Source organism: Mus musculus, chromosome 7 (genome assembly GCF_000001635.26).
Source record: "Mus musculus strain C57BL/6J chromosome 7, GRCm38.p6 C57BL/6J".
NCBI classification, from domain to species: Eukaryota; Metazoa; Chordata; class Mammalia; order Rodentia; family Muridae; genus Mus; species Mus musculus.
In genome coordinates, this window is record NC_000073.6 from 7,516,755 (window position 1) to 7,588,843 (window position 72,089).

Genomic DNA, 72,089 nt, shown 5'->3' on the forward strand with positions numbered 1-72,089 from the left:
ATGAATGTGGCTGCCCTTGTATTTGGAGCATAGATATTCAGAATTGAGAGTTCTTCTTGGAAGATTTTACCTTTGATGAGCATGCAGTGTCCCTCCTTGTCTTTTTTAGAGGACTTTGGGTTGGAAGTCGATTTTATTGGACATTAGAATGGCTACCCCAGCTTGTTTCTTCAGACTATTTGCTTGGGAATTTGTTTTCCAGCCTTTCATTCTGAGTTTGTGTCTGTATTTGCCCTGAGATGGGTTTCAGGTAAGTTGAAAAATGTTGGGTCCTGTTTGTGTAGCTAGTCTGTTAGTCTATCTCTTTTTATTGTGGAGTTGAGCCCATTGTTATTAAGAGATATTAAGGAAAAGTAAGTTTTGCTTCCTACTATTTTTGTTGTTAACGTTGGCATTCTGTCTTCTTTTAGGTTAGTTGGAGGATTACTTTCTTGTTTTTTCTAGGGCGTGGTTTCCATCCTAGTATTATTTTTCTGTTATTATCCTTTGAAGGGCTAGGCTTTTGCAAAGTTAATGTGTGAATTTGGTTTGGTCTTTGAATACTTTTGTTTCTCCATCTATGGTAATTGAACGTTTGGCTGGGTATAGTAGCCTGGGCTGGCATTTGTGTTCTTTTAGTGTCTGTATAACTTCTGTCCAGGATCTTCTGGCTTTCATAGTCTGTGGTGAAAAATCTGGTGTAATTCTGATAGGCCTGCCTGTATATGTTACTTGACCTTTTTCCCTGACTGCTTTTAATATTCTCTCTTTATTTAGTGCATTTGTTGTTCTGATTATTATGTGTCAGGAGAAATTTCTTTTCTGGTCCAGTCTATTTGGAGTTCTGTAGGCTTCTTGTATGTTCATGGGCATCTCTTTCTTTAGGTTTGGGAAGTTTTCTTCTATAACTTTGTTGAAGATATTTGCTGGCCCTTTAAGTTGAAAATCTTCATTCTCATCTAATCCAATTATCTTTAGGTTTGGTCATCTTATTGTGTCCTGGATTTCCGGGATGTTTTGAGTTAGGATCTTTTTGCATTTTGTTTTTCCTTTGATTGTTGTGCCGATGTTCTCTATGGAGTCTTCTGCACCTGAGATTCTCTCTTCCATCTCTTGTACTCTGTTGCTGATGCTCGCATCTATGTTTTCAGATTTCTTTCCTAGAGTTTCTATCTCCAGTGTTGCCTTACTTTGGGGTTTACTTATTGTGTCAACTTCCCTATTTAGGCCTAGTATGGTTTTGTTCATTCCCATCATCTGTTTGGATGTGTTTTCCTGTTTTTCTATCAGGACTTGTAACTCTTTAGCTGTGTTCTCCTGTATTTCTTTATGTGAGTTAATAAAGACCTTTTTGATATCTTCTATCATCATCAGGAGATATGCCACTAAATCCGGGTCTTTGTTTTTGCGTGTGTTGGGGTGCCCTGGACTGGCTGAGGTGGGAGTACTGGGTTCTGATGATGGTGAGTGGTCTTGGTTTTTGTTAGAAAGATTCTTACGTCTGCCTTTCGCCATCTGGTAAACTCTGGAGTCAGTCGTTATAGTTGTCTCTGGTTAGAGATTGTTCCTCTTGTTATTCTGTTATTTCCTACCAGCTGGGAAACTAGCTCTCTCCTAAGTTTCAGTGGTCAGAGCGCTCTCTGCAGGCAGGCTCTCTTCTTTCAGTGAAGGTGCACAGATATGTTGTATTCAGACTTGCCTCCTGGCAGAAGATGAAGCCCTGAAACAGGACCTGTCCCAGAAGCTGTTAGCTTCTGTAGTCCACACTCTCACATGTGCAGAGTAGTCTTGGTGGAGTCCGGGATCCAAGATATCTCCTGCAGATGCTTCAAAACCTTTAAACCTTAAGATGTGGTGTATAGTATTACTCCCTCGAGGTCCTCAATATTTATATGTTGGCATTGATGGCTCAACTTAGTATCTTGGAAATTTCTAGTTTCCTCATGATTTAGGAAAATTAGATTAATGTACATGGTGATTTGAATCAAAGTAACTCCCTAACCTGGTATGTTTGTATTCTTGGTCCACAGATTGGAGATATGTTTGGTAAGGTAGAAGAGAACTGATGTTGTTGGAAATGATCTGCCACTGCACTGAGATTTGAGGTATTACATACTTATACCTAAATTTGCCAATTTTTTTTCAATTGTATTTGTGGTCCAAAAGGAGAGCTCTCAGCTGTTCCATCTATTCTGCATGTACTCTAACCCACTGACACTGTAAACCAAAATAAAGGCTTTCTTTGATAAATCAAATTATTCATTGGATTTTATCACAGTAATATGAAAGGAATTAGAATATGAAATCATATATAGCTTATATAAGAAGTGATATCATATACTGTACATTATCTTCAAATATGCATTCAGCAGAACTACTTGTTATTCAATTCTCTGTTGCTAATGCTGAGGGAATACAAAAAGTTTCTGTATCTTGTTATTTGAGAAATTTGTACTATAAAGCCTAGGGTGGCCTGGAATACAATATGTAGTGCAGGGTTGTTTCTATCTCAGTGTATCTGCCTGCCTGTGCTTCCAAAGTGTTGGAATAAAGTGTCTCTCAATCTGTGGGCTGTAAACCCTTTGGGGCTGCGTATCAGTTATTTACAAAATGATTCATAACAGCAGCAAAATCATAGTTGTGAAGTAAAAACAGAATATTTTTGCTGGGGATCACGACTATATGAAGCTTAAAGATTTAGAAAGGTTTAAAGAACCACTTGATTACATGCTTGGGAAGTATATCCATCTGTTTCATAGGTGCTTTATGTCCAAAGCCATTTTTTGTCAACCCATAATAAATACCAAATAAAACCCACCAATTATTTAAACTGAAACATTCAGATATGCAGCAGAATCTTCATATGGGAACCCTACCAGCTGGAGTAGAAGCTGTCTTTGACTCTGCTTCCTGTTCTTGGAATCCTTTCCCATAATTGGGCTGGCTTGTCCAGCCTCAGTAGGAGAAAATTTAACTAGTTTTACTGCAACTTGATATGCCAAGGTGGACTGATATCAATGAGAGGCCTCCCCTTTACTGAAGAGAAAGGGAAGTAGAGTGGACAGTGGAGGGGATGAAATGAGAGGACTGAAAGGAGGAAAGGGAGGAGAGCCTACAATTGGGATGTAAAGTAAACAAATAAAATAAGGAAATTACTACTACTCTTACTACTAATAATGATAAATAGTAATAATACAGGGCTAATTTCTAACAAAAATGTGATGGATAATAAAATCAGGATAAAAATAGTGAGATGGTTTGAATTCTTAGCAATAGGGAGTAGTGCTATTTGGAGTTGTGACCTTATTGGAGACCTTGTTGGATGAAGCATGCCACTGCATAGGTGAACTTTGAAGCCTTCTACATGTAAGCTCTGATTAGTGTAGAAGAGACCATCATCCTGGCTACCTGCAGAAGACAGTCTCCTTCTGACTACCTTAAGACTGCTGTAGACGCTAGATTTCTAGAGTACCAAGTCTGCCAGAATGTTACCACACTTACCACCGTGATCATAAATCTTTGAAGCAGTAAGCTAGCTCCAATTAAACACTGTCCTTTATAAAAGTTGCCTTGGTTATGGTGTCATTTCACTCCATTTACACAATAGAGTACTACTCAGCTATTAAAAACAATGACTTTAAGCTCCAGGTCACCTTGGGTGAAGAGTCAGCAGACAACCCAAAGGTCCCTAGAGGACTCTCCGTGAGTGGAACACAACTTCCTCTCCAACCCAATCGTGTGGGACCTGAGACAGCATTAGGGAAGCAGAAAAGCCGGCCTGACCAGGGTCACAAATCCCTTCCAGTCAGTGCTAGCAATGGGTCACCTAGGTGCAGGTCAGTAGACAGACTAGTCTGTGCAGGTGAGAGTGTGGACTACAGAAGCTTACAGCATCTGGGACAGGCCCTGTTTCAGGCCTTCATCTTCTAGCAGGAGGGAGGTCCAAACTCCAGATATCTGTGTACCTTCCCTGTAAGAGGAGAGCTTGCCTGCAGAGAGGGCTCTGACCACTGAAACTCAGAGGAGAGATCTAGTCTGCCAGGTCTCCTGATAGAGGCTAACAGAATCACGAGAGGAACAAGCTTTAACCAGAGACAACTATAACAACTTACTCCCGAGATTATCAGATGGTGAAAGCAGACATAAGAATCTTACTAGCAGAAACCAAGACCACTCACCATCATCAGAACTAAGCACTCCCATCTCGCCCAGTCCTGGGCACTGCAACACACCGAAAAACTAGACCTGGATTTAAAAGAATATCTCATGATGATGGTAGAGGACATCAAGAAGGACTTTAATGAGACATCCGGGCACCGTCTCTGCTAGAGGAGAGGCCTTGGCCCAACCCAGGAAGCCATTGACAGAACATCCTCTGGAGACATCTTGGTTCCCAGATCCTGCCAAGACAAGTCTGCAGAGGTGAGAGTGTAGACTACAGAAGCTAACAGCTTCTGGGTCAGGCAGGAGCCACAGAGCTTCTGTGGTTGACCCTGTTTCATGCTCCAGACATCTGGGCACCTGCCATGCCAGAGGAGAGGTGTTCACCCTGCCTGGGAGGGCTTTGCCTTACCATCCATGGGAGCCATCCTCCTTCCCGGATCCCACCAAGAATAGTCTGCACTTGTGAGAGTATGGACTACAGAAGCTAACAGTTTCTGGGACAGGCCCTGTTTCAGGCCTTCATCTTCTGCCAGGAGGCAAATCTGAACAACAGATATCTGTGCACCTTCTGTGCAAGAGGAGATCTTGCCTGCCGAGAGTGCTCTAACTGCGGAAACTCAGGAGAGAGCTAGTCTCGAAGGTCTGCTGGAAGAGGCTAACAGAATCATGGAAGGAACAAGCTCTAACCAGAGACAACTATAACAACTGACTCCAGAGATTACCAGATGGCAAAAAGCAGAGGAAAGAATTTTGCTTACAAAAACCATGACCACTCACCATCATCAGAACCCAGCACTCCCACCTTAGCCACTCCTGGGTACCCGAAAACACCCGAAAAGCTAGACCCGGATTTAAAGGCATATCTCATGATGATGGTAGAGGATATCAAGAAGGACTTTAATATCACACTAAAAGAAATACAGGAGAACACTGCTAAAGAGTTACAAGTCCTTAAAGAAAAAGAGGAAAACACATCCAAAAAGGTGACGGAAATGTACAAAATCATACTAGACCTAAAAAGGGAAGTAGACACAATAAAGAAACCCCAAAGTGAGGCAACACTGGAGATAGAAACCCTAGGAAAAAAAATCTGGAACCATAGATGCAAGCATCAGCAACAAAATACAAGAGATGGAAGAGAGAATCTTAGGTGCAGAAAATTCCATTGAGAACATTGTCACAACAATCAAAGACAATGCAAAATGCAAAAAGATCCTAACTCAAAACATCCAGGAAATCCAGGACACAATGAGAATACCAAACCTATGGATAATAAGAGTAGATGAGCATGAAGATTTCCAACTTAAAGGGCCAGCAAATATCTTCAACAAAATTATAGAAGAAAACTTCCCAAACCTAAATAAAGAGATGCCCATGAACATACAAGAAGCCTACATAACTCTAAATAGACTGGACCAGAAAAGAAATTCCACCAGACACATAAAAATCAGAACAATAAATGCACTAAATAAAGATAGAATATTAAAAGCAGTCAGGGAAAAAGGTCAAGTAACATAAAGGCAGGCCTATCTGAATTACACCAGATTTTTCACCAGAGACTATGAAAGCCAGAATATCCTGGACAGATGTTAAACAGACACTAAGAGAACACAAATGCAAGCCCAGGCAACTATACCCAGTCAAACTTTCAATTACCATAGATGGAGAAACCAAAGTATCCCATGACAAAACCAAATTCACACATTATCTTTCCACAAATCCAGCACTTCAAAGGATAATAACAGAAAAAAAAAAAACAATACAAGGACGGAAACCATGCCCTAGAAAAACAAGAAAGCAATCCTTCAACAAACCTAAAAGAAGCCAGCCACAAGAACACAATGTCAACGTTAACAACAAAAATAATAGGAAGCAACAATTATTTTTCCTTAATATCTCTTAATATCAATGGACTCAATTACCCAATAAAAAGACATAGACTAACAGACTCTCTAAACAAACAGGACCCAACATTTTGCTGCGTACAGGAAACCCATCGAAGGGAAAAAGACATACACCACCTCAGAATGAAAGGCTGGAAAACAATTTTGCAAGCAAATGGTCTTAAAAAACATGCTGGAGTAGCCATTCTAATATCTCATAAAATTGACTTCCAACCCAAAGTCATCAAAAACACATACTCATCTAAGGCAAAATGTTCCAAGAGGAACTCTAAATTCTGAATATCTATGGTCCAAATACAAGGGCAGCCACATTCATTAAAGAAACTTTAGTAAAGCTCAAAGCACACATTGCATCTCACACAATAATACTGGGAAACTTCAACATACCACTTTCATCAATGGACAGATCATGGAAATAGAAACTAAACAGGGACACAGTGAAACTAACGGAAGTTATGAAACAAATGGATCTATCACATATCTACAGAATATTTTATCCTAAAACAAAAGAATATACCTTCTTCTCAGCACCTCATGGTGCCTTCTCCAAAATTGACCATATAATGTGTCACAAAACAGCCCCGAACAGATACAAAAATATTGAAATTGTCCCATGCATCCTATCAGATCACTGTGGTGTAGGGCTGATCTTCAGTAATAATATAAATAATAGAAAGCCAACATTCACGTTGAAACTGAACAACACTCTTCTCAATGATACCTTGGTCAAGGAAGGAATAAAGAAAGAAATTAAGAAATTTTGAGAGTTTAATGAAAATGAAGCCACAACATACCCAAACTTATGGAACACAATTAAAGCATTTCTAAAAAGGAAAATTCATAGCTCTGAGTGCTTCCAAAAAGAAACTATAGAGAGAACACACTAGCAGCTTGAAAACACACCTAAATACTCTAGAACAAAAGGAAGCAAAATCACCCAAGAGGAGTAGAAGACAGTAAATAATCAAACTCAGAGGCGAACTCAACCAAGTGGAAACAAGAACTATTCAAAGAATCAACCAAACCAGGAGCTGGTTCTTTGAGAAAATCAACAAGATAGATAAACCCTTAGCCAGACTCACTAGAGGGAACAGGGACAGCATCCTAATTAACAAAATAAGAAATGAAAAGGGAGACATGACAGCAGATCCTGAAGAAATCCAAAACACCAATAGATCCTTTTACAAAAGGCTATACTTAACAAAACTGGATTACCCGGATGAAATGGACAAGTTTCTAGACAGATACCAAGTACCAAAGTTAAATCAGGATCAGGTTAATTATCTAAACAGTCCTATAACCCCTAAAGAAATAGAAGCAGTCATTAATAGTCTCCCAACCAAAAAAAAAAGCCCAGGAATAGATGGGTTTAATTCAGAGTTCTATCAGACCTTCAATAGAAGATCTAATCCCAGTTCTTCACAAACTATTCCACAAAATAGAAGCAGAAGGTACTTTACCCAACTCATTCTATGAAGCCACAATTACTCTGATACCTAAACCACAGAAAGACCCAATAAAGATAGAGAACTTCAGACCAATTTCCCTTATGAATATGAAAAATCCCCAATAAAATTCTCGATAAGTGAGTCCAAGAACACATCAAAGCAATCATCCATCCTGACCAAGTAGGTTTCATTCCAGGAATGCAGGGATGGTTTAATATACACAAATCCATCAATGTAATCCATTATATAAACAAACTCAAGGACAATATCCACATGATCATCTCCTTAGAATTGGAGAAAGCATTTGACAAAGTCCAATAGCCATTCATGATAAAAGTCTTGGAAAGATCAGGAATTCGAGGACCACAGGTAAACATGATAAAATCAATCTCCAGCAAACCAGTAGCCAACATCAAAGTAAATAGTGAAAAGCAGGAAGCAATCCCACTAAAATCAGGGACTAGACATGGCTGCCCACTTTCTCCCTAACTATTCAACAATGTACTTGATGTCCTAGCCAGAGGAATTAGACAACAAAAGGAGATTAAGGGGATACAAATTGGAAAGGAAGAAGTCAAAATATCATCTTAGAGATGATATGATACTATATATAAGTGACGGTAAAAATTCCACCAGAGAACTCCTAATCCTGATAAACAGGTTTAATGAATTATCTGGATATAAAATTAACTCAAACAAGTCAATGGACTTTTTCTACAAAAAGGATAAACAGGCTGAGAAAAAAAATTAGGGAAACAACACCCTTCTCAATAGTCACAAATAATATAAAATACCTTGGTGTGATGCTAACTAAGGAAGTGAAAGATCTGTATGATAAGAACTTCAAGTCTCTGGAGAAAGAAATTAAAGGAGATGTCAGAAGATGGAAAGATCTCCCATGTTCCTGGATTGGCAGGATCAATATAGTAAAAATGGCTATCTTGCCAAAAGCAATCTACAGATTCAATGCAATCCTCATCAAAATTCCAATTCAATTCTTCAACGAATTAGAAAGAGCAATCTGCAAATTCATCTGGAATAACAAAAAACTCTAGTATAGCAAAAACTCCTCTCAAGGATAAAAGAACCTTTGGTGGAATCACCATGCCTGACCTAAAGCTGTACTAGAGAGCAATTGTGATAAACCTGAATGGTACTGGTATATTGATAGATTAGTAGACCAATGGAATAGAACTGAAGACCCAGAAAAGAACCCACACAGCTATGGTCACTTGATCATTGACAAGGGAGCTAAAACCATCCACTGGAAAAAAGACAGTATTTTCAACAAATGGTGCTGGCACAACTGGCAGTTATCATGTAGAAGAATTTGAATTGATCCATTCCTATCTACTTGTACTAGAGTAAAATCGAAGTGGATTAAGGAACTCCACATAAAACCAGGGACACTGAAACTTATAGAGGAGAAAGTGGGGAAAAGCCTCAAAGGTATGGGCACAGGAGAAAAATCCCTGAATAGAACCGCAATGGCTTGTGCTGTAAGATCGAGACAAATGGGACCTCATAAAATTGCAAAGCTTCTGCAAGTCAAAAGACACCGTCAATAAGACAAAAAGGCCACCAACAGATTGGGAAAGGATCTTTACTAATCCTAAATCCAATAGGGGACTAATATCCAATATATACAAAAAAGTCAAGAAGGTGGACTCCAGAAAATCAAATAAGCCCATTAAAAAATGGGGCTCAGAGGTAAACAAAGAATTCTCACCGGAGGAATACCGAATGGATGAGAAGCACCTGAAAAAATATTCAGCATCCTTAATCATTAGGGAAATGCAAATCAAAAGAAACCTGAGTTTCCACCTCAAACCATTCAGAATGGCTAAGATCAAAAATTCAGGTAACAGCAGATGCTGGCGAGGATGTGGAGAAACAGGAACACCCCTCCATTGTTGGTGGGATTGCAAGCTTGTACAAACACTCTGGAAATCAGTCTGGAAGTTCCTCAGAAAATTGGACATAGTACTACTGTAGGATCCTGCAATACTTCTCCTGGGCATATATCCAGAAAATGTTCGAACCGGTAAGAAGGACACATGCTCCATTATGTTCATAGCAGCCTTATTTATAATAGCCAGAAGCTGGAAAGAACCCAGATGCCCCTCAACAGTGGAATGGATACGGAAAATGTGGTACATTTACACAATGGAGTACTACTTAGCTATTAAACAGAATGAAATTATGAAATTCCTATGGAAATGGATGGACCTGGAGGGCATCATCCTGAGTGAGGTAACCCAATCACAATAGAACTTACATAGTATGTACTCAATGATAAGTGGATATTAGCCCAGAAACTTAGAATACCGAAGATATAAGATACAATTTGCAAAACACATGAAACTCAAGAAGAACGAAGACCAAAGTGTGGACACTTTGCCCCTTCTTAGAACTGGGAACAAAATACCCATGGAAGGAGTTACCGAGACAAAATTTGGACTTGAGACGATAGGATGGACCATCTAGAGACTGCCATATCCGGGCATCCATCCCATAATCAGCTTTCAAACGCTGACAGCATTGCATACACTAGCAATATTTTGCTGAAAGGACCCTGATATAGCTGTCTCTTGTGAGACTATTCAATTTCCAGCAAACAGACTGCTTCATACCCATCTGTATCCCCTGTTACAGGAATCTAATGCATTTAGGGGGCTCTCACAGGCATTAGTTATGTACTTAGTATTCATATATATGTGCAGTCGAAATACTGACACAAGAAACAAACAACAAACACCTAAAACATATGGGTTGCACTCCTATGTAAGAGCATTAGGTGCTACACAGAGCTGGTCCCCAACAAAAGTAGTGACACAATAGTCATGAAGATTTTATAGTAAATGATCATTTATCCCAAGGACTGCAATATTCAGTGAGGGAAAAAAGGGCAACCAATAGAACAAACAACAATAAATATATATGTCTCATTTAAAGTGAGGTCACTCTCTTCCTCCCCCATTCAAAGTCAGTAACATGAAGACTCCACTCAATACTGGTGCAGCCAAGAACACAGCTTCCTTTTGCTAAGTCCCCAGAAAGAATTAACTTCTTAGGAATAAGATGGCACTAATCCTCATCTTGATCCATGTTCTTCTTTGATGAGTAATTTTCAATGACTGGCTTCCTCACAAAAGCCACTCTCAGAACTTCTTTGCTCAGACTCACATTCACGCCTAAGGCTCAACAAGCTTGGTCAATGGCTGAAGCTTTCTCTACATTTGCATACACAAACCTATCTTGGTTATGTCTGTGTTGCTAATAAGAACAAACTTTGTTCAAATTCTTCCCCAGATTCAATGGGTTCATGAGGCATGTCTGTACTCTGGCTTCTTCAGTTAAATATGATGCAAGTGTGGGTGATCGCTCCGCACATCTGAAGCACTCTTGACTTTTGTCCAGTGAATATCCTTTTGTGTATATAGGGTAGATGATGGAAATGTTTTCCCATGTTCATTGCATTCAATACATATACTCTATTTAATGTGGTGCCAGTCCTGCAGCAAAACACTTTGCCACATTCTGTGCACTCATGATGCTTTGCTGCATAAAATCCCTGATGTTAAATGACGCTGCATCCCCCACACACTACACATAAAATCCTTTCCTATACTATGAAGTTGTTGGTCATTGATAAGATGAGATTCGTTTTTTAACACTTCCAAGATTCATGACTTTTAAATTTCCTTTCCCTTATATGAGCTTGGACATGATAAACAAGGCTGCAATTTTCCTTATATGAATTATGCATTTGATATCATGTCTTAGTTAGGGTTTCCATTGCTTTGTAAAGAACTTTGAAATCTTTGAAAAGGTAACTATTATAAAGGGAAACATTTAATTCGGTCTGGCTTAGTTTCAGAAGGTCAGTCCATTATCATCTTGGCAGGAACCATGGCTGCATGCAGGCAGACATGGTGTGGTGGAGCAGAGGTTTTATATCCTGATCTAAAGGCAGCCAGGAAGAGACTCTCCCACACTGGGTGGAGCTTGAGCACTGAACCTCAAAGCCCATCCCCACAGTGACACACTTTCTCCAACAAGGCCACACCTATTTTAAGAAGGCCACATCATCCTTTAAGAATTGCATTACAGAGTCTTGCCCAACACCCGCAAGGGCCCACACGGGACTCCCCACGGGATCCTAAGACCTCTGGTGAGTGGAACACAGCGCCTGCCCCAATCCAATTGCGCGGAACCTGAGACTGCAGTACATAGGGAAGCAGGCTACCCGGGCCTGATCTGGGGCACAAGTCCCTTCCGCTCGACTCGAGTCCCAGGCTACCTTGCCAGCAGAGTCTTGCCCAACACCCACAAGGGCCCACACAGGATTCCACACGAGATCCTAAGACCTCTAGTGAGTGGAACACAACTTCTGCCAGGAGTCTGGTTCAAACACCAGATATCTGGGTACCTGCCCTGCAAGAAGAGAGCTTGCCTGCAGAGAATACTCTGCCCACTGAAACCAAGGAGAGTGCTACCCTCCAGGTCTGCTTATAGAGGCTAACAGAGTCACCTGAAGAACAAGCTCTTAACAGTGACAACTAAAACAGCTAGCTTCAGAGATTACCAGATGGCGAAAGGCAAACGTAAGAATCCTACTAACAGAAATCAAGACCACTCACCATCATCAGAACGCAGCACTCCCATCCCACCTAGTCCTGGGCACCCCAACACAACCGAAAATCTAGACACAGATTTAAAAACATTTCTCATGATGATGATAGAGGACATCAAGAAGGAATTTCATAAGTCACTTAAAGAATTACAGGAGAGCACTGCTAAAGAGTTACAGGCCCTTAAAGAAAAGCAGGAAAACACAGCCAAACAGGTAGAAATCATTAAAGTAAAACAGGAAAACACATCCAAACAGGTGATGGAAATGAACAAAACCATACTAGAACTAAAAGGGGAAGTAGACACAATAAAGAAAACCCAAAGCGAGGCAACGCTGGAGATAGAAACCCTAGGAAAGAGATCTGGAACCATAGATGCGAGCATCAGCAACAGAATACAAGAAATGGAAGAGAGAATCTCAGGTGCAGAAGATTCCATAGAGAACATCGACACAACAGTCAAAGAAAATACAAAATGCAAAAGGATCCTAACTCAAAACATCCAGGTAATGCAGGACACAATGAGAAGACCAAACCTACAGATAATAGGAATTGATGAGAATGAAGATTTTCAACTTAAAGGGCCAGCTAATATCTTCAACAAAATAATAGAAGAAAACTTCCCAAACATAAAAAAAGAGATGCCCATGATCATACAAGAAGCCTACAGAACTCCAAATAGACTGGACCAGAAAAGAAATTCCTCCCGACACATAATAATCAGAACAACAAATGCACTAAATAAAGATAGAATATTAAAAGCAGTAAGGGAGAAAGGTCAAGTAACATATAAAGGAAGGCCTATCAGAATTACACCAGACTTTTCACCAGAGACTATGTAAGCCTGAAGAGCCTGGACAGACGTTATACAGACACTAAGAGAACACAAATGCCAGCCCAGGCTACTATACCCGGCCAAACTCTCAATTACCATAGATGGAGAAACCAAAGTATTCCACGACAAAAACAAATTCACACAATATCTTTCCACAAATCCAGCCCTTCAAAGGATAATAACAGAAAAGAAGCAATACAAGGACGGAAATCAAGCCCTAGAACAACCAAGAAAGTAATCATTCAACAAACCAAAAAGAAGACAGCCACAAGAACAGAATGCCAACTCTAACAACAAAAATAAAAGGAAGCAACAATTACTTTTCCTTAATATCTCTTAATATCAATGGACTCAATTCCCCAATAAAAAGACATAGACTAACAGACTGGCTACACAAACAGGACCCAACATTCTGCTGCTTACAGGAAACCCATCTCAAGGAAAAAGACAGACACTACCTTAGAGTGAAAGGCTGGAAAACAATTTTCCAAGCAAATGGACTGAAGAAACAAGCTGGAGTAGCCATTTTAATATCGGATAAAATCGACTTCCAACCCAAAGTTATCAAAAAAGACAAGGAAGGACACTTCATACTCATCAAAGGTAAAATCCTCCAAGAGGAACTCACAATTCTGAATATCTACGCACCAAATGCAAGGGCAGCCACATTCATTAGAGACACTTTAGTAAAGCTCAAAGCATACATTGCACCTCACACAATAATAGTGGGAGACTTCAACACACCACTTTCTTCAAAGGACAGGTCGTGGAAAGAGAAACTAAACAGGGACACAGTGAAACTAACAGAAGTTATGAAACAAATGGACCTGACAGATATCTACAGAACATTTTATCCTAAAACAAAAGGATATACCTTCTTCTCAGCACCTCACAGGACCTTCTCAAAAATTGACCATATAATTGGTCACAAAACAGGCCTCAATAGATACAAAAATATTGAAATTGTCCCATGTATCCTATCAGACCACCATGGCCTAAGACTGATCTTCAATAACAACATAAATAATGGAAAGCCAACATTCACGTGGAAACTGAATAACACTCTTCTCAATGATACCTTGGTCAAGGAAGGAATAAAGAAAGAAATTAAAGACTTTTTAGAGTTTAATGAAAATGAAGCCACAACGTACCCAAACCTATGGGACACAATGAAAGCATTTCTAAGAGGGAAACTCATAGCTCTGAGTGCCTCCAAGAAGAAACGGGAGAGAGCACATACTAGCAGCTTGACAACACATCTAAAAGCCCTAGAAAAAAAGGAAGCAAATTCACCCAAGAGGAGTAGACCGCAGGAAATAATCAAACTCAGGTGTGAAATCAACCAAGTGGAAACAAGAACTATTCAAAGAATTAACCAAACGAGGAGTTGGTTCTTTGAGAAAATCAACAAGATAGATAAACCCTTAGCTAGACTCACTAAAGGGCACAGGGACAAAATCCTAATTAACAAAATCAGAAATGAAAAGGGAGACATAACAACAGATCCTGAAGAAATCCAAAACACCATCAGATCCTTCTACAAAAGGCTATTCTCAACAAAACTGGAAAACCTGGACGAAATGGACAAATTTCTGGACAGATACCAGGTACCAAAGTTGAATCAGGATCAAGTTGATCATCTAAACAGTCCCATATCACCTAAAGAAATAGAAGCAGTTATTAATAGTCTCCCAACCAAAAAAAGCCCAGGACCAGATGGGTTTAGTGCAGAGTTCTATCAGACTTTCAAAGAAGATCTAATTCCAATTCTGCACAAACTATTTCACAAAATAGAAGTAGAAGGTACTCTACCCAACTCATTTTATGAAGCCACTATTACTCTGATACCTAAACCACAGAAAGATCCAACAAAGATAGAGAACTTCAGACCAATTTCTCTTATGAATATCGATGCAAAAATCCTCAATAAAATTTTCGCTAACCGAATCCAAGAACACATTAAAGCAATCATCCATCCTGACCAAGTAGGTTTTATTCCAGGGATGCAGGGATGGTTTAATATACGAAAATCCATCAATGTAATCCATTATATAAACAAACTCAAAGACAAAAACCACATGATCACCTCGTTAGATGCAGAAAAAGCATTTGACAAGATCCAACACCCATTCATGATAAAAGTGTTGGAAAGATCAGGAATTCAAGGCCCATACCTAAACATGATAAAAGCAATCTACAGCAAACCAGTAGCCAACATCAAAGTAAATGGAGAGAAGCTGGAAGCAATCCCACTAAAATCAGGGACTAGACAAGGCTACCCACTTTCTCCCTACCTTTTCAACATAGTACTTGATGTATTAGCCAGAGCAATTCGACAACAAACGGAGATCAAGGGGATACAAATTGGAAAAGAGGAAGTCAAAATATCACTTTTTGCAGATGATATGATAGTATATATAAGTGACCCTAAAAATTCTACCAGAGAACTCCTAAACCTGATAAACAGCTTCGGTGAAGTAGCTGGATATAAAATAAACTCAAACAAGTCAATGGCCTTTCTCTATACCAAGAATAAACAGGCTGAGAAAGAAATTAGGGAAACAACACCTTTCTCAATAGCCACAAATAATATAAAATATCTCGGCGTGACTCTAACTAAGGAAGTGAAAGATCTGTATGATAAAAACTTCAAATCTCTGAAGAAAGAAATTAAGGAAGATCTCAGAAGATGGAAAGATCTCCCATGCTCATGGATTGGCAGGATCAACATTGTAAAAATGGCTATCTTGCCAAAAGCAATCTACATATTCAATGCAATCCCCATCAAAATTCCAACTCAATTCTTCAACGAATTGGAAGGAGCAATTTGCAAATTTGTCTGGAATAACAAAAAACCTAGGATAGCAAAAAGTCTTCTCAAGGATAAAAGAACTTCTGGCGGAATCACCATGCCTGACCTAAAGCTTTACTACAGAGCAATTGTGATAAAAACTGCATGGTACTGGTATAGAGACAGACAAGTAGACCAATGGAATAGAATTGAAGACCCAGAAATGAACCCACACACCTATGGTCACTTGATCTTCGACAAGGGAGCTAAAACCATCCAGTGGAAGAAAGACAGCATTTTCAACAATTGGTGCTGGCACAACTGGTTGTTATCGTGTAGAAGAATGCGAATCGATCCATACTTATCTCCTTGTACTAAGGCCAAATCTAAGTGGATCAAGGAACTTCACATAAAACCAGAGACACTGAAACTTATAGAGGAGAAAGTGGGGAAAAGCCTTGAAAATATGGGCACAGGGGAAAAATTCCTGAACAGAACAGCAATGGCTTGTGCTGTAAGATGGAGAATTGACAAATGGGACCTAATGAAACTCCAAAGTTTCTGCAAGGCAAAAGACACCGTCAATAAGACAAAAAAACCACCAACAGATTGGGAAAGGATCTTTACCTATCCTAAATCAGATAGGGGACTAATATCCAACATATATAAAGAACTCAAGAAGGTGGACTTCAGAAAATCAAATAACCCCATTAAAAAATGGGGCTCAGAACTGAACAAAGAATTCTCACCTGAGGAATACTGAATGGCAGAGAAGCACCTGAAAAAATGTTTAACATCCTTAATCATCAGGGAAATGCAAATCAAAACAACCCTGAGATTCCACCTCACACCAGTCAGAATGTCTAAGATCAAAAATTCAGGTGACAGCAGATGCTGGCGTGGATGTGGAGAAAGAGGAACACTCCTCCATTTTTGGTTGGAGTGCAGGCTTGTACAACCACTCTGGAAATCAGTCTGGCGGTTCCTCAGAAAACTGGACATAGTACTACCGGAGGATCCAGCAATACCTCTCCTGGGCATATATCCAGAAGATGCCCCAACTGGTAAGAAGGACACATGCTCCACTATGTTCATAGCAGCCTTATTTATAATAGCCAGAAGCTGGAAAGAACCTAGATGCCCCTCAACAGAGGAATGGATACAGAAAATGTGGTACATCTACACAATGGAGTACTACTCAGCTATTAAAAAGAATGAATTTATGAAATTCCTAGCCAAATGGATGGACCTGGAGGGCATCATCCTGAGTGAGGTAACACATTCACAAAGAAACTCACACAATATGTACTCACTGATAAGTGGATATTAGCCCCAAACCTAGGATACCCAAGATATAAGATATAATTTGCTAAACACATGAAACTCAAGAAGAATGAAGACTGAAGTGTGGGCACTATTCCCCTCCTTAGATTTGGGAACAAAACACCCATGGAAGGAGTTACAGAGACAAAGTTTGGAGCTGAGATGAAAGGATGGACCACGTAGAGACTGCCATATCCAGGGATCCACCCCATAATCAGCATCCAAACGCTGACACCATTGCATACACTAGCAAGATTTTATTGAAAGGACCCAGATGTAGCTGTCTCTTGTGAGACTATGCCGGGGCCTAGCAAACTCAGAAGTGGATGCTCACAGTCAGCTAATGGATGGATCATAGGGCTCCCAATGGAGGAGCTAGAGAAAGTAGCCAAGGAGCTAAAGGGATCTGCAACCCTATAGGTGGAACAACATTATGTACTAACCAGTACCCCGGAGCTCTTGACTCTAGCTGCATATGTATCAAAAGATGGCCTAGTCGGCCATCACTGGAAAGAGAGGCCCATTGGACTTCCAAACTTTATATGCCCCAGTACAGGGGAACACCAGGGCCAAAAAGGGGGAGTGGGTGGGCAGGGGAGTGGGGGTGGGTGGATATGGGGGACTTTTGGTATAGCATTGGAAATGTAAGTGAGCTAAATACCTAATAAAAAATGGAAAAAAAAAAAGAAGGCCACATCATCTAATAGTGTCACTCCCTATGGGCCAAGCATTCAAACACATGATCTATGGGGCCAAACCTTTTCAAACTACTATAGTATACTTCTATGGCTTTTCTTCAGTATGAACCCAATAATGATATAAAAGGCTGGATCTGTTCATGTATGACTTGCCACATTTATTGCATATAAAGGTGTCTCTCCTGTGTGAACTCGCTGATGAGCAACAAAGAAGCAGTTGTGCTTGAAGGTTCTGCAACACTCACTGAAACTGAAAGGCTTCTCTCCAATGTGAATTCTGAAATGCTTCACGAGAAAGACTTTTTGGCTGAAGGACTTGCCAAACTCCCTGCACTTAAAAGGCTTTTCTCCAGTGTGTATCATCCGGTGTTGATTGAGGTGGGATGTGCTAGTAAAAGTTTTGCCACTGTTGCTGCGTATGCAGTTCTTCTTCTCTCTCTGAATGGCCTCTCTACTCTCAGTGTTCATGGGGGTATCCCCAATAGTGTAAGTCACTTGATGCCTTAGAAGACCATAGGAGGTCTGGAGGATCATCACATTGTCCATGCTTAGCAAGGGTGTCTGAGCACAGCACAGCATGTGCTGTTGTAGGGTGGATGGCCTGGCACCTTCTGCAGACAGACTCTGCTCAAAGGGTGATATTTCACTCTCCGCTTTGATCCAACAACCTGGACACAGAGAAATCCTGATTAGTGGCATGTAGACTATCAAGTGACAGACAGACAGACAGAGAGACAGCATCTATTAATAATGGTGATCTGAGGTTTCTCACAGAACAAAGGGGCTAGGGTCCAATACCATGCTGAATTTGTCAATATCTTATGTTCTATGGACCTTAGGAGCAACAAGAACACAAGCATGGAATAAGTGACAGGGAGGAGTGCTAGGTACAGTAACAAACTCTTTCCTCACCAATAGCTTTCTGTATGCTTCAACTGCTGGGGATTCAAGACACAGTGCAGAAGGCTGTGTAGAGCTGTATGGCATGGTACCTAAAGAACCTAAATTTAAGTACTACCAAGGTATAGTGCATGGTAGATGAATTATAATCCAACATGCTGCTCTGGTTGGAATACTGGCATTCCTATAGTACACACGTTTAATCCAAAACATTGTTCTACCAACTAGAGTTAGTTGGTAGAACAAGCAGCCATGTTGGAAAGTGACATCTAATTGCGAAACAGGCAAAGTGATGAATCAGAGAAATATTTGACTAAAGGAGTCAGCGATAAGACAGGAAAATGAGTCTAAGTCAGAGCAGAAATAGTGTTCAGATGAAGTTTTGATCTGAACAATAGGACAGGCAGGTTGTAGAGAGAAAAAGCTAGATACAGGTGAAGACAGAATGAACCAGAGAATGAGAAGCCAGATGAGTAGAAGAGATAGCTAGAGTTACTTTGAGATCAAACAGAGCAATTCAGTCACACTGTAAAAGAAGCCAGTTTGAATCAAAGGAGTTTGAGCCGAAATAGCTCAGTTGACCATCCTGCCAGTGTTCAGAAATAAGGTAGAAGAGGTGAGCTTATTCAACAGTAAGTCTCCATGGTTGAAACCACTCTAGGCCTTGATTAGATTGCACATAGGCTAGAAGCTTCCAAGACTAGGCCTTGCTTACCAGTTGGAAGCTCACTGCCTCTGAGATGACAATTACATCAGGCAAATAGGAGTTACATTTACAGCGCACACCATCACAATACAGGAACAGCTGTGTATCTCAGGGTTGCAAGGCAACAGGCAAAACATTCAAGACTGACACCAAAGGGACAGTTCTGGTTCAGAATTAATACCTCCAAACATCAAAAACCACCACACGCTATGTACCTATAACATACCTGGAGTCAGGAATCTCAACGCAGGCACAGAGGGCTCTCCCCAAGACTCCAGCTGAGTAATCCCATGGATCCCAGAAGGCATAAGTCCTAAAGGACATGATAGAAAAATGAGAGTTCTGTACTAAGTGATGCAACCCATACATTGGACAAGAATACAGCCTAGGGAGAGCAATTCTGTTAAAGCTGTCTTGCAAAAATAAAATAAAATAAAATAAAATAAAATAAAATAAAATAAAATAAAATAAAATGAACTTACCAGTGCCAAATTCCTGTTACATTCAAACATAAGGCATGTCACCAGAAATACTTGAGTCACAAAGATCCCAAATATTAAGAGTGTCATCTGGTCACAGGGAATCCGTCAGTGTTAAGACTCCTGACCCCAGGCCAGACGTGTTTGTGAAGTCCATTAATTGCAACTCTCAAAAGACAGAGCTGACTGTGAGCATCCACTTCTGTGTTGCTAGGCCCCGGCATATTATCACAAGAGACAGCTATATCTGGGTCCTTACAGCAAAATCTGGCTAGTGTATGCAATGGTGTCAGCGTTTGAAAGCTGATTATGGGATGGATCCCTGCATATGGCAATCACTAGATGGTCCATCCTTTCATCACTGCTCCAAATTTTTTCTCTGTAACCCCTTTCATGGGTGTTTTGTTTCCATTTCTAGGAAGGGGCAAGGTGTCCACACCAGTACAGGGGAACGCCAGGGCCAAAAAGGGGGAGTAGGTGGGTAGGGGATTGGTGGGGGGGTATGGGGGACTTTTGGGATAGCATTGGAAATGTAAACAAGGAAAATACCTAATTTAAAAAAAGACAGAGGAAGAAGATCTTGGCAAGTCAGAGGACAGCCAGGTCTACATAGCACATCCAGCACAGCTAGCATTCTAAAGATAAACTGATGTCTCAAACTACACCCAAAAAATTCCTAACCCCAAATTGATTCCTGTGTGCCTTTGCTGCAATTGAGAGAAACAGAGCTGTTGTGAAACTTGACTTGGTTCCTAACCTGTATTTTATACTCTAAGACTGTGGGGGAAAGACTTAGTATACACAGGCCAGCTTTGAGAAAGATACAGCTCTCTCTAAAAAACAAACAAACAAACAAACAAAAACAAAAAATACAATCCCCCCCTCCAAAAAAAACAAAACAAAACAAAACAAAAAACCAAAAACCAAAAAACAAAGGAAAGCCTAGACATGCTCTGAAATGATGGCAGGGCAGGGTCTTACAAGTAAATACATGAGTGTTCATATTTCTGACATCAACGTCTGGTGCAGGATCCTTTGAGAGTCATCAAGCAGTGTCCATTCCTCCCAGTAGAAGTACACAGCCACATCCTCAAAGGATAAACAGTCCTGAATAATGGAGAAAGTTGAATTTATATGAATCCTCCTTGTCAGGGATTCCTGGTACCCTTAAGTCATTCCCACTTAGCTTTCTACCTCAGAGTATACCAGGCTGTGAACCTATTCTATTGATAGCCAGTTTCATGTTCCCTCCGACTACTGTGCTCATCACTCAGCAACATGAGTTAAGTTGACATAGTGGCTTAATTACTTTTCTATTACTGTGAAGAGACACCATGACCAAGGCAACTTATGATAACAAGGAGTTTATTGGGGCTTACACCTCAGAGGGTCAATCTGTAACCTCCATGTCAGGGAGGATGGATACAGGCACACACAGCACTGGAACAGTTGCTGAGAGCTTACATCCTGATCCATAGTACAGTACCAGGGAGAGAGAGTTAACTGGGAATGGAAAGAGCTTTTGAGACATACAAGCCCACCCCCAGGGACACACCTCCTCCAACAAGGCTATACATCATTATTATCTCTAAAGTGTTCCACCAATAAGGAACAAGTATGCAAGTCTATGACTTTCTGGAGGGTGAGTTCATTGAAACCATCACAGCTGGAGTCAATCCAAGCTAGAAGAATGTCCCTCCTTTCAATCTGAGAATTCACATGGACTCCTTCCAACCAGACACTAACATGGATTCCTCCCAATCTTCTGTTTCACACAGACTACATTTGGGGCACTGTTGTCCACTCTGTCCCTGGCACAAAGGCCAGGAAGCCATGTGTACAAGATCTCAGGACACACTTCAGTCTTCACACTGAGCTTCCATTCACTCTCAGTATGCAGACTTAGCCCTCAACTGTTGTGCTACTACAATTCCTACCTTCTACTAAAGCCAGCTGATCTCATGCATGCCTGAGCATTTCTAATCATCACCAACCCATCTCACTTCCAGGCCTGGTCTAATGTCATCATTGGAGCTTTAAGACCTTTGAATCTTCAGCCAATGGTTACCATAAAGGGAAACCTGTCCATGTAATCCCTGCTGTGGATGTGGGGACCTTTCATTCTGAGCATGTGCCAGGGAAATCCAATGGAAGGACAGAGACAATTCCAGCACAGAGTTCCAGGACACCACAGTCCCAGAGGCCCTTATGTGTTAAGTCAGGAGTGTGATTCCTGGGCACCCTCCACTTACTTCTTCCTGGTTGGCAGGTTTCACTGATACTGGGAAACCTGTAGAAAAACAAGGTTGTGAGTAATAAGCAAGAGTGTTGGTATCCCAAAGGTTCACCCAAGTCCTCTCTCTTACATGCAGTCAGGTACCCACTGCGCTCCATCCCTTAATGGTGTCTCTGACTGGGTGACCTTGGACAAAGAATCAATCTCTTCTGTTTGTTACCTGAAGATAAAATTTACTGTTTTATTGCCATGAAGAGACACCATGGCCAAGGCAATTCTTACAATTAAAAAAAAGCATTTAACTGGGTGCTGGCTAACAGTTTCAGAGTGTTCATCTAGGATTAGCTTGGTGGGGAGAAGAGAGGTGTGGGACCATGGCAATACCTGAAGACTTTACATTCTGATCTACAGGCAGTAGCCACACACACACACACACACACACACACACACACACACACACACACACACACTTGCACTGGATTAGGCGTGGGCTTCTGAAACCTCAAAGTTCACTACCAGCCATGCCCTTCCTCCAACAATACCTTACCTCCTAATCCTTCCAATTCTTCTCAAACAGTTCCACACCCTAGGGACTGAGCATTGAAATATCTAAGCCTATGGGAACTGTTATCATTAAAAGTAACATACCTTCCTATTCCAAAAAGAGACTAATAGGGCTGGAGAGATTACCCTCTTTTGGTGTGTCTGAAGATAGCAACCATGTACTCATATACATAAAATAAATACATCTTTAAAAAAACAAACAAAAGAGAATCACAGTCTCAAATTCAGTCCTGTGTGTCAAGTATTTGGTACAGGCTCTTCCTGAGCACATGACTAATGCTTCTTTCAAAAGTTTCACAAATGGGTACATATGATTTCAAAATGTTGTTTTGTCTACCCACATTGAATTAAGACTTTGGAATTAATTAGCCTTTACACAACATTTGCAAGGCAGAAGCAAGCAGACTTTTGTGCATCTGAGGCCAACACGATGTATATAGGCCAGCTAGAGTCATGGGGAGTGTCAATGGGGAGAGGGAGTATAGCTAATAACAAGGCAGACATTACTCAAATACTGAAAGCAATTACAGAGTTGTAAAACCTTTCAGTAATACTTAAAAATTAGTAATATTATTAATTGTTATTACTAATGTAATTTAGTAATATTTTTTAAAAAATAAAATTTATTTTTAATTTAATTTTCCCTCACAGCTCTGCTTAGCACAGCAGCATGTCTTGATGGCTGAGTTTTTAAAACTCACTGGAAATGTAGGAGAGGTTGGCTCTAATTAGGGCACTTCCACCATGAACCAGTGTTCAGTTGGCAACCCTTACCCAAAGGAGACCCTAACTCACAAGAAGGCAAATCTCTGTGAATTTGAGGCCAGTGTGGTGTAAACAGTGAGTTTGAGCCAAGATCAAAAGTAAATGAATAAAGTAAAAATATAACAAAAGGTGCTTTAATCTCATCACTTGTGAGTTAGAGATAGAAGAATCTCTCTGAGTTTGAAGACACCCTGATACATAGAGAGACTGGACATCCATGACTACATAGAGAGGCCCAGTCTGAGGGAGAAGGAGGGATAAGGGGAGAGGGAGAGGGAGAGGAATAGGGAGAGGGAGAGGGAGAGGGGGAGGTGGAGGGGGACGGGGAGGGGGAGGGAGAGGGAGAGGGAGACGGAGAGGGGCAAAGGAATAGGCAGAGGGGTGAAGGAAGAGGGGAGTGTGGAAAAGGGAGAGGGAGGGAAGGATAGCAGGAACACACCAGGCCCCCTGGGGGACAGTGGAGGTGGAAAGGAGGTGGGGAAGAGGGGCATACAGAGAGAATAAAATAACTCCATCAAAGATCTGAACACCACCATCACCCACCCTACAACTCCCCCACCCCTGCTACAGCTTGCATTCCAACTCAAACATGAGTGCACAGGATTTACCCAAGGATTCACAGGTCTCTGCCTACACCCAAATTACCCCCACCCCAAGCTAGGAAAATGACTAGATCGAATCTCTCACCTGTTCAAACCTTCTTGGCCACCAGAGTCTCTCTAAACAAAAGTCAGGTCCTTAGGTTCACTGAGCCCTTTCCCTCATGTAATGCCAGTAGAGGTCACTCCAGGGCTCTTTGTCAGAGCTCATGCCCTCCCACAAGCCTTGAGAGGTACAGTCCACCAGACACTGAGTCAAGGGTATGGTTCTAGCAATCTAGCATACAGATGTCAAAAAACAAAAAACAAACAAAAAAAAAAAAACCCAAAACAAACAAACAAACAAACAAAGAAACAAAACCAAAACCAAAACCAAAAACAAAAAATAAAACCAAAACCAAACCAAAACAAACAAAAACAAAACTACAATAATTTCGTCCACTGGTGCCCTACAGTCGGGGACATGGGAGTCTACCCTGTTGGCTCCTGACCCAGATCTCAGTGCTCCAGAACTCAGGTAGGTGGGCGATCACTAGACACTCACCTGGGGCAGGGCTCCACCTGCAGTCTCCACAATCACCATCAGCCTCCAGTGGCCAGCTGGGCCCTGGGATGTGGCCATCCCTCCTCGAAGCTTGGATTAGATCACACGGGCTGTCGAAAACCTCAGCTCTGTCTCCGTGACGGAGGAAAAACACCTCAACTCTACCGTTTTCCTGCCATGACCAATACTGATAAAACCAGTTTTCTGTGAACCAGACTGACAGATCCAGAAAAGTTTCAAAGAACCTCCTGCATGCAAAGCCAAAAGTCCCGGCCCAGCTTCCTTTTGTTGTCACTAACGCGCCTATTTTCATTGGCTATTCTCGGTGCAATGTCTTCTGGACAATGTAGTTCAGATGTGATCAAGCGCCAGGAAGTGGACACACCTCCCCAGATGGAGCCTTACACTCAATCTGTTAGGGAGAGTGTTGTGATTATAGATGTGTCAATATTTCCTTGAGCTACAAAAGCTGAAGTGCTGAAACACTCCTAAATTACAGAACTGCTGGCAGAGGCAAGTTGATGTTTGGGATTAGAAACTAGCCTGTCACAGTGAGTTCCAGACCAGACAGAAAACCTCTGGGAACCTTACAGAGTGAACATTTCCCTAAGCTGGGCCATGTGAGGAGAGGAGATCTGAAAAGAGAAAGAGGGGCCTCCAACCAAGAAGGACCCCCTGAGCCAAGAGACTAGCACAGCTAAAAGTGGCTGAGTTATATAGTGGTCAGAGGAGCTGGAAGGAGGAAAGCCCAGGGGATCACCTGGACTGGGGAGTTTGGACGGTGTGGTGGCTGGAGGGTGGGGGGAGGCATGCCAGCCAGGGACAGAGGGATGCTGAGGCCACTGTCCAGTTTGATATGTTAATGGACACTTTAGTTCAACATTTTTGCCTTGGATTTAAGACCCAACAGGTTGTAGTTCTTTGTGGGAATGATACTTGACAGGTCTTCTTACAAAGAAAACTTAGGAAATTACCATAGAGGAATAAAAAAGGACATATTTGAATTCGAGTATCCTTTCACCACTGATCTCAAGAATTCAAACTCTTCTCAGTTATACACATCAGACAGGAGGTCATCACGAATAACTTTTCTATTGTCTATCCCCATGCTAAGAGAAATTTGGAGATGCATAACAGGATTCAGCCCAGAAAATGACTTTGGTGTGGCACTGAGGATGCACTTCACTTCAGAAGGAAAGAATCGAGCAGCAGCTTCCCGGGGGCGGGTGGGGGGGGGGGCGGGAAAGGGAACACTAGAGTATATGTAACCGTATTTAGTCTGCAGGGAGTCCTGTTAACTCCTTAACACTGCTTCTCCACTGTCCATCTCTGCAACTGCCCTGGTATCCATGGCAAAGCTGTCTGAACTACGTTAACCAGAACCCACTGTGTGCAGAAAGGCAGGAAGTGTGGAGGGAGGTGTTAGTGCATACATATAATCCTAGTGGATATCTGAGTTTGTGGCTAGCTTGATCTACCATCTAGTGCAGCCAATTCTACACAGAGAAACTGAGTCAAAGGAAAGAAAGAAAGAAGAGAGGGGGAGGGGGAGGGGGACGGGGAGGGGGACGGGGAGGGAGAGGGAGAGGGAGGAGAAAAGGTTTTCCCCCGGAGCTGATACAGGTCTAAAGTCTGCACCACCACAATATAACTGGTCTAAGCCTTGGGTACAAACGCCCCTATTCATGTGCCCCTCTGGACATCCCTGTCTGCTGGCCTGTTGATGCTGGATGTGGTAGCAGAGAATTCTTAGCTTACCTGGTTGTTGCAGCACCCTGGTGTGTGGGTCCTAAGCCCAGGCAGAGGGCTGATGTCCCTGATAGTGATCCAGTCTTACAGTCCTATTTATTTATTAATTTTACTCTTATAAAGATTTTGTTTGCAGCCATGTGGCAGTGGCACACATGTCAGGCAGATGATAAAGTTCAAGGCCAGCCTGGACTACAGAGTGAGTTTCAGGACAGCCAGAGCTACACAGAGAAACCCTGTCTCAAAAAGCAAACAAAAAACAAACCAACCAGAGTGACTGAGAGACAGAGAGAGACAAAGAGACAGATGCAGACAGAGATGTAGCAAACACCAATGCACAGTGATCTAGTTCTATGCTGATTTTGTAATGAAGACAATAAATTCATGAGTTCTTACTCACCTAAAAAAGGGGTGTGCGTGTGTATGTCCCTACACTTATGCAAGTCAGAGTACAATTTGGAAAAGTCACTTTTTTTCACCTACCATGTCGATTCAGATGATTAAATTTATGTAGCTGCTTTCCCCCTTATCATATCACTCATGCTGGATTTCCACTTTAGGCAACCATGTGCAAGAGCAGTGGTGCTCACTCTTTCTAATCCTAGGACCCTTTATCACAGTTCCTCTAGTTATGGTGATCCCCAGCCATAAATTATCATTTCTACCTCATAACTGTAGTTTCACTACTGTCATGAATCTTAGTGTAAATATCTGTGATTCCTGATGGTCTTACATATCCCCTAAAAGATCATGATCCACATGTTGAGAACCAACGTGCTAGAGTGTTATGTCTTCTGACTGTCATTGTATTTTTGTTTGAAGTTGTGTTGTTTTTGTTGTTGTTTGAGGCAGGATCTCTCCATGTAGCCCTCCCTGGCTGTCCATGGAACTCTGTCTGTAGACCCTGTTAGCATTGAATTCAGACCTGGTTGGGTTTAGTTGTTTGACATTTGATTGGGATTGTGTGTGTGTGTGTGTGTGTGTGTCTGTGTGTGTGTGTGTGTGTGTGTGTGTGTGTGTATGTGTGTGAGAGAGAGAGATTCCATGGTGCTAGTGGTATAGAAGTGAGTTGCCACACCCATCTTAGGTGCTTGTGGTACAGAGGTGAGCTGCCATACCTAGCTTGGTTGTTTGTGTTAAAGAGATAAGCTGCCACATCCAGCTTAGTCATTTCATTTCTTTACTTTTTTTTCTTTTTGCCTCTGCCTTAAGAATGTAGGAATTAAAGGTGTTCACCACCACACCCAAACCCAGTTCCACTTGCTGCTCTTCCAGAGGACCCAGGTTCAGTTTCCCCTTGTGGCACACAGCATTTGTCACTCTTATTCCATGGCATCTGATGCCTTTTTCTGTCCTCCATAAATACTCCATATATTCGATGCTTATGCATATATGCAAGCTGACACTCGTATATATAAAATAAAATTAAATGGTAAAATACAAATTGTGTTTGTTTGTTTTAGTTGGGCTTTGACTATTTATCGTTTTGGATTTGTTTAATATTTATACCCATAAAGACACAGGAGTAGGGAGCTGAAGTTAAACACCTGCAAGCTCAGTAAGGTAACTTTATTTTCTTAACTGTATACAAAATATCCATTTTAAAGCCTGATTTTATAATTAAACGGCTGGCTTTTTAAAAATCTCATTCTATCTATATCACTCTATCCAGCTAGTCTACTGTTCTCTTGAGCTAATCCAAACCCAAGAGGACACCTTAGCTCCCTTTTCTAGAATACTGTCTCACCTACGTCCTACCAGCTTCTTCTCTTTGGTTCCTGCAAGCCCAGAGAGAGAACCCCTATTTTTTACTTGGATTCCAGGCCAAAAGAGAGAGCAAGAGAGCTCCCAAAAGTCCAATTGCTAGCGAAGTCTCTAGCTCCTGGCCTCCACCCTTTGGCAGGCTGAACCATGTTACCTTCCTAGTGGGGACTACAAGCCAACTCAGTAGAGCCAAACCCTTTCACCTTCAAGCCCATCCAGCTGACTTTGGCTTGAGTCATAAGCAAAGAACATAAGACACCTCCAAAACCAATATCTTTTCTTTAGCATTTTTATCTATGGAGGCATTTAGAGGCACACTTAAACTTCATCTCTTCAGGACACACCTTACTGCACCTGACATCTATTTAAGCCTTCTATATTTTGTGAACAAGTAGGTTTTCTTGGTACAGTAATCAAATATCCTGTAACAGGGTTTGAGAGAAAAGGAGCGAAGAAAAAGACCTGGAGAAAAGGACTTCTTCCACTGGTGTGAACTCCTGTGCTCTGTAGTTCTGACTGGTGGATTCAGGAGTGACTATTTTTAGGAGACCTAGCTATTGGTGGTATGGCAGTCCTTCATGGCCATCACTGTGGAAAAAAGAAAGATAAGCCAAGCAGTTAGAGTAGCCTATTTGTGCCTTCTCAGCCTACAGAGAGGAAGAATGACCTCCTACCCCTATGGAGGGACCCTGCTGTTCAGGGTTATATTCACACTGCTCTCTCCCAGATGTGTCTGCCTCTTTCTATTCTCTCTCTCATATCTACAATCAAACTTTCCCTCCACCATATCTAAGAGCAGTCATGCCCTTTTCTTTTTATTTATCTTTTTCTCTCACTTACCAAGTTCATGACAGGTAAGAATGAGTTTGACACATTAATACTTCTTTTGGACGAGGGGTAATATTTTTTAATCCCCATATTCCTTAGGATAGCAAGGAAGAGTTTGTTGCCTTGTTTGAAAGCACACAGTGCCTCACTGAGGATTGAGGACAATATAACAGCTATATCAGCCTGCACATATGAGGGAGGTCCTGGGTGGTCTTTGGTTATTCAGAGCCTTTTTTTTAACCATAGGTTCTTTTAAATGCAAAGACACTATAATGGTTTGAATAGGTTTCACCCCATACACTTTTGTGTTTGAATGCTTAGTCCACAGTGAGTGACACTATTTGGAGTCATGTAGTTGTTAGAATAGGTGTGGCTTTGTTGACAAAAATGTGTCACTGTGGCATTGAGAGCCTGTGCTCAATCTACACTAAAGTGCAGAAGAGACCCTCTTCCTAGCTGCCTGAAAAAGAGACTATCCTGCTACTGCCTTTGCATCAAAATGTGGAGCACTCAGATCTTATTATAGCACTATGAGTTCTTGGATGCTGCCATGCTCCCTACCATAATGATAATGGACTGAACCTCTGAAAGTATAAGCCAGCCAGGATTAATTGTTTCCTATTTATAAGACTTCCCTTTGTCATGATGTCTCTTCGGAGGAATGGAAACCCTAAGTAAGACAGAAACTCTCATGTAATTTAGCTGTTTGTAAGGAGAGACTCTCTAAAAGGATATTAAAAGGGTACAATTTGGAAAGGAGGAAGTCAAAATATCACTGTTTGCAGAAGATATGATTGCATTTATAAGTGACCCCCAAAATTCAACTGGAGAACTCCTAAAGCTGATAAACAATTTCAGTGAAGTAGCTAGATCTAAAATTAACTCAAACAAATCAGTGGCCTTTTCTACACAAAAGATAAATAGGCTGAGAAACAAAGTAGGCAAACAACACCCTTCAAAATAGTCACAAATAATATAAAATACCTTTCTGTGACTCTACTTAAGGAACTCAAGATCTGCATGATAAGAACTTCAAGTATGTGAAGATTAAATCAAAGATGATCTCAGAAGATGGAGATCTTCCATGTTCATGAATTGGCAGGATTGATATACTAAAAATGGCCATCTTGTCAATAGCAATTTACAGGTTCAATGCAATAAACATCAAGTTCCAACTCAATTCTTCAGAGTTAGAAAGGGCAATTGCAAATTCATCTGGAATAACAAAAACAAAACAAAAACAACCAAAAAATGATGATAGATAAAACTACTTTCAACTATAAAAGAACCTCTGTTGGAATCACCATGAGTGACCTCAAGCTGTACTACAGAGCAAATGTGATGAAAAACTGCATGGTACTGGTACAGCGACAGACAGATAGATCAGTGGAATAGAATTGAAGGCACAGAAATGAACTCACACATCTATGGTTACTTAATCTTTAACAAAGGAGCTACAATCATCCAGTGAAAATAAGATCATTTTGAACAAATGGCACTGGTACAACTGGCAATTGTCATGTAGAAGAATGTGAATTAATCCATTTTTATCTCTTTGTACAAAAATCAAGTCTAAGTGGATCAAGGAACTACACATGAAATCAGAGACAATGACCTTATAGAGGAGAAAGTAGAGAAGAGTCTCGAAGATATTTGCACAGGGGGAAAATCCTGAACAACAGAAATGGTTTGTGCTATAAGATTGAGAATTAATCTCATAAAATTGCAAAGCATGTGTTAGGCAAAGTATGTCAGTAAGACAAAACAGCAAAAAAAAAAAAAGATTGGGTAAAGATCTTTACCAATCCTAAATCCAATGCTATTATAAATAAGGCTGCTATGAACATAGTGGAGCATGTTTCCTTATTACAAGTTGGAAAGTCTTCTGGGTAAATGCCCAGGGGAGGTATTGATGGATCCTCTGATAGCACTATGTCTGCGAATTTTCTGAGGAACTACCAGACTGATTTCCAGAGTGGTTGTATCAGCTCTCAATCCCACCAGCAATGGAAGAGTGTTCCTCTTTTACCACATCCTCGCCAGCATCTGGTGTCACCTGAATTTTTGATCTTAGCCATTCTGACTGGTGTGAGGTGGAATCTCAGGGTTATTTTGATTTGCATTTCCCTGGTGATTAAGGATGTTGAACATTTTTTTACGTGCTTTTCATCCATTTGGTTTTCTTCAGTTGAGAATTCTTTGTTTAGCTCTGTCTGTACTCCATTTTTAAATGGGGTTATTTGGTTTTCTGGACTATAGCTTCTTGAATTCTTTATATATATTGGATATTATTCACCTATCAGATATAGGATTGGTAAAGATCTTTTCCCAATTATCCTGTCCCGCGGGATTCAGTTATTTGTGGGTGTGAGGGGGACTGCAAACCTGGAAGGAAATGGGAGGAAGAAAAAAAAGAGCAGGAGACCAGGAAGGACACCTATCGAGGTCTATTATGCTGAGGTGCCTTCTTTTTAAAGCATACATCACAGGGAATATGGGAGGGGTCGAGGGAGAATTATACAAATAACAAAGAAGTGGGCAACTGCTGACATGGGGGCCGAAGTCAGGCGCCAGGCAGTGGGCACTCTGCATCTTATCTCTGGAACATAGATCCTCCTTGACAGCCTTGGGGGTCAGGCTGGGCTCAAGTGTAACTCATGTCCTTGGATGGCAGGGGAACTCAGGAAGAGATAGGAAAGAGGGGACTATAATTTAGCTTTCACAGCCTCAGGTGCCAAGAAAGGAATAGGGAGGAAGGGGGTTGATAACCAGCTCTTAGTACAAGGCCATTTGGTCTGTTAGGGAGATTGTGAAGGGCTCACTTTCTCACGGGATGGTCTCTGACACCCAATCTGTTTGTTGATGTTTTGTCTTACTAACATACTTTGCCTAACAGAAGCTTTGCAGTTTTATGAGGTCTCATTTGTCAATTTTTGTTGTTACAGCATAAGCCACTGCTGTTCTGTTCAGGAATTTTCCCTCTGGACCCATATCCTCGAGGTTTTTCCTCACATGCTCTACTACAAGTTTAAGTGTTTTTTATGTTTTTATAAGACACTATTTATTATACATATAAACATATATTTATATATTATATATTAATATTATTTCCATATTATACTTTAAATAGGGTATATATTATATATTATAATTATGTAATTATATATTCACATTATTTTATATTAAATGTGAATATATATATTATATAAGACTTTAGTATATATATTGTATATATGACTTTATACATTTATATATTTTTAATATTATTTGTATATTATAATTTTATATATCATATATTATAATTATAGAAGTATATATTTATATAAATTTTATATTAACTATTTATGTATATCATATAAGACAGTAAATTTTTATAAATTTTTATAAGACACTATTGCCTATGCTAGCAACAGTTTCTGACAGGACCCTGATATACCTGTCTCCTGTGAGGCTCTACCAGTACCTGGCAAATCCAGAAGTGGATGCTCAGTGTCATCTATTGGATGGAACATAGGGCCCCCAATGGAGGAACTAGAGAATGTACCCAAGGAACTAAAGGGGTCTGCAACCCAATAGTAGGAACAACTATATGAACTAACCAGTACCCACAGACCTCAAGTCTTTAGCTGCATATTTAGCAGAAGTTGGCCTACTCGGCCATCACTGGGAGGAGAGGCTCTTGGTCTTATGAAGATTATATTCCCTAGTAGAGGAAAATGCCAGGGTCAGGAAGCAGGAGTGGGTGGGTTGGGGAGCAGGGCGGGGGAAGGGTAGCCTTTTGGGATAGCATTTGAAATGCAAATAAAGTAAATATCTAATTAAAAAATAAAAAATAAATAAAAAAGAATAAATTTGCGTAGAATTCTTTAAACTGTAGTGTGAATATCAAATCTTTCTTTGAAACAATGCCATCTTCCACGAATTTTCAATAAGTAAAATGTGGATGTTAATGAAGAATGTGTTCTTTAAAGGGACAGTGCTAATGATCATATTTCCATGAAGACTGACTGAGGGAAGTGGTTGTTTTTGTTAATGCATTTTAGACCCATTTGGTTTCCCATTATGTAATGAGAATTGATAAATGTGAAATATTTACTGTAGCTGCAAACACTCAATTTTCTTTTTGAAAAGTCGTTTTCTAGAAAGCAGCGTAATTAAAGCATCTGCCTCTCATTCTGTTTTCCAGAATTTTCTGAGTCCAGGACCTCACTCAGAACTGCACACAGAGGGAAAACTCTGAAAGGAATTAGGTTCATGCAAATGTCAGTAGTTTTCCCTATCCCTTCCATAACTACAATATGAATAGCATGTTGACATATCTACAAACTTATTTTATTTCATTTTTTATTTCTTATTATTTAATCTTTTTTTAACAGTCTAGTAGTTATCTCCCTCCTGATCTGCTCTCCTGACTCTTTCTCATCTAACATCTCCTCCCATATTTCCAAGATGATATCCTTACATCCCCTACGCCCAGCCCTTCCCAATCCCTGGGGATTTAAGTCTCTCTGGGGTTAGGTGTGTCTCTCCCACTGATGCTAGACCAGGCAGCCTTATGCTGCATATTTGTTGGGGGCTTCACATCAGCTAGTGTATGATCTCTGGTTAGAGGTTCAATGTCTGAGAGATCTTGTTTGTCCGGGTTTGTTGAGACTGCTGGTGTTTCTATGGGTTGCCCTCCTCCTCTCCTTCTTGCAACTATTCCCAATTCATCCACAGGGGCCCCTGGCTGATGTCCATTGTTGGATATAATATATTTGTATTTGACAGCAGAAAAGGAACATTTCCTCTTTAGACTATTGGCCAATAGCTTGAAGAACAGCTGAAAAAATCGGCAGTATTTTGTTATGTGTGTGCTCCTACTGGAAATCAGAAAATGTATTCTGATTTCATCTTTGTTGATTATTTAGTTAGTCTGTGTTTCTAATTGTTTATATGATTTGGTAGATGGTTTCCATGTGTAACCCTGTGTGTCTTGGATCTCATTTTTCTATACAAAATGATGGATTCAACTGCCTTATCAACATTTTTTTTTGGAAGTTAACATGGGGAAATCTCCATGAAAGCAAAATGATGAATAAAATTGTAATAATTAGAAAGATTAGTTCTGTGAGAGGAAATGAAGCAAGTGAATGAGTGCAAGTTTTGTGGACTCTACACAGAAGTTCAGTAGATATGATACTTAATGACATCACTAGAGCAACCAGTGAGAGTGATTGTAAAACTAGACACATTCACTATAACCCAATATTTGGTGGGTATGTACCAACTTTACATTGGACACAATTCCTGAATTATTCGTTCAGAAATATGATTTTTCTTTGATCTTTTGAGTAGAATTTCTAACTTTGATCTTTTGGGTAGAATTTCTGTCTGGTCTCATTAAAATGATATAAATCTTGGGTGCAAAAATACATCCAAGCATTCCTGCACTGGATGCCAAGATGGAGAAGATCTCCACAGCAACCATGACCTTGCCCTTGGTGCTATGGTAGACAGGGAGGAAGGTGACCCAGACACTGAAAAACACTAGCATGCTGAAGGTCAAGAACTTGGCTTCATTGAATGTGTCAGGCAGATTCTTGGCCAAGAAAGCCAAACTGAAGCTTCCCAGTGCCAGGCAGGCCAAGTATCCAAGGACACAGTAGAATGCAGTAACTGAGCCCTTGTTGCACACAATGATGATGTGGCCATGCTGAGAGTGTTCATCAATATCAACAAAGGGAGGAGAAACTTCTAGCCAGATAGCACACAGAACACATTGGAGTAGGGAACATATGGGAATAATGTAGTTGGGTGTCCCTGATACCAGGAAGTTTCTCAATCTTCTCCCTGGGTCTGTGACTTTGAAAGCAAGAACCACAGTGACTGTTTTGGCCAGAACTGTGGAAACAGCCACAGTGAACACAATTCCAAATGTGATTTGTTGTAAGACACAGGTGGCTCTGTTAGGATGACCAATGAAGAAAAAAGAGCACAGAAAACAGGACATGAGTGATATCAATAATATGTAGCTGAGGATTCTGTTATTGGCCTTCACAATAGGAGTGTCATGATGCTTCACAAAGACACAAAGTACCACAGCTGTGAATGCAGAGAAACAGAAGGCCATTAAGGCAAGTGCCATCCCCAAAGGGTCTTCATAGCTTAGGAAGGTGACACCTTTCTGAATACATTTGTTCTGTTCTGTATTGGCATATTGGTATTCTGGACAATTCACACATTGATCCATATCTGATTTCCAAAGGAAAGCTTAGTTAGGTCTGATTTAGAAATTTTATTGACAAGGTATTTCAAGTAAGGGTAATGAGAGAAGCCTTGAAATGCTGCCTTTGATGCTGAGAATGTAATGTGAAGGATATTGCTGCTGAGCATTGCTTTCAATCCATAATGTCCATAAAGATTTAACGGAAATAAAACCAAGCAATTTTTTCTTTGTCTAGTTAACGTTTTGTATCATTTATGATGTTATTAGAAAGGGGTTTGTGGAGTGTGGGCGTGACAGGGGAACAAATCTCTGAGTACCAGCATAAAGAATATAAACAGGTAACCTCAGGTAATAGGAGGGTGCATGGACCCACTAAAATGCACCAGAGACTTGCGAGGTCAGAGACCCTAGATGAAATGTACTACAATAGATAGAGGGAACATACAGAGCCCACCTCCAGCAGGAAGACAGGACATCAAGTGAGTGATGGGGTTCCCATCCCATAGTCACATCTCCAGCCCATAATTGTTCCTGTCTGAATGCAAGGATGAAATGGATAGGAGCCTCAGGAAAAGAAGGTCCAATTACAGGACCAAAGTGGGATCTAGGTCAAGAGGAGGTCCTATGGCCTCACATTTTACAGAGGCTATGGAGCACTCACAAAAAGGATCTGTCATGACTGCCCTCCTAAATACAGTTATTTGCAACCAAATAATGGAGAGAAGCAACTATCCCCTGGATTAGGGAAGGCTGAAAGTAGCTGAGGGGAAAGGCGACCTTGCAGAAAGACCAGCTGTCTCAATTAATCTGGACTGCAGAGATCTCTCAGACACTGGAGCATCAAACAGACAGCATACACCAGCTGATATGGGTCCCTCAATTCATATACAGTAGAGGACTTCCATGTCTGTGATCATACCAAAATGATGCACCTAACACTCAAAAGCCTGGAGGCCACAGGGAGTTTAGAGGTCAGGTGAGTTGGAGGATAGGGGGATCAACATGTCGAGAGTTGGGGTGGGGAAGAGGTGTGGAATGTGACATATTGGATGGGGTATGGGGGCTTGGGGAATAGAATACGAAATGTAAAAAATAAAAAATAATGTTATCAGAAAGCAAAAATTTCCTAAGCCATTTTTTGTTTCTATTTTGATATCAAGTAGATTATTTAATTCAGAGAAGATACATTCATAAACCACAATGTGGTCGGGTCTATTTTAGAACTTCAAAACCCTACACTCACTGTTTTCTGAGATCACTGACTATTTTATAAATTTATTCCCTGTGACACATTGAGACTCTGTCCTCTACTTGGACAAGTATAATAGCTACTCAAGAATTCACAAGCTCAAACTCCTTGACATAGAAACAACACTAAATTAAACAGATTGGCTGTGTGTATGTGTAAATATTGATATGTGTGTGCTCATGCCAAAGTAGCACTTGCATTATTGAATTTAAGTGATTCCTGTAACAAGTCAAATGAAGAAGTTTGAATAGAGAGGAAATATAATGCTTATGTTTGAATAGCAGGAAATGTTAATGAAATAAGCTTTAAGAAGTTTTCTCATCTGGCAATAATTAATCAAAAGTTCTGGTTATTGTTCATGAGATGCACTAATTTTAGCACTGAAGGAAAACATTATCTCTGTAGATACTTTGTACTAAAAGATCCTTCATGGCCCTCTTAATAATGCATCCTTAGCATTTTCTCATATATTTGCAATTTTTTTTGTCTTATATATTAATCTTACAGAGAAAATAGATTTTGCATCTAGCAGTCTCATGAGCTAATCCAGTAGATTAGATATTATATTCAGTTCTTCATGGGCTCCTATTGTGACTAAAATCTAATATAAATGTAGTTTTACAATAGATAATTTATTTGGAAAGTCTTGTGCAGTGTTCCTGCAAATTGCAGTTATATTTTCTAATTATTTCTTTGTGCAATATAATCTTCCATAAATTTGCAATAAGTCAATAGGAGGGTTAAGGCATAAGATATGTTTGTTTGTTTTTGCAAGATTTTGTTAAGTATTTTATATCTACAACTAGTAAATTTGATAACTAATATATTTTATATCTGCAGTTTCCTTTGAGTTGACTTCATCATCCCAGTGTGGACCAAGAGAAATCCATATTTGTAGTATTTATCAGAGCAGCAAAAACTCACTTGTCTCATTAGAAATTTCATTTTCAGGGCAGGGGCTGCAAATAAAACAGCAGGCTGCCATTCCCTCCTTCCACAATCTTCTGAATCCAGGACTACCTTCTGCACTGCACACAGAGGATGGCATCTGAGAAAAAATTAGACATATACTGATAATGAGTCTTATATATTTCTTTTATGTTTTATATTAGTACTTTAAGATTTCAATAAGCTCCTTTTTTGCACACTATCTGATTGACATTTCCCTAAGTCCATTATTTAATGGCCAGATATGAATATTGGAAATGCATTGAAGAAATGTTGTATAGTTTCTGAGTGTCTAGTAATTCAGGAAAAACAGCTGATTTTTGAGCTGTGTGTAAAATCTACAGAAGTAGCAACCTGTTGTTTTTTAGTTAATTATGTTCATCTTAGTACTAAGTGCTCTGAACAGACAGAGGGAACTTAACTGAGATATTCTCTCAGCCAACACTAGCCTATCCTCATATCTTTGAAGCATTTTCTTATTTGGTAATTGATATAGGAGTGCCCATCTCAATTTGGGCAGTTAGGCCAGTAAGTAGTCTTCTTTTAAGATCTATTCTTTAGTTCCCGTTTCCAGATATCCACACTTGTCTTTCTAGGACTATAAGCCATATCTCAAATCACACCTTCCTTCTCACTATGCTTATTATCAAAGTTTGATTAAAGCAACAGAGAAGCATGTTAGTATTTGAAAAAATTTGAAACAGGAAAAACTTGTCCTTAAGTCACAGATAACAAATATGGCATCAAATAAATTACTATCGCAAAGCATGAAAAACTGTATATAAAAAACAGTGGACTATGCAGACACTGGTTTAATATGGTTGGAAATGATATGTTAATGTGTACTGACTTTGAATATGGAGTGTTCCATGATGTCAAAATGCTCTACAGTGGCTTCAAATGCTGGAAAAATCCAGATAGAAATTAGATTGTATAAGTTTAATTGAAGATTTGAAGCATTCTTTCTATGTTTTTGGTTTTGTTGAAACAGGATCTTACCATGAAGTACACTTACATTACCAATGACGATGAAAACACATTTTCTCTTTTCTCCCAACATTTTCTTTAAATGTATGTTAACCCTTTGTAATATTTGAAAGACTATTTTGAGTTAGAGTAAGGAATGTGGGCATATGTTTGTACTTTATGTTAATTTATTTTAAGGTAGTGTTTCCATATCACACATGGCTTTTTTCATACTCACAATATAGGACAGACTGGCAAGAAACAGACAGAGATTTCCAGATCTATGCTCTAAAGTGCTTGGATAAAACATGAACCACAAAAACAACCTGATATTATTTCTGATTTTCATGGATAATAACATTCTCTTCATGTATTATCATATTGTCAATAATTTTGTGAAAGAAAGTGTTCTTATATCAATAAGTGTTCCTTCTGTTCTATCACTATTTTTGTTTTTTTATCTCTAAATGAATGTTGGACTTGGTTAAGAGCCATTTCTGAAGGTTTTTGTAAAATAATTTAATTCCACATTTTGTGGTGTACTACTCTTAATGGATGTACAGATATTGAACTATACTTGCATCCCTGGAATAAAATCTCCCTGGAGGAAGAGAATAGTGGGAAGGGAAAAATATGAGAAGAATCAGGTATGAGAGAATGTGGAAGATCTGTACAGAGGTCAGGAAATTGAACAGAGGTGTGTGGCAACTAGGGACAGGGAACTGTTTTTTAGCAAAAAGAAAGTCCCAGATGCCAGGAAATCAAGAGCATCCCAGGACGTACAGCGATGATATTAGCTGAAATATCCCAGAATCGGGAAGGAGAATCTGTCGAGACAATAGCCAGAGGTTAGGCATGGCTCCCAGTTGAGGGATAGGACCACCCACACACCTACAAAATTTTAACTCAGAATTGTTCCTATCTATTGGAAATAATGGGACAAAGAGAAGATCAGAGACTGAATTAAAGGCCACACACAGCCTGCCCCACCTGAAGATCCATCACAAATGCAGATACCAAACCCAGACACTATTGTGGATGGCAAGAAGTGCTTGTGGAAAGGAGACTGATACAGCTGTCTCCTAGGAGGCTTTGCCAGATCCTGACCAATACAGATGTGGATGTTCACAGTCAACCATTGGACTGAACACAGGGACTCCAATGAAGGTGTTAGGGGAAGGACTGAAGTAGTTGAAGCTCTCTATCTGTCATCAATGGGAGGGGAGTCCCTTGGTCCTGTGAAGGCTTGATTCCCCAGTGTAGATGAATGCTTGGGTGCTGAAGCAAGAGTGGGTATGTGGGTAGGGGAGCTCCCTCATAGAAGCAGGGTAAAGGGGGGATGGCATAGTGGATTTGCAGAAGGGAAACAGTGAAAGGGTACAAAATTTGAAGTGTGAACAAATGAAATCTCCAATTTATAAAATTGAAAAAACCCACAAATACAAAATCACCATAAAATGGGAGTATATTTCAATCTTAAACCCTAATAATATAATAAACAACTGTAATATAAAAGCAGTTTTAATTAGTAAGGCTTTACATGTCATACTTTTATTAAGCTAAAGGCAGCTGGTCAGTGATGGTTCATGTCTTTAATTGAAGCATTTGGGAAGGAGAGGCAGGCCGATTTCATTGTTTACAGCCAGCATGATCTACAGAGTGAATTCCTGGTCAGCCAGGACTATACAATGAAACCCTGTCTCAAAAAAAAAAAAAAAAAAAAAAAAAAAACAAAACCCCAAAACAAAAACCAAAAAAAAACCAAAACAAAACAAAGGCATCAATGTTTTTTAAGAGCCAAATGATAATCAGTTTATATGTTCTTATAGATATGTTAGTCTATAGTATTATATTCAGACTATTGTCATGCTTATTGAAAATTGTTAACCTAATTTTACATCATGAATAGAGCTATAAAATACTAATTTTTATAACTTTCTTATTTAAACATGAATCTTAATGTATTCATTTGCTGACAATTAATATAGAAGTTTGTAACAAAACTCAAGATCACCATTCTTTAGAGAACCACTCTACTATAATGTGACCTTGAAGGGAAAAAGTCCAATAGGGAAGTAAAACTCAAGCATAAAGCACCACTTAAGACGACCTGATAAAAACTTTGCGATGCTTCAGGTAGAGAAAGCTCAGAATAAGAGCTCAGAATGTCTGGAGAAAGAATGATGTCAAAAGATAATTCCCCATTCCTACATTGCCTGTAGTAGGTCATGCAATGATGTTTTAAATGTGAGAAATAAAGAAAGAGTTAGGATATCCAACTTGAAAATTAGCCCTGATAATAAAACTAGGTTTGGTTTTGTCTATAGCCTCCTTTAAAAAGTATACCAGTTGAATGTTAGGAATATAATTGCAATTTTTTTCAAAGCGCTACTATACATCAGGCAATAGGTAAAAATAATAAATTTCTCTATGTATAAACTTGTTATTTACTTACTGTTTCTCCACATAAAATGTTAAAGTATACTGCAATAAATGATGCTTATATGTCCATGCAGTGTGCGACATGGACAAATATGAGGGGTATATAACTCTCATTTATGGTCAAGTAGTGCTTCCTAACTATGTTATAAGAAGCACAACTCCAAAAATAATTATTTTCTGAGTGAATGATAGGAAGTTGACAAAAATCCAAAGTAGGAAAAAGAATGAGCAATCCAGGGATATCAGCAGTTTTTGAGGAATATTAGCTCTAATATTTTAGCAAGCAAAATAGAGAATTGGTCTCATCCCAGAAATGTTAAAAAATCCTGTCTACAATAGATGGAATAGTCAAGTGGAAGCAATGAGTTGGTCTCATTTGGGATCAAATGTCAATGTGATTGTATTACAAGTCTTATGCTCCCAAGGCCTGAGGACATTCAGTTTACATAAGATTAAATTCCAGCTCGAGGAACAGAGCATTTGTGAGTCACAAAAATTTCCTACTGTTCTTTGTATTTGGAAATTATGTTATGGTTAATCAGTGATAAAAGAAGATACCAACAGTGTTTGACTACCAGATTTTTGTGTTTTGGCTGGCTTTGAAAAGGACAGTCTATTTCAGGGTTTTTATGTAGAATTCCCATTGACATATAACTTGATTTTGTCCAAGGAATTCCTTTTGCAGTTTGACATTAATAGTTTTTAGGAGAATCTTATTATGCTTATTCACATGCAAATATGAAACAAATAATTGGCATCAATAATTCCATATGTTCTGATTATAGAATTTACAATTTCAATTATAGTTTCAAAAATAAAGTATTCTTAGTACTAAACCGGGAATAAATATCACTCCATTGTCTATCACTAACTCATGCTTCACTCACTCCTATTCATATAAGCTATGAGGTAGGATTTCCTGGTCTTTTCACCTAGCACCATTTCATATGACTAGTTACCATAATGTGATATGCAAATTTTGTCCCATTATGATGGCTTAGTTTTTGTTTAATCTCGTTTTATTTTAGTATTCTCCTATAGAATCCTGTCATTTTCTAATGAGTGACAGAAAGTGGATCTGATGGAAAAGGCAGCTGGGAAGGAAATCGGAATATTAACTATGATATATTTGCCAGCAAAACTGACAGTTGGTCACATCCCAATAGAAGGGAGGTAAATTGTAATTAGGATACATTATGTGAGGATAACAAGTGATTGTCCAAAAATAAAACAATCACAATTACAAAAAAATTCTCTGTTTTCAGAGAATGATCTTTCTGTTGTGTGTTGTGTTCTTTTGTTACGTGTTTTTGTCAAGTATTATTCCATACATATCTATCAAATGTATTGTTCCTGAATTACCTTTTTCTCTATTATTAAACATTATAATGTTTTCCTCCATTTTTTAATAAAGAAAAGTTTTCCTCTTGTATATGAATGTGTCTTCCTACCCTTGGTAGGCAAATTAGGAATGTCTCAAAAAATAAACCAGCCTTGTTGTCCTTGATTTAATTTAGAGAATTTTAAGAAAAGTGTTCTATCATAATGGAAAATTATTTGTTGCTTTTGTCTGGTTACTGTATTTGCTGTGTTTGAGGTGCGTTAATAGCCATTTCTTTGTCTGTTGTTCTAGTGCTGTTTATAGGCTCCCTTGACCTTCATCTTACATAAAAGCATGAATGGATTCTTCAAATTTATTAGAAAGTGATGTTTCTTTAAATATGAATTTCCATAGTTGTGTTCATTAGTGAATGTGGTAAGTGTCCTTTTATTATATTGTAAACATTTTTGGATACAATGAAAAGGGTTAACTCTTATGACTCTTGTTATTTCATAACTTTAACATTAGACTCTATCATATGAATATCTGTTCCAGAGGTTTCATTAAGAGAGGAGATTACATTGTCTAAAGAGCAAAGAGCAATTATATGGAGAAAAATATGTTCAATTTAAAGGAAAGTATATCAAACAGTGGTGAAGAACAGTTTTTTTTTTATTTATTAAATGTCAGATAATGGTTCTGATATAACAATGGTATATTTTATGCATGTTTGAAATCTTCAAATTGGTAAAATTGTCAAAGATAAAAAAATATACAGGAGACTAGAAAATTGGTTTCTGATGTGACATAATTGTTCATTTCAATATGTTGCCATGAATCCACTTGACACTGTTTATTGCTGTGTATAACAAACCAGTAAGTTAGTAAACACCCACCTTTCTACTTCCTGTGGCAACCTCAAGCATGTCTACATATAAGTGAAAGTTTCGACCATGTGAAAAATATGGGCTGAACTTTCCTAACTTCACCTTAATCCCAAGGTGTTGTGAGAGATTCCCAAAATGGAAAATGTCATATTCTTCCTGCATTATTACTCTTTGTTTCATAATCACTTTGTTCCCAAGAGGATTAGTGAAGTGGATCTTTCTTAGAAAGGAGTTTACCTAAAATACAAGCATTGTACTATTATGTATTTAAAATACTTTCAAGTCATAAAATGCATTCTGATTTTATAGCAAAGGCAACTACATTTAAAGAAAGAAAGACAGAAAGAGGGAAATCACAACAAAGCAATTGGATAAATGAAATTATCATAATATTACAAGAATTTCAATTCTCTCAGTCAAGAATACCAAACACAGAAAAAAGCAGAACCAAACACAGCTATGCAACACACACATACACACACACACACACACACACACACACACACACACACACACACACATACACACACGCACGTTGACATAAAAACACTGGGAGAGGCATAAATATATAAGCACCAGCCATGAATGATATTGACACATAGAGAAATTTATACTCAAACCTAAATACAAAATGGCAGGCAAAGTCCATGCCAAGTGCAAAGAAATAGGCAGACTCATACACAGCAAAGCAGGTACAAATCCGTATAAGTACTTATAAACACTCACAAAATACACACAATGTACACAAAGAAAACTACTCTGACAAAACCACAAAGAAACATATGCACATATATAAACAAACACACTTATAGAAAGAAATTCCTACATAGAAAAAATTATCGCTTACTTCCATTTTCATATAGAGATAAACATGTATGTTGAAAGTATCACAAGTATAAACACAGATACACAGAAAGAGTAGAAAGTAGACATATACACAGTGAGAAACATACATTCACACATATAAACACTTTTCTACAGACAGAACTGAATACCAACACTATTTCTTGTTTAGTTACTCCCAGAAACCCAGAATGATCTCCAGAGCCTACACTCTTGGTAGAATCACTGGAGACCACACCTTAAATGATTTCCATATAACTGACAAATATAAATAAAAACTCATCTTCTAACCATGGAGAAAATTAATGAGTAAGGATAGTTTATATTCAATATTGGAAGGGGTATGCTAATGGATATTCACATGCTCTGTATAAAACCACCCATTTTCATTGCTAGTCTATGAATTCTTTTTCCATTCACATTCATAACAATCTCTAGACTGCCTTTCTTTAAGGAAAAATGTTCAGAAACTTATTATTTTGGAAAACATTTCCTATTTCTTTAAGTCTGGGCATCTGAAATACTCTAAACAGCTATGCAATTGAAGACATCAAACCTTGTCCAATAGAAGAAACTTTACCTTCAAGCAGTGAGAACTGGCTCCTTTCCCATTGTCTATTGCCTGATTATCAACCTGCTGCAAATTCATCTCATGGAGTGCATGGGCTATGGCATGCACAGCATTATATATGTTATGACTACTCTCACTAAAGGCCATGTCAAACTTCTGTTCCATTAGCCAATCAAATGAGGCATCAGATGAATTGTTCTTCAGTATTTTACACTTAGATGCTGAGGATTCATATTTAAAGTATTTCCACTCTGGCATTACTAGATATAAATCTTTGCTTCTGAGATGGAACCATGTCTGTACAAAATCTTTAAAGCCAGAAATCCCACCATGGTGGGGTAGAAAAGTAAGTGATCCATAGAATGTGCCATGAGTTATATCTCTCTTACTGGTAGGGAAATTCCATTGTTTTGTGGTGATCCATATTCTCTGTAAAACTGGAGGTTCCCACATTCTGAAGATCAAATCAATGAAATCGATTGTTTCCTCATAAATGATGATAACATTTGAGGATGACATCACAATTTGTTTGTAGTACATTTCAGTTTTGTGTTCAAATGAAATGTCATCAACAGAGATCATTTTCACAAAGGCAAAGCAAATTTCCTTGTTTTCCCTCTGTTTTTTCAACTCTAAAAGAAATTGGTTTCCTTGATCGTCATCTGGGATGACAAGGCCAATCCAGTTCCAGTTGAAGTAAAGTATGAAGGAGACCATTGCCAATGCTAGAGATGTGTCCTTTGGGGCCATCTGATAGAGATAGGGATATTGTTCATCATCACTGAAGATGGAACTGAAAGGCCCATAGGTAAGCTGAAGGATCTACAACACAGAGAGCAGCATGAGGTGTAGTGTTCTTGAAAACACTTGTAAGCATACTTACCTGCAAACTGTTGATTACCTGTGACTTATACTCTCATCTCTAATTCAAATGTGCAAACATGGAATCCTGGCAGATCCACTTCTAATGGGAACAGCAAGCATAGCTGTTTGACAAGAAGTAACAAAATATATTTGCATGTTATAATATCTGCCTTTCTGTCTTTCAGTTTTAATCTTGATATCCATGTTTCCAATGTTTGAAGGGATTTTGATACTTTTACAATTTGGGGTATTTGATTAATATTTTTTAAAGAAGGTCTTTATGCTATAATCCAGAATTCCTTCTACGATTGAGCAGGAGAGTCCTGTACATAATACTGATTTAGCATTTCGAAGAGATATTCCTATATTGCCCTACTTGAAGGTAATATCGTACACTAGAGGTTTTGACTCACATAAAAACGCCAGAGATCTCCTATTTAGACTAAGTTTCTGAAATATTCTGTCAATGTCTGCCTCTGTGCCTCTTCATGAGACAGATAATAAGATCAAATATAAATCTAAAAATTTAAACAAGATTTGGCAGCCTAAAAGTGTTACCAGCAAAGCAGATTAGAAAAAGTCATACCCAGGTAATTAAAGGGCAAAATAAATCGGACTATAAGTTGTACCTCTTGATAAAAATATACAGAAATAAAGTTAGATTGGATGAAGTTATCTCATACATCCAAAGTGTCTTATAATGATAGATAAATTATAGTGTAGAAAAATATGAAAGAATGATGTATCAAATTCTCATAACCCCTCTTTCTTAGAAAAGTTCACTTATGAAGTTCTAATCTTGTATCTTATGACATAGAAATAACAGAATATAAAAAAAACTATATGAGACATAGCAATAAATTTCACAGAGATATAGAATTATTATATTATTAAAGAAAAGGACTTAATATGTCTATAACACTATGGGCCTGAATTCTTTTCCAGAGATCTAATGCCAATTTAAATTCTGACTCTAAATAGTTAGTTATACACTCACAGGTAGTCAAATGGCGAACTCCACATACTGGATTGGAGTTTTTCATCCTTTCTCGTTGCTAAAATGTCATGAGTAGTCAGGCTAAGGATGGTATTTCATGCCTTTGCAAAAAAAAAAAAAAAATACCCCAGATATTTAAAAGCTGGGTTATAGAGAAATGTTGTTAAAATTTATTTCTAAAACCTCACAGTTTATCACTGATGACTAAATTTATATAACTACCATGACTGTAAATAATAATGCTGTTATTTCAGTTTACCAATGATAATGTAAAACTGTGACCAAGATGAAGATAACTCCTATCTGGGGACAGAAATAATATGCTCTATGTTTTGGAACAGCACGAACAAATCTTTTCTTGCTGAGCTTGGTATATATAATGAAACTCTCTGACTGACAGTCAGTCAAGGCTGTAAGATTCTCTCTTCCACCATGCCCGACTTAATTCTACATGGCCTTCTCTATTCCTCCATGAAGGTATCTGTCAACTTCTGGTGGTAGTCCCTATTTGAAAGCCTATCATTTTTCTGAATAGTAAGTATCCTGGAACAACCTAGATTGACATAAGCATAAGTCCAACCACATCCATTAACTTTCTTAATAGCTATCAAATTCTCCCAAAGAGACATGATGTTAAGAATTTCTGTCCCATGAAAACTCACACGTGGAGATAAGAAGCTGTCCAGGTACTTCCAGAAACTTATAGATACACCCCAATTGGGTCCTGTAAGAAGAAATGAACACATAGTCTCTTCATTACAGAAATAATTAGGGATAGGGCTTTGGTTTTTTTTATGAAATAAATATGGTGTAGGTATTACAGTTTTCCCATCACAACGGCCCAAAGTGTATCTTATAATCAAAGACATATTTGGTAAAAGATCAGGATTCCTGTTGATTTCATCCATTGCAAAGGCCAATGCCAAAGCGTATTTGTGGTTTTTAGTCGTTTTTCTGTAAAAGAGTACAGTGTTTATTATGGCCAGATGATTATACATGATTATTTGTACTCAAGAAAAGCACTATGGTATACTGGAAGTTTCTGCATCTGACATCTAAAGAAGGGAACAAATGGTTTTTGTTGTGAGATTGAATTGACATGAGAACCTGGAAAATAGTAACCTCTTTTAAAGTTCATGACAGCATTTCTCTCATAAATAAGATATGGTATTGACCTCATCCACAGAGAACATTCCCATCTCTTCTTTTGAGTGCTTGATCAGAAGGTAAAGAGAAAATCACAGATATTGACAAAACAGTAATTCTGATCATGTCTTCATTTTGAAATTATTGAGCAATATAAAAAACTTGTTATTAGAGCCACTGAGTTCATATTTTCTTGTGAAATTAACTGAACTTGTTAAGGCAGTAATAACATGATTTATCAATGCATAATGGTCTCTCTCCAGCAACATTTGATTCTTGTACTTATAATCACTTATAATTAGTGGTCAAAATTCTTGACATGCCCCCTCATATCTATCCTCATCTTGTTATTTTTTCAATCTTTTATTCAAAGAATATCTTTTAGAAAGATTTATTTTTAAATAAATTCAAATATCAAACATGAATTTGGTAACTGATACATGTCAATGTTTACGTTTGTATGTATTTGAGCAAGTATTATTTAGGTTATAAGATTGCAATACATGCAAATGTTTTATAAGATACTTTCCTGTAGACTATCCTAAATTCAAATGCACAAGTATGTAGTAGTGCCAGGTATTTAGTGCAGAGTTTAAGGGGTTGTCCTACCACCAATGTATCTTGCTCCTAATTTCTTTTTACAAAGGAATGTGATATATTCACTCTGGGTACTTCATTCATTATAAATTAATTTATAGGAAATATCTTTGGCAAACTTTCCAGGTACAATAAAACAATACTAGCATCGTATTGAGAACTAGGAAAATAAGGAAATTGCAGTGATATTTGTATATGCCAGTATTATATACTTATAAAACAGAAGAGATTTTGGTGTAAATTTATAGAATATGTTCATATTTTTTTGTAAAAATAAAAAGTGGGCCACTAGGCAATGGGAATGGAATAATACCATATTGAGATCATTTACGTTTATGTAGAGAAAAACGCAACCTGTTTTATCCGTGTCATTTCATACAATCTTATGAATAAACACTAAATATGCACCTACATATTTAATGATTGAAATGAAGTAAATACAATTAGGTTTTCACTACAAATTATACAACTATTGTGTTTTCATTCTATAACCAATACAATGGTTCATTTTCGAATATTCTTTATTACTACACACACACACACACACACACACACACACACACACACACACACAATCTCAATTAAAGTTTTACTAATATAGAAACGGAATTTGAAAGTAGATGTTGTACAATTGTCAAACTATTTCCTACAAATAAACTTTAGGAAACATCAGTTACTTAAGCTGTTTGTGTAGCCTAGTAGTCTAAAGGGCTGTGTTTTAAAACAATGATCAGCAATCCACAAAAATGGGTATTGAACCACATTGGGAACATGTGTACTAATATTTACTAAAATTATTGAAAGAAGTTTCACAAGATTTAAAATTTTTAAAAGGGCCAGAAATTAGCCAACTGAGACATGAATAGAGAAGATATTTCTCTTAATGACAAAAAAACCCCAAAAAACAAAAACAAAAAACAAAACAAAACAAAACATAACCTAAAACCTAATACAAAGCTCCTGCGTTACTGCTCTCAAACATTCCAACTATCCCACAATACAATTGTCACCCCTGACAGTGAGAAGGGACATAAGCAGTCACCACTGTTACTGATAGCCTGCCTATTCAAAGAATGTAATCACATCATTGGATTCCATATGTTCCAAGTATGGTTTATTCTAAAGAGAGAGTGCCCAATTGAACTTTGCAAAACATAAAAGCCAGTGATTGTACATAAATAGTGTGAAGTACAAAGCCACAGTGCTTTTGGATTTTATCTTTTAAAACACTTTCCTGTCTTGACCCCCATTGAGATAACTATTCCTTGCTCATATACATACAAAAAACTCCATCCAAGTATTCATATGAAATAGAAATTTCTGAATGTAAAGATCTCTTTCTAAATCTGATGAAGCTTTAGAAGTCAATAAGTGACCACACACAATGACTTTGAGAAAGTAAGTTTGTATGTATGTAAAGTTTTTAACAACTATATGTGCCACGAATATTACTGGAACCAACTCAGCATATGGTCTAGGAGCAACACACTTATGGAAGGACTTTCAGCACAGTTCATGAGCATTTATTTACACGGACTTGGGATAAAACATAATGCAATATTACAGGATCAATGTCAATAAGCCATTACTGTCTAGAGTGCAATATAAAGTGTCAAAAGGCAGGCTTTATGTTAAGGATCAATGTAGATATTCCTTTATTCCTAAGCTTCCAACCTTTAAATCAGAAGCCACCTGAAAGAAAACCAAACCTCCACTGGATATGAATAAAAGGAGAAAATAGGATTGAAAATGTAAAGGAATTAAGGTTGGTTCTTGGTGTTCAGACTTAGCAACAGGACAGAAGACTAAAGAATTTGACTAATATCCTCGGAGCACTCAAGAAGTACTGAAGTTGTCATTTCAATTTGAAACTCAAATTTACTTACAGGAAATTCAGAGTCTTGTTGAAATAATCTTTCTCAATAGGTTTCTGAACTGCTGCCAGGATGAAAGCACAAGTTAATCCCAAATATTCATCCTGAATTTCATTCAAATTTATTCTCCAAAAGCACCTGGGATCAATAAAGTTGGCCATGAAAAGTGGAATGTTAAGGAAGAAGAAGACTCCCATCAAAGTGAACATATTTTTCCTGTGTTAAATCTGGGCAGTGTGGATTGTGATGAGCCATGCATATCAGTACATCAAATTTCTCCTTGCATTTATTTCTTTGTGCAAAGGTGAGGTTTATTGCATATTCATGACTCATTTTATTTTTAGGTTTCTCCTGAGCCCTGAAGAAACTTAAATACTTTCTTACCTGGGGCTCTGCATCTGGTGTCCACAGCCCATTTAATAAACACATGTAGGTAAATACTTAGGAGGATAATTCATTCTCAGTCTCCATGATATCATTCATGTTTGTGAATCTGTGGAAGGAAGCCCCTGTGTTTAAATTTGGTCCCTGGAAAGTTTCAACAATCTGATTATGTGAACACAGTTAGAAATGCTGTCAGTGGATTGTATCACATTATTCACAGTGAGACATCCAGTAATAGCAAAACTGGAGCTACTGAGGACACACAGGACACTTTATTACACAGTCCAAGTCATGCTGAGGCCGACTCATGTTTACAGTCACTGAGATCCACAGATCATGTAGAGTGTGGACTATGTCACTAAGTGACAGAAATATATAAACAAGACCTGTGCTTCCATTATCTTGAGAATATATAAACAGATCAAATCCCAAGTATAGGTAATTCAGGTCTATCTGAAATCATACATTTCTTCACATATCCACCATTAATTTACAAGGTAAAGATTGAGTTTTAAAGGCTCAACAAGACCCATAAAATATGCCATGCTTTGTTCTTTATTTCGAATAAAATAAAAAGTCACTCTATTTTCCAAAAAATAGTTAGTCATGAAAAAAATCACGCTAATATTTGAGTTCCAAACCATTATCTCCCTCCCACGTGCTCATTTTTTTCAACTTAATATCCTAGGCTGACGCATCTATTCTATATTATATTTTTTCCTACATTGTTTTTTATCATTTTACATTGAGGTAGTGGCTGTGAAAGAATCTTATTTACAAATAGCTATTAAATATCTTAGAAACAAATAGTGACTGTAAAAGAGCTCTGTGTTTCAATGTGTAAATTTTTCCTATACATTCTCTCTACACATGTATATTTGGTTGCAGTCTAGAATCAACAGTGACAATCTGAGAATTTACTGAATATTGTACACTCATGAACCTGTTTCATTGGACTTTGACTGGAAACAGGCAGAGTATATATAGGCAGTTCATCAGTTTGGGTGATGATATGCTCCATTTTATGTTTGAATAACACAAACAAGTTTAGTGTTTTGCATTGTATATTTCTGCATTATGTAAAAGTCACTGTTTTTCCTGTGTATGACTGCTGAATGTCTGGTAAATTGAGAGTGCAGAGACTTTTTATCTAGAGGAATGATAATGGAGCCGTCTTTCATAAGAATACAGAGGAAATTTGTTTTTCAAGTTTGCCAATGAAATTTTCAGTAGTTAAATTTTGTTAATTTTTTTGTTTAATAATTATTATTTCCTGTAAATTACCATGCATTATTGATTGTTTCATTGTCACACATTGACACAAATATAGCATGTACTTTGCTGGTATCTGCACCTCCATGGCCCATGTCTGTTGCCTATCTTGCCTGTGACTCATTCTTCAGTTCAATTCACCTTCCTCTCCCTTCAAGACATTCTTGTCATCCTGAATTTGCAACTCATGAATGATATTTTTCTTTAAATTTTCTGACCATAGGCTTCATATTTCCTTTAGTCCTTTATGCCTTCCCAATTGCTTTATGCCTCTTTAGTCAAATAATTTCTCACTTTCTTCAGTTTTTTTACTTTTAGATCTATTTATTTATTTTATTTCTATGTATATGCATGTTTTATTAATAATTATTGCTTATTTTATTTCTTTGCATTTCAAAAGTTATCCTCATTCCAAGTTTCTCCTTCAAACCCTCACAGCAAATCCCCTCCCTTCTGATTTTATGAGGGTGTATGCCCACCAATGCACCCACTCCCACCTTACTGCTCTAACTTTTTCTTAAGCAATGGCACCAAGCCTTCACAGAACTTAGTTCCTCCTCTCCCACTGATGCCTGATAAGCCCCCCCTCTGTTATATATGCAGCTGGAGAAATGGGTCTCTCTATGTGTATTCTTTGGTTGGTGTTTTCGTTCCTGTGATTTCTGGGGTGTCTAGTTGGTTGATATCATTGATCTTCCTATTGGGTTGCAATCCCCTTTAGCTCCTTTGGTATATCTTCAACTGCCCCACTGGGGTTCCTGAACTCATCCAATTGTTACCTGCAAACATTTGTAACCGTATCATTCAGGTTTTTATTGTGTCTTTCAGGAGACATCCATTACTGTTTCCTGTAAGCAAGCACTTCTGGACATCAGCAATAGTGACTGGGAATGTTGACTGAATATGGAATGGATCCCCAGGTCGGACAGTCTCTGGATGGTCTTTCCTTCATTTTCTGCTCTACTCTTTTTCCCTGCATTTCCTTTAGACAGAAGAAATTCTGGACTAAATTTTGAGAAGGGATGGGGGTGTGGCCAACCCTCAACTGGCCATTCATAACCTCTGGATATGGTCTCTACTGCTCTCTCCCTTTGGTTGAGGATTTCAGCTAATGTCATCCCAGTTTTGTCTTGAGAGCCGTTTGCTTTCCTGGCATCAGGGACTTTCTGTTGGCTACCCCGTTTTCCACCTCCCATTGCTACACACCTTTCTTTAATTTATTGATCCTTTGTATATCTCTCTCATCTCCCCTCACACTTGATCCTGCCCCCTTTTTCTTCGCCCCTTCTATTCTCACAAATCCTTTTCACCCTGTACCCCCTGTGACTATTTTGCTCCTACTACTAAATAGGAGTGAAGAATCCACACTTGGTCTTCCTACTTCTTGAGCTTTCCATGGTCTGTAAGTTGTATCATGAGTATTTCAATATTTTTACCTAATATCCACTTATCAGTGAGTATATACCATGTGTGTTCTATTGTAACTGTGTTACCTCATTCACGATGACATTTTCTAGTTCCATACATTTGCCTGTAAATTTCATGAAGTCATTGTTTTTAGTAGCTCAGTAGTACTTCATTGTGTAAATGTACCACATTTTCTGTATCTATCCCCCATTACGTATTTATTTCATTTACCTTTCCAATGTTATCCCAAACGGCTCTTACACACTCCCCCATCCACTCCCCCACCTGCCCACTCCCACTTCTTGGCCCTGGTGTTCACCTGTACTGTGGCAGATAAAGTTTGAACGACCAATGGGCCTCTCTTTCCACTGATGGCCAACTAGGCCATCTTCTGATACATATGCAACTAGAGACACGAGCTCTGTGGGGGTACTGGGTAGTTCATATTGTTGTTCCACCTATAGGGTTGCAGATCCCTTTAGCTCCTTGGTTACATTCTCTAGCTCCACCAGTGGCACTGTAATCTATCCAATAGCTGACTGTGAACATGAAGTGCCCCAGAATGCCAACTTTAACAACAAAAATAATAGGAAGCAACAATTATTTTTCCTTAATACCTCTTAATATCAATGGACTCAACTCCCCAATAAAATTTTTCTTCACAGCTAAGCTTAGGATAGCAGCATGTCCTGATGGCTGAGTTTTTAAAATTCATTGGAAATGTAAGACAGGTTGACTCCAATTAGGGCACTTCCACCATGAACCAGTGTTCAGTTGGCAGCCCTTACCCAAAGGAGACCGTAACCCACAAGAAGGAAAATCTCTGTGAATTTGAGGCTATGGTGATGTAAACAGTGAGTTTGAGCCAAGATTAAAAATAAATAAATAAAGTAAAAATATAACAAAGGGTGTGTTTTCTTATCAATTGTGAGTTAGAGATAGAAGGATCTCTTTGAGTTTGAAGATAGTATGGTAGGTACATAGAGAGACAAGACAGCCTTCCGGTCCAGTGCAGCAGCAGGGTTCCTGGCCCGGGGAGTCTCCGGACACCCACAAGGACCCACACAGGATCTCCCACGGGATCCTAAGGCCTCTGGTGAGTGGAACACAGCGCCTGCTCCAATCCAATCCTGCGGGACCTGAGACTGCATTAATTGAGGAAGCAGATAACCAGGCCTGATCAGGGGCACAAGTCCCTTCTGGTCCACTGCAGCACCGGGGTTCCTTGTGCACTGAGTTACTGGACATACCCAAGGTCCTCACAGGACCCTCAGGGGATCTTAAGACCTATGATGATTGGAACACAACTTCTGCCAGGAGGCAGGTTCGAACACCAGATATCTGGGCACCTTCCCTGCAAGAGGAGAGCTTGCCTGCAGAGAGTTCTGACCACTGAAACTAAGGATAAATCTAGTCTCCGAGGTCTGCTGATAGAGGCTAACATAATCACCTGAGGAACAAGCTCTATCCAGCGACAACTATAACAGCTAGCTCCAGAGATTACCAGATGGCGAAAGGCAAACGTTAGAATCCTACTAACAGAAATCAAGACCACTCACCATCATCAGAATGCAGCACTCGCACCCACCTAGTCCTGGGTACCCCAACACAACCGAAAAGCTAGACCTGGATTTAAAAGCATATCTCATGATGATGGTAGAGGACATCAAAAAGGAATTTAATAACTAACTTAAAGAAATACAGGAGAACACTGCTAAAGAGTTACAAGTACTTAAAAAAAAAAACAGGAAAACACAACCAAACGGGTAGAAGTCCTTAAAGAAAAACAGGAAAACACATCCAAACAAGTGATGGAAATGAACAAAACCATACTAGACCTAAAAAGGGAAGTAGACACAATAAAGAAAACCCAAAGTGAGGCAACGCTGGAGATAGAAACCCTAGGAAAGAGATCTGGAACCATAGATGTGAGCATCAGCAACAGAATACAAGAGATGGAAGAGAGAATCTCAGGTGCATAAGATTTCATAGAGAACATCGGCACAACAATAAAAGAAAATACAAAACGCAAAAAGATCCTAACTCAAAACATCCAGGAAATACAGGACACAATGAGAAGACCAAACCTACAGATAATAGGAGTTGATGAGAATGAAGATTTTCAAATTAAAGGGCCATCAAATATCTTCAAAAAAATTTTAGAAAAAAAACTTCCCAAACATAAAAAAAGACATGCCCATGATAAAGAAGAAGCATACAGAACTCCAAATAGACTGAAGCAGAAAAGAAATTCCTCCCGACACATTATAATCAGGACAATAAATGCACTAAATAAAGATAGAATATTAAAAGCAGTAAGGGAGAAAGGTCAAGTAACATATAAAGGCAGGCCTATCAGAATTACACCAAACTTTTCACCAGAGACTATGAAAGCCAGAAGAGCCTGGACAGATGTTATACAGACACTAAGAGATGCCAGCCCAGGCTACTATACCTGGCCAAACTCTAAATTACCATAGATGGAGAAAACAAAGTATTCCAAGACAAAACCAAATTCACACACTATCTTTCCACGAATCCAGCCCTTCAAAGGATAATAACAGAAAAAAACCAATACAAGGATAGAAATCATACCCTAGGAAAAGCAAGAAAGTAATACCTCAACAAACCTAAAAGTAGACAGCCACAAGAACAGAATACCAACTCTAACAACAAGAATAAAAGGAATCAACAATTACTTTTCATTAATATCTCTTAATATCAATGGACTCAATTCCTCAATAAAAAGACATAGACTAACATACTGGCTACACAAACAGGACCCAACACTCTGCTGCTTACAGGAAACCCATCTCAGGGAAAAAGACAGTCACTACCTCAGAGTGTAAGGCTGGAAAACAATTTTCCAAGCAAATGGTCTCAAGAAACAAGCTGGAGTAGCCATTCTAATATCTAACAAAATCGACTTCCAACCCAAAGTTATCAAAAAATATAAGGACACTTCATACTCATCAAAGCTAAAATCCTCCAAGAGGAACTCACAATTCTGAATCTCTATGCTCCAAATGCAAGGGTAGCCACATTCATTAAAGACACTTTAATAAAACTCAAATAACACATTGCACCTCACACAGTAATAGTGGGAGACTTAAACACAACACTTTCATCAATGGAGAGATCGTGGAAACAGAAACTAAAGAGGGACACAGTGAAACTAACAGAAGTTATGAAACAAATGTACTTAACATATATCTACAGAACATTTTATCCTAAAACAAAAGGATATACCTTCTTCTCAGCACCTCAAGAGACCTTCTCCAAAATTGACCATATAATTGGTCACAAACCAGGGCTCAACAGATACAAAAATTTTGAAATTGTCCCATGCATCCTATCAGACCACCATGGACTAAGGCTGATCTTCAATAACAAAATAAAAAATGGAAAGCCAACATTCACATGGAAACTGAAGAACACTCTTCTCAATGATACCTTGGTCAAGGAAGGAATAAAGAAAGAAATTAAAGACTTTTTGGAGTTTAATGAAAATGAAGCCACAACGTACCCAAACCTATGGGACACAATGAAAGCATTTCTAAGAGGGAAACTCATAGCTCTGAGTGCATCCAAAAAGAAACTGGAGAGAGCAAACACTAGCAGCTTGACAACACATCTAAAAGCTCTAAAAAAAAGGAAGCAAATTCACCCAAGAGGAGTAAACTGCAGGAAATAATCAAACTCAGGAGTGAAATCAACCAAGTGCAAACAAGAAGAACTATTCAAAGAATTAACCAAACAAGGAGTTGGTTCTTTGAGAAAATCAACAAGGTAGATAAACCCTTAGCTAGAATCACTAGTTTGCACAGGGGCAACATCCTAATTAACAAAATCAGAAATGAAAAGGGAGACATAACAACAGATCCTGAAGAAATCCAAAACACCATCAGATCCTTCTACAAGAGGCTATACTCAACAAAACTGGAAAACCTGGACGAAATGGACAAATTTCTAGACAGATACCAGGTACCAAAGTTAAATCAGGATCAAGTTAATTATCTAAACAATCCCATATCCCCTAAAGAAATAGAAGCAGTCATTAATAGTCTCCCAGCCCCCCCCCCCAAAAAAAAAACCCAGGACCTGATGGGTTTAGTGCAGAGTTCTACCAGACCTTCAAAGAAGATCTAATTCCAGTTCTGCACAAACTATTCCACAAAATAGAAGTAGAGGGAACTCTACCCAACTCATTCTATGAAGCCACAAATACTCTGATACCTAAACCACTGAAAGATGCTACAAAGATAAAGAACATCAGACCAATTTCCCTTATGAATATAGATGCAAAAATACTTAATAAAATTCTCGCTAACAGAATCCAAGAACACATTAAAGCAATCATCCATCCTGACCAAGTAGCTTTCATTCCAGGGATGCAGGGATGGTTTAATATACGGAAATCCATCATCATAATTCATTATATACACAAACTCAAAGACAAAAACCACATTATCATCGCATTAGATGCAGAAAAATCATTTGACAATATCCAACACCCATTCATGCTAAAAGTCTTGGAAAGATCAGGAATTCAAGGCCCATAACTAAACATGATAAAAGCAATCTACAGCAAACCAGTAGCCAACATCACAGTAAATGTTGAGAAGCTTGAAGCAATCCCACTAAAATCAGGGACTAGACAACGCTGCCCACTTTCTGCCTACCTATTCAACATTGTACTTGAAGTCCTAGCCAGAGCAATTCCACAACAAAAGGAGATTGAGCAGATACAAATTGGAAAGGAAGAAGTCAAATTATCACTTTTTGCAGATGACATGATAATATATATAAGTGACACTAAAAATTCCACCAGAGAACTCCTAAACCTGATAAAAAGCTTCAGTGAAGTTGCTGGATATAAAATTAACTCAAACAAGTAAATGGCCTTTCTCTACACAAAGAATAAACAGGCTGAGAAAGAAATTAGGGAAATAACACCCTTCTCAATAGTCACAAATAATATAAAATATCTTGCGTGATCCTAACTAAGGAAGTTAAAGATCTGTATGATAAAAACTTCAAGTCTCTGAAGAAAGAAATTAAAGAAGATCTCAGAAAAAGGAAAGATATCCCATGCTCATGGATGTGCAGGATCAACATTGTAAAAATGGCTCTCTTGCCAAAAGCAATCTACAGATTCAATGCAATCCCCATCAAAATTCCAACTCAATTCTTCAACGAATTAGAAAGAGCAATCTCCAAATTTATCTGGAGTAACAAATACCCTAGGATAGCAAAAACTCTTCTCAAGGATAAAAGTACCTCTGGTAGAATCACCATGCCTGACCTAAAGCTTTACTACAGAGCAATTGTGATAAAGACTGCATGGTACTGGTATATCGACAGACAAGTAGACCAATGGAATAGAATTGAAGACCCAGAAATGAACCCACAAACCTATGGTCACTTGATCTTCAACAAGGGAGCTAAAAACATCCAGTGGAAGAAAGACAGCATTTTCAACAAATGGTGTAGGCACAACTGGTTGTTATCATGTAGAAGAATGCAAAGGGGCAAAGGGAGAGGGGAGAGGAAAGGAGGGAGGACATGAGCTCACAAGGCCCCCTGTGGTGAGGGCAGCAGAGCAGGAAAGGACAGAGGGTGTGGGAGAGGGGCATACTGAGAGAATAAAATAACTCTATCAAAGATCTGGACACCACCATCACCCACCCTACAACTCCCCCGTGCCTGCTGCAGCTTACATTCCAGCTTGAACATTAGTGCACAGGATTTACCCAAGGATTCACAGGTCTCTGCCTACAACCAAATCCCCCCCCCCAACCTTGGAAAACTCACTACTAGATCGAATCTCTCACCTGTTCTAATCTTCTTGGCCACCAGAGTCTCTGTATACAAAAGTCAGGTCCTTAGGAGCACTGAGCACTTTCCCTCATCTAATGACAGTAGAGGTCACCCCAGGACTCTCTCTCCAAGCACATGCCTGCCCACAAGCCTTAGGGGGTACAGTCCACCAGACCCTGTGAGTTCGAGGGGATGGCTCTAGTCATTGAGCACACAGATATCAAAAAAAAATATTTTTTCCACCTGTGTCCTACAGTCAGGGACATGGGAGTTTACCCTGTTGGCTCCTGACCCAGAACTCAGGGAGGTGGGTGATCAATAGGCACTCACCTGGGGCAGGGTTCTTCCAGCAGCCTCCACAATCACCACCGGGCTCCACTGGCCTGCCAGGCCCTGGAGCATTGTCATCCCCCATTGAAGCCTGGATCAGATCACATGGGTTATAGAAAACCTCAGTTGCACCTCCTTGATAGAGGAAAGACTCTTCAACTCTCCCAATTTCGTGCCATGACCAATACTGATAAAACTAGTTTTCTGTGACTGACAGATCCAAAAAGTTTCAAAGAACCTTCTGCACACAATTCACACATTGATCCAAATCTGATTTCCAAAGGAAAGCTTAGTTAGATCTGCTTTAGAAATTTTATTGTCAAGGTCCCATTATTTTGTCTTCACCAAAATGCCTGTTTTCTCTGGCTATTCTCAGTGCAATGTCTTCTGTACAATGTAGTTCAGACATGATGAAGTGCCAGGAAGTAGACACACCTCCCAAGATGGAGCTGTACACTCAATCTGTTAGGGAGAGTGTTGTGATTATAGATGTGCCAGTATTTCCTTGAGCTACAAAGGCCGGGCTTGCTGAAACACTCCTAAATTACAGAACTGCTAGCAGAGGCAAGTTAATGTCTGGGATTAGAAATTGGCCTGTCACAGTGAGTTCCAGACCAGACAGGAAACCTCTGTGAGAGTTAACAGAGTGAACATGACCCTAAGCTGGTCCATGTGAGGATAGGCGATCTGAAAAGAGAAAGAGGGGCCACCAACCAAGAGGGGCAGCCTGAGTGAAGAGACTAACACGGTTATAAGTGGCTGAGTTATATAGATGTCAGAAGATCTGGAAGAAGGAAAGTCCAGGGGATCACCTGGTCTAGAAAGTTGGAGCTAGTTTGGGGAGGCATGCCAGCCAGGAGGGACCTATATGTAGTAGAGACAGAGGGATGCTGAGAGAAACTGGAGGCCACTGTCCAGTTTGATATGTTAATGGACACCTTAGTTCAAAATTTTTGTCTTGGATTTAAGACCCAACTGGTTTTAGGCCTTTGTGTGAATGATACTTGACAGGTCCTCTTGCAAAGAAAGCTTGGGAAATTACCATAGAGGAAGAAAGAAAGGACATATTTGAAATCAAGTATTCTTTCACCACTGATCTCAAGAATTCAAACTCTTCTCAGTTATACACATCAGATATGACGTCATCACCAATAACTTTTCTATTGTGCATCCCCACGCTAATAGAAATTTGGAGATGCATAATGGAATTCAGCCCACAAAATCATTTCGGTGTGGCACTGAGGATGTACTTCAGAAGGAAAGTCTCCAGCAGCAGCTTCCAGAGGGGTGGGGTGGGGGGAAGGGAACACTGAGCATATGTAAATGGATCTAGTCTGTAGGGAGTCCGCTTAACTCCTTACACATTGGTTCTCCACTGTCCATCTCTGCAACTGTCCTGGTATCCATGGTGAAGCTGTTTGAACTACATTAACCAGAACCCACTGTGTGCATAAAGGCAGGAAGAGTGGCGGGAGGTATTAGTGCATACATATAATCCCAGTGGATATCTGAGTTTGTGGCTAGCTTGGTCTACCATCTAGTGCAGCCAAGGCTACACAGAGAAAGGCTGACTCAAAGGAAAGAAAGAAAGGAGAGAGAGAGAGAGAGAGGGAAAGAGAGAGAGAGAAAAGGCATTCATTCACCTGGATGCTAGACAGGTCTGAAATTTGCACCACCATGGTATAACTCGTCTAAGCCTTGGGTAGAATCACCCATATTCATGTGCCTCTCTGGACAGCCCTGTCTGAGGGCCTGGAGATGCTGTATGGGTTGGCAGAGGATCCTTAGTTTACCTGATATTTGCAACTCTGGGATTTGGGTTCTAAGCACAGGCAGAGGGCTGATGTCCCTGATAGTGATCCAGTCTTACAGTCCCATTTTATTTATTAATTTTACGCTCATAAAGATGGTGTTTGCTGCCCTGTGGCATTGGTACATATAGCAGACATATGAAGGAGTTCAAGGTCAGCCTGGACTACAGAGTGAGTTTCAGGGCAGCCAGGGCTACACAGCTATTACAAATAATGTTGCTATGAACATAGTGGAGCATATATCCTATTACAAATTGGAACATCTTCTGGGTATATGAACAGGAGAGGTATTGGTGGATCTTCCATTAGTTCTATATTTGCCAATTTTCTGATGAAACACCAGATTGATTTCCAGAGTGGTTGTACCAGCAACAATGGAGGAGTGTTCCTCTTTTACCACATCCTCCCCAGCATCTGCTATCACCTGAATTTTTGTTCTCAGCCATTCTGACTGGTGTGAAATGGAATCTCAGGGTTGTTTTGATTTGCATTTCACTGATCATTAAGGATGTTGAACATTTCTTTAGGTGCTTCTCAGCCGTTCAGTATGCCTCAGTTGAGAATTCTTTGTTTAGCTCTGTTTGTACCCCATTTTTAATGGGGTTATTGGGTTTTCTGGAGTCCAGCTTCTTGAATTCTTTATATATTTTGGATCTTAGTCGCCTATCAGATTTAGGATTGGTAAAGATCTTTTCCCAATCTGTTTGTTGCCATTTTGTCTTACAAACAGTATACTTTGTCTAACAGAAGCTTTGCAATTTCATGAGGTCTCATTTGTCAATTGTCGATCATACATCACAAGCCACTGCTGTTCTATTCAGGAATTTTTCCCCTGGGCCCATATACTTGAGTTTTTTTCCCTCGTTCTCCTCTATAACTTTTAGTTTGTTTTTATAAGACACTACATATTATATATATAGAAATATGTATTTATATATATTTTTATTTACATTATAGAATTATATTTTTATATTATTTCTATATTACAATTTATGTTATATAAGTATACTATATTTATATTACTTTATATTAAATATTTATATATTTTATATAAGACCATAAGTTTATATATATGTTTATATTATATATGTATATTGTGTATTAATATTATTTATATATTATAATTTTATATATTATATATTATAATTATATATTTGTATATTTATATTATTTTTATATTAAATATTTATATATAATATAAGACATATATATATCATATAAGACAGTAAGTTTTTATAAGATTTTATAAGACACTATTGCTATAATAGCAACATTTTCTGACAGGACCCTGATACAGAGGTCTCTTGTGAGGCTATGCCAGTGCCTGGCTAATCCATAAGTGGATGCTCAGTGTCCTCTATTGTATGGAACACAGGGCCCCCAATGGAGGAGCTAGAGAAAGTACCCAAGGACCTGAATGGTTCTGCAACCCTATAGGAAGAACAATAATATGAACTAACCAGTACTCCCAGAGCTCATGTGTTTAGCTGCATATGTAGTAGATGATGGGATACTAAACCATCATTGGGATGAGAGGCCCTTGATCTTGTGATGATTATATGCCCCAGTAGAGGGGAATGCCAGGGTCTGGAAGCAGGAGTGGGTGGGTTGGGGAGCAGGGTGGAGAGAGTATATAGGGGATAGTATTTGAAATGTAAATGAAGAAAATATCTAACAAAATAATAAAAAAAATTAGTTGTTGTGCCGATGTTCTAACTCAAACAAGTCAATGGCCTTTCTCTACACAAAGAATAAACAGGCTGAGAAAGAAATTAGGGAAACAACACCCTTCTCAATAGTCACAAATAATATAAAATACCTTGGCGTGACTCTAACTAAGGAAGTGAAAGATCTGTATGTTAAGAACTTCAAGTCTCTGAAGAAAGAAATTATAGAAGATCTCAGAAGTTGGAAAGAACTCCCATGCTCATGGATTGGCAGGATCAATATAGTAAAAATGGCTATATTGCCAAAAGCAATCTACAGATTCAATGCAATCCCCATCAAAATTCCAACTCAATTCTTCAACGAATTAGAAAGGGCAATCAGCAAATTCATCTGGAATAACAAAAAACCTAGGATAGCATAAACCCTTCTCAAGGATAAAAGAACCTCTGGTGGAATTACCATGCCTGACCTAAAGCTTTACTACAGAGCAATTGTGATAAAAACTGCATGGTACTGGTATAGCGACAGACAAGTAGACCAATGGAATAGAATTGGAGACCCAGAAATGAACCCACACACCTATGGTCACTTGATCTTTGACAAGGGAGCAAAAACCATCCAGTGGGAAAAAGACAGCATTTTCAACAAATGGTGCGGGCACCACTGGTGGTTATCATGTAGAAGAATGCGAATTGATCGATTCCTATCTCCTTGGACTAAGGTCAAAGCTAAGTGGATCAACAAGCTCAACATAAAACTAGAGACACTGACACTATAGAGGAGAAAGTGGGGAAAAGCCTCGATGATATGGGCACAGGGGAAAAATTCTTGAATAGAAAAGCAATTGCTTGTTCTGTAAGATTGAGAATTAACAAATGGGACCTCAGGAAACTGTAAAGCTTCTGCGAGGAAAAAGAGACTGTCAATGAGACAAAAAGGCCACCAACAGATCAGGAAAGGATCTTTACCTATCCTAAATAGGATAGGGAACTAATATCCAATATATATAAAGAATCAAGAAGGTAGACTCCAGAAAATCACATAACCCCATTAAAAAATGGGACTCAGAGCTAAACAAAGAATTCTCACCTGAGGAATACCGAATGGCTGAGAAACACCTGAAAAGATGTTCAGCATCCTTAATCATCAGAGAAATGAAAATCAAAATAACCCTGAGATTCCACCTCACACCAGTCAGAATGGCTAAGATCAAAAATTCAGGTGAACCAGATGCTGGTGAGCATGTGGAGAAAGAGGAACACTCCTCGAACTCAGAAATCTGCCTGCCTCTGCCTCTCAAGTGCTGGGATTAAAGGTGTGTGCCAACATGCCTGGCTCCCATCATTTTCTTTAACTGTATATTAACCCTTTGTTATATTTGAAAGACTATTTTGAGTTAGAGTATGGAATGTCTGCATACTTTCTTTCTTTCTTTCTTTCTTTCTTTCTTTCTTTCTTTCTTTCTTTCTTTCTTTCTTTCTTTCTTCCTTTCTTTCCTTCTTGCTTGCTTGCTTGCTCCCTTGCTCCCTTCCTTCCTTCCTTTCCCTTTCCCTCTTTCCCTCTTTCTTTCCCTCTTTCCCTCTTTCTTTCCCTCTTTCACTCTTTCCCTCTTTCTTTCCCTCTTTCCCCTCTTCCCCTCTTTCTTTCTTTCTTTCTTTCTTTCTTTCTTTCTTTCTTTCTTTCTTTCTTTCTTTCTTTCTTTCTTTCTTTCTTTCTTTCTTTCCTCCCTCCCTCCCTCCCTCCCTCCTTCCTTCCTTCCTTCCTTTCCTTCTTTCTTTCTTTTTTTTTTTTTTCGAGACAGGGTTTCTCTATATAGCCCTGGCTGTCCTGGAACTTTCTTTGTAGACCAGGCTGGCCTCGAACTCAGAAATCTGCCTGCCTCTGCCTCTCAAGTGCTGGAATTAAAGGTATGTGCCAACATGCCTGGCTCCCATCATTTTTTTTAACTGTATATTAACCCTTTGTTATATTTGAAATACTATTTTGTGTTGGAGTATGGAAAATCTGCATACTTTTGTACTTTATGATAATTTATATTAAGGTAGTGTCTCCATATCACACATGGCTGTTTTGGACTCACAATATAGGGTAGACTCGGAAGAAACAGACAGAGATTTTCAGATTTTGTCTCTAAAGTGCTTGGATGAAAACATGAATCACAAAAACAACCTGACAATTTTTCTGACTTTCATAGATAAAATTTCCTCTGCATGTATTATAGTATTGTGAATAGTTTTGTGAAAGAAAATGTCCTAATATCAATATAGGTTCCTGCTGTTCTATCACTATTTTTGTTTCTTTATGTATGAATTAATGTTGGAGTTGGCTAAGAGCCATTTCTGAAGGCTTTTGGAAAATAACGTAATTCTATATTTTGTCTTTTATTGCATTAAATGGAACTGCATATATTGAAGTATGCTTGCATCCCTGAAATAAATTCTCCCTTAGAGGAAGGAAACATGGGGAGGGGGGAAATAGGAGAAGAATCAGGTATCGTAGAAGATGGAAGATGTGTACACAGGTCAGGAAATTGAACAGAGATGTATAGCAATCAGGGATGGGTTCTTTGGGTAGCAACCAGAGAGTCCCATATGCCAGGAAATCAAGAGCATCCCAGGAACCCACAGGGATGACATTAGCTGAAATATCCTAGAATCGGGAGGAAGAATCTGTTGATACCATATCCAGAGGTGAGGCATGCCCCCCCCCCCAGTTGAGGAATAGGGCCACCCACACATCCACAAAATTTTAACCCAGAATTGTTCCTGTCTAATGGAAATAATGGGGCAAAGAGTAGAGCAGAGACAGAAGGAAAGGACACACAGAGACTACCCCACCTGGAGATCCATCCCAAATGCAGACACCACACCCAGGCACTATTGTGGATGGCCAGAAGTGTTTACAAACAGTAGCCTGATACAGCTATCTCCTGAGAGGCTCTGCCAGATCTTGACCAATACAGATATGGATGCTCACAGTCAACCAATGAACTGAGCACAGGGACCCCAATGGAGGTGTTAGGGGAAGGACTGAAGGAGTTAAAGTTTCCTATCTGGCAACAATGGGAGGGGAGTCCTTTGGTTCTGTGAAGGCTTGATGCCCCAGTGTAGAGGGATGCTTAGGTGCTGAGGAAGGAGTGGGTAGTTGGGTGGGAGAGCATCCTCAAAGAAACAGGGTAAGGGGGGATGGTATAGTGGCTTCGCGGAAGGGAATCAGGGTAAAGGAGTAACATTTGAAATGTAAATAAATTAAATCTCCTATTTAAAAATTTGAAAAAAAGCCACAAATAGCAAAATCACAATAAAAATGGGAGTATAATTCATGGGTAGCTTTTAGCCTAACACATACTAGGTTCAATCTTCAACTCTAAGAATATAATAAACAACAGTAAAATAAGAGCAGGTTTTTTTATTTTTTATTTTTATTTTTTTGTAAAGGCTTTATATGTCTTCCTTTTATTAAGTCAAAGGCAGCTGGGCAGTGGTGGCACACACCTTTAATCCCAGCACTTGGTAGGCAAAGGCAGGCAGATTTTTGATTTTGAGGCCATCATGGTCTACAGAATGAGTTCCATGACAGCCTGATAATAAATATAGTTTTTTTGTTTTGTTTTGTTTTGATTTTTTTGTTTTTGATTTTTTTTTTTGGCTTTAGCCTGTTTTATACCAGTTGAATGTTAGGAATATGATTGCAAATTTTTCCCATAAAAGCCGTACTACATATCAGGCCCTATTCAAGGCACAAAGGTAAAAAATAATAAATTTGTGTGTGTGTGTGTGTGTGTGTGTGTGTATACATATATATATATATATATATATATATATATATATACATATACATATATGTAATATTATATAAACTTGTATTAAAGTATACTGCGATTAATGATACTTATATTTTCATGCATTGCGCCACATAGATATATATGAGGAGTATCTAACACTCATTTATTGCCATGTAGTGCTTCCTAAATATTTTATAAGTAGCACAGCTCCAAAACTAACAATTTTCAGAGTGAATGATAAAGAGTTGACAAAAATACAAAGTAGAAAAAAGAATGAGCAAGCCAGGATTATCAGCAGTTGTGAAGGTGTATTAACTCTGATTAGTTTGCAAGCAACGCTGAGAATTGGTCTCATCCCACAAACCTCAAGAAATCCTGTCTACAATAGATAGAATAGTCAAGTGGAGGCAATGAGTTGGTCTCATTTGGGCTCAAATATCAATGTGATTGTATTTTCACACTTTTGCTCTCAAGTCCTGAGTACATTCAGTTTATATAAGATTAATTTCGAGGTAGGGGAACAGGGCATTTGTGAGTCACAAAAATTTTCCTACTGTCCCTTGTATTTGGTAATTATGCTATGGTTAATCAGTGATAAAAGAAGGTACCAACAGTGTTTGACTACCAGATTTTTATGTTTTGGCTGGCTTTGAAAAGGACAGTCTATTTCAGGGTGTTTGTGTAGAATTCCCATTTACATATAACATCACTTTGTCCAAGGAATTCCTTTTGCAGTTTGACATTAATAGTTTATAGGTGCTTCTTCTTATGTTTGTTCACATGCAAATGTGGAATAAATAATTTATATCAGTAGTTCCAGATGTTCTGATTGTCAAATTGACAGTTAGAATTATATTTTCAAAATAAAATATTCTTAGTACTAAACTGGGAATAACTGTCACTCAATTGTCTATCACTAACTCATGCTTCATTCACTACTATTCGTATGAGGTATGAAATAGTATTTCGTGGTCTTTTCATCTAGCTCAATTTCATATGTCTAGGTACCAGAATGTGTTATGAAAATTTTGTTCTATTATGATGGATTAGATTTGTTTAAACTTGTTTTATTTTATTATTCTCTCATAGAATCCTGTCATTTTCTAATGAGTGACATAAAGAGGATCTGATAAAAAGGAAAGGAAATAGGCATATTAACTATGATATATTTGCCAGTAGAACTGACAATTGTTCATATCCCAATAGAAGGAATGGAAACTGTAATTAGGATATATTACGTGAGAATTACAAGTTATTTTCAATAAATAAAACAATTAAAAATTTAAAAAATCTCCCTGTTCTCAGAGAATGATCTTTCTGTTGTGTGTTGTGTTCTTTTGGTAGGTGTTTTTGTAAAGAATTATTCCACACATATCCATCAAATATATTGTTCTTGAATTACCTTTTTCCCTTTTATTAAACATTATACTGTTTTCCTCCATTTTTTAATAAAGAAAAGTTCTCCTCTTGTATATGAATGTGTCTTCCTACCCTCTGCAGGCAACTTAGGAATGTCTTAAAAAAAAACAGTTTTGTTGTCTTTGATTTCATTTAGAGAATGTTAACAAAAAAGTTCAATTATAACTGAAAATTATTTGATGATTTTGTCTGGTTGCTGTTATTGCTGTACTTGAGGTGTGTTAATAACCTTTATTTTTTCTGTTGTTCTAGTGCTGTCTATAGGTTCCTTTGACCTTGTGGTCATCTTATGTAAAAGAGTGAATGGAATCTTCAAATTTACTAAAAAGTCATGTTTCTATGAATATGATTTTCTGTAATTGTGTTCATTAGTGAATGTGTTGAATGTCCTTTTATTATATGGTAAACACTTTTGGATATAATGACAAGGGATAGCAATTATGACTACTGGTGTTTCATAACTGTAACATTAGCCTATTTCATACCAATACCTGTTCCAGTAGTTTAAGGTAAGGGAGGAAATTACTGTTTCATTAGAGCAATTATGTGAAGAAAATTTTGTTTAATTTAAAGGAAAGAAAATCAAATAGTGGTGAAGAACAGGGTTTTTTCATTTATTAAATTTCAAAAAATGGTTCTGGTATGACAAAGGTATATTTTATGCATGTTTGAAATCTTCAAATAATTGGTAAAAATGTGAAAACTGAAAAAAGAAATATCATACAGGAGACTAGAAATTGGTTCCTTATGTGACTAAATTGTTCATTTCAATGTGTTGCCGTGTATTCATCTGACACTGTTTACTGCTCTGTATTATAAACCAGTAAGCTAGCACACACTTACCTTTCTTCTTCCTGTGGCCAACTCAATCATGTCTACATATAAGTGAGAGTGTCGACCATGTGGTAAATATGGGCTGAACTTTCCTAACTTCATCTTAATCCCAAGGTGTTGTGAGAGATTCCCAAAGTGAATAATGTCATATTCATCCTGCATTATTACTCTTTGCTTCATAAACACTTTGCCCCCAAGAGGATTAGTGAAGTAGGTCCTTCTTAGAAAGGAGTTTACCTAAAATACAAGCATTGCACTATAATGTATGTATCATTCCTTCAAGTCATAAAATTCATTCTGATTTCATAGCAAAGGCAAATGTATTTAAAGAAAGAAAGGAAGAGAGGAATTACAACAAATGCAATTGCATAAATGAAATTATCAGAATATTACAAGAATTTCAGTTTTCTCAGCGAAGAATTCCAAACACAGAGAAAAATGCAGATCCGAACACAGGTATGCAACACACACACACACACACACACCAAACACACGCACACAAACACACGAATATACACACAGACACCTAGAGTGGCTCACATCTTTTCCAAGTCACACATATAATACATCTATACATTCATTTACAAACAAATATACGTACATGTTGACACACATATGTAAATATTCATTCACATAAGTGACAATCTTATCCACTCAAATAAAAACACAGATATGAAATCACACAAAATAATACACTGGCACACATACAACCACACACACAGACATACAGACATACACACACACACTCACACAAACACACACACACACACAGAGAGAGAGAGAGAGAGAGAGAGAGAGAGAGAGAGAGAGAGAGAGAGAGAGAGAGAGAGAGGGAGAGAGAGGGAGGGAGGCTGACAGCAAAACACGGGGAGTGGTATAAATATATAAGGAACAGCCATGAATAATATTGACACACAGAGAGTTTTATATTCACACCTAAAGACCAAAAGGAAGGCAAAGGCCTTGCCAAGTACAAAGAAATAGGCAGACACATACATAGTAAAGCAGGTACAAATCCATATAAGTACTTATAAACACTTACAAAATACATACATTGAACACAATGAAACCTACTCTGACAAAACCCCAAAGAAACATACACACATATATAAACAAACACTTATAGAAAGAAATTCCTACATAGAAATAATTGTTGCTCAATTCCACTTTCATACAGAGAGATAAACATATATGTTGAAAGTAACACAAATATAAATGCAGATACACAGAAAGAGTAGAAAATATACATATACTCAGTGAGAAGCATACATTCACACATAAAAACATATTTCTACAGACAGAAATGAATACCAACACTATTTCTTGTTTAGTTACTCTCAGAAAACCCAGCATGTTCTCCAGAGCCTACACTCTTTGCAGAATCACTGGATTACACTAATGAAAATAATTCCTCCAAATGATTTCCATATAATTGACAAATATAAATAAAAACTCATCTTCTAATCATGGAAAAATTTAATGAGGAAAGACTTTTTATATCCAATATTAGAAGGGGCATGCTAATAGATATTTGTTTGCTCTGTATAAAACCACACATTTTCATTGCTAATCTGTGAATTCTTTTTCCAATCACATTCATAACAATCTATAGATTTGCTTTTGTTAAGGTAAAATGTTCGGGAAACCTATCTATTTTGGAAAATATTTCTTATTTCTTTATGTCTGGGCATCTGAAAGATTCTAAACAACTATGCAATTGAAGATACCAAACCTCGGCCAATAGAAGAAACTTTTACCTTCAAGCAGTGAGAACTGGCTCCTTTTCCATTGTCTATTGCCTGATTATCAGCCTGTTGCAGATTCATCTCATGGAGGGCATGGGCTATGGCATGCACAGCATTGTATATGTTATGACTATTCTCACTAAAGGTCATGTCAAACTTCTGTTTCATTAGCCAATCAAATGAGGCATCAGATGAATTGTTCTTTAGTATTTTACAGTCAGATGCTGAGTCTTCATAGTTAAAATAGTTCCACTCTGGCATTACTAAATATAAATCTGTGATTCTGACATGGAACCATGTCTGTACAAACTTTTTAAAGCCAGAAATCTCACCATGGTGGGGTAGAAAATTAAGTGATCCATAGAATGTGCCATGACTTATGTCTGTCTTCCTGGTAGGGAAATTCAATTGTTTTGTGGTGATCCATATTCTCTGTAAAATGGGAGGTTCCCACATTCTGAAGATCAAATAAATGAAATTGCGTGTTTCTCCATAAATGATAATAACATTTGTGGATGACATCACAATTTGGTTGTAGTCCACTTCAGTTTTATGTGGAAATGAAGTATCATCAACAGAGATCATTTTCACAAAGGCAAAGCAAATTTTCTTGTTTTCACTCTGTTTCTTCAACTCTAAAAGAAATTGGTTTCCTTGATCGTCATCTGGGATGACAAGGCCAATCCAGTTCCATTTCAAATAAAGTATGAAGGAAACCATTGCCAATGCTAGAGATGTGTCCTTTGGGGCCATCTGATAGAGATAGGAATATTGTTCATCATCACTGAAGATGGAACTGAAAGGTCCATAGGTAAGCTGAAGGATCTACAACACAGAGAGCAGCATGAAGTGTGGTGCATGTGAAAACACTTGTAATTATATTTACCTGCAAACAGTTGATTACCTGTGACTTTTTCTCTCTGATTCAAATGAGCAAACGTGGAAGCCTGGCACATCCATTTCTATTGGGAACAGCAAGCATAGCTGTTTGACAAAGTTGTAACAAATGTATTCAGATGTTATAATGACTGCCTTCTGTCTTTCAGTTTTGGTCTTGATATCTCTGTTTCAAATGTTTAAAGGGTTTTTTATACTTTTATAATTTGGGGATATTTGATGAATATTTTTTTAAAAAGGCTTTTATGCCATAATCCATAAATACTTCTAAGATTGAAGAGGAGAGTCCTGTACATATTTCTGATATAGCATTTGGAAGAGATACTCTTATATTGCCCTACTTGACAGTAATATTTTACACTAGAGGTTGTGACTCATATAAAGCTGCCAGAGATCTCCTTTTTAGGTTTTGTTCTGAATTACTCTGGCAATGTATGCCTCTGTGCCTCCTCAGGAAACAGACAATAAGATTAAAGTATTTGTAAAAATATTAACTAGATTTTGCAGCCTAAAAGTGTTAGCAGCAAATTGGATTAGAAAAACTCTTCTTACTATATACCCAGGTAATTCTGGTGCAAAATAATTGGGATTCATAAGTTGTACATCTTTAGGAAAATATATACAAATGAAGTTATATTGAATGGTATTTTGTCCTCCTTAAAAAGTGATTATAATGATTTTAAAAATCTTCATGTTGAAAAATATGGAAAAATGAGGACAGAATGAGAAGACCAAACTGACGGATAATTGGAGTAGATGAGAATGTAGATTTTCAACTTAAAGGACCAGCAAATACCTTCAACAAATTTATAGAGGAAAACTTCCCAAACCTAAAGGAAGAGAAGCCCATGAACATACAAGAAGCCTACAGAACTCCAAATAGACTGGACAAGAA

At 38.5% G+C, this 72,089-nt stretch overlaps 1 protein-coding gene and 2 pseudogenes across 1 annotated transcript; all 3 read right to left on the reverse strand.

Moving 5' to 3' along the window:
* On the reverse strand, window positions 10,352-24,852 carry Gm6842 (predicted gene 6842; annotated as a pseudogene).
* On the reverse strand, window positions 34,213-50,032 carry Vmn2r33 (vomeronasal 2, receptor 33). Its single transcript, NM_001105065.2, has 6 exons — window positions 49,836-50,032; window positions 46,869-47,160; window positions 44,355-45,167; window positions 42,941-43,168; window positions 37,292-37,415; window positions 34,213-35,144 (listed from the first exon to the last, which is right to left on the reverse strand). Exons 1-6 carry the CDS (start codon window positions 50,030-50,032, stop codon window positions 34,213-34,215), a joined length of 2,586 nt encoding a protein of 861 aa, NP_001098535.2.
* Window positions 68,550-72,089, reverse strand: part of Gm7648 (predicted gene 7648) — an 11,130-nt pseudogene continuing 7,590 nt past the window's right edge.

What these genes read in the sequence shown, in the direction of transcription:
- Vmn2r33 (NM_001105065.2), bottom strand. Translation starts at nt 50,032, where the DNA reads ATGTTCACTTTGATGGGAGTCTTCTTCTTCCTTAACATTCCACTTTTC. An exon ending in ACAGCTTCTTATCTCCACGT is followed by an intron (nt 45,168 to 46,868) that starts GTGAGTTTTCAT and finishes TCTGTGTTGTAG; the next exon opens with ATCCTTCAGCTTACCTATGG. An exon ending in CCAGTTCTCACTGCTTGAAG is followed by an intron (nt 43,169 to 44,354) that starts GTAAAGTTTCTT and finishes CTTGTATTTTAG; the next exon opens with GTAAACTCCTTTCTAAGAAA.